Source organism: Solanum dulcamara, chromosome 9 (assembly GCF_947179165.1).
Source record: "Solanum dulcamara chromosome 9, daSolDulc1.2, whole genome shotgun sequence".
Taxonomy (NCBI): Eukaryota; Viridiplantae; Streptophyta; class Magnoliopsida; order Solanales; family Solanaceae; genus Solanum; species Solanum dulcamara.
In genome coordinates this window covers 66,475,749-66,547,837 of record NC_077245.1, presented here as the reverse complement: position 1 = coordinate 66,547,837, position 72,089 = coordinate 66,475,749, and the positions used below count along the sequence as shown (strand labels likewise).

Here is a 72,089-nt window from a genome sequence, read left to right as displayed (position 1 = left end):
TTATATCAACTCATACATAATTCATATAGATAATATCCTTTAAAAGTATGAATCAAAATACTCATAATTTACATCATGAACCCTAGAAATCAAAATAGGAGAATTCATGGAAAAACTCTTTAATTTAATTCAATAACCATCAATTTATATCAAAATAGACTCATAAACATATTTTAAATCAAAATTCATGCAATTGAGATGGAGATCACAAAACCCATAAAATACCATACTTTAATTTGATAGAAAACCTTGAGAAATTGATTGGGCTTCATGGATGAAAGAATCCATGAATCAATACTCACATACCTTGAGTGAGAACTCCAATTAATTTGGAAGAACTTGAGAATTTTGATGGTGAATTTGCTTGAAGTCTTCAATGGAAACCCTTGAGAGCCTTTTTGTAGAGAGAGAAATATTTGATTGATGAATTGTAGAAGAATGAATAGAATTAGAGGTTTAGGTTAATTTATAGAGTTGAATTAGGTCCTAAAAACGTCTAGGTTCATTAACTAATAATTTGAAAAAAGTCTAAAACGTCCTTAAAAAAACTAAATTCGGCCAGGAAATATTCCCAAGTCCGCGACGCGGTCCTACCGCGGACCACTCAGCCGAAAAACAATTCCCAGGTCCGCGACGCGGTCCTGTCGCGGACCATACTGTTTTGTGGATTTTTCAAAAATCTTTCTTCCGTTCTACGGATCCTAAAAATCCACCAAGACCATTTTCCCGCAAGTTTTAACCCCCTAATCGATATTCCGAACTCGAATTTTTCAAAAATATTAAGGATAATGTGTTACATGAGCGGCCTATTTTCAAGACATTCTTAAGGTATTTTGTGGTTTTTTTAGGGATGTTACACAAAGCTTAGCCCAAATCAATTTAAGATGTTTAGGAATACTTGTTTTGGTGTATACACCCATATGCACGAATGTCGTGTACAAGAACAAATGTTTAGGTGTTTTATGAATTGCGAGTTGGATGAGATTTCTTCAGCGTTGGACCTCTTAACCAAGAATTGAAATCGATTGTCAATTGCATACTTATCCATCACAGCCTTTAATATAGACTTGTACATGTATACCTGATGAACCATTACTTCTTTTAGATTACGGTTGGTAATGATCAAATTGTTACCCTCTATGAATACATCTTCTGGCTCTATGAATACATCTTCTGGCTCAACGACAATTGTATCCAACAAAGATACTGTGACACCCCGGAAATTTTTTCGCAAAGATTCGAACATTTCTTCACGTGTGGGTAGACTCGGACCGGAGGACTTGTAATTCTACGCATGATTTAGGATTAATTCCTAAGTATTTGAAGTGTGGTAGATGTGTTTAGGGGTCATAAGAGATCTCTAACACCAAGCCGAGTCCAAAGAACTCCAATCGATTAAGTTTCCAGACGAGTTAGTATAAGGGTCAACTTCAAATGACCATATCTCCTAGGATATAAAGAACTGGGTGGCTCACGACCTACCAAATTAAAGTTCTTTGAGTCTTCTTTCCAACTCCACTAAGATTGTAATTTTTGGAGTTCGGAGTCAAAAGTTATGGCTATTTTACTATAGACTAGTACTACAGGAATTTCAAACCTGGGCGAAATTTGGGCTTGGCGCTCCAGTGGCGCCCCACGCCACTATAGCGCCAGAAAACAGCCTCAGTAGTTTGAGGCTTGGCGCAACACGCCACTATTAGGTGTGCAGGGTTTTAAGCCTATTTTGTCTTGGCGCTGCAGTGGCGCGACGCGCCACTATAGCGCCAGCAAGACTTTTGCCCAAATTTCCAAATTTTTGGAAGAGGGGCAACTTGGACTTTTTCCAAATTATATATACCCTATGCTTGAACGTTTTGGGACCATTTTTCAGCCCCCACTCTCTCTCTAAAAGCCCTAGGAGCTTCTCTCTCTCTTTTCTTCTTCTTCTCCATTTCCAACAAGAAGGGTCCAAGAGCTTCAAGGTTTGGGTTCTCCATTGAAGACCCAACATCAAGGTTTTCTTCAAGTCTTGACTAAGGTATGTAAGGCTAACCTAAAATATGGATTTAGTTCTTCCATATGCCCATAGATGTGTTGGATAGGAGTTGTGAAAGAGTAGAACCTTTTAAGAAGGTTTTCTTGAAAGTTTTCCTAAACTATAGAATGTTTTTAAGTACTATTAGTTGATTGATGTTTTTAATGACTTGAGTTACTAAATAGTTATCTTTTATATTATTGATTTCAAATGTACCTTTGTATATATATTTATAGATGTTGACGATATTCTTGAGTTGAGTTTTGTTGAGAGTATGGATTAATGTTTCATTCACATGAACCCAAGATGAGATTTCTTTGGTCATAATTTGTCTTGAGTTGAGATGGATGGTTGTGTGTATATGTGTATTGATTGGAATGAAAAAAATGAATTGGATAGTTAAGAATGTCCTTTTGCTTCTATAAATTGAACATAGGACTAAAATAAGGATTTTGGAGTAGATGTTTGACGATTGATGTGATGATGATATTTGATAATGATGTGATGATGATGTTTGATGATGATGATAATGTGATGATGATGTTTGATGACGATGTGAATAATGGTATTTGACGATGTTGTGTGATGAAGTGGATTGGAGTCTAATGTGATTTTGTGATATGTGATGTGCATAATTTGAGTTGATTGGAGTCTTACGAATATTTTGAAAATAAATAATCTTTTGAGAAAGAGTTTTAAATAAATGTTTTGTGAACATTTTTGCATAAATTATTTACACACTATTTTGAGTTTTAAAGGATGATTATTTTCATCTACGATTTAAAAAGAGTTTAAGCATGATTTGAGTTTGAGAAGTCATTTTAAATATTTTTAAACATGAGTATTTGGAGTATAAATGAGTTGAGCATTATTTTACTTAAAAATATAAATTTTGAGATTTATATAGATTTTTAAAGAGAAGAGTTTGATGATTGGAGATGAGTCGGTTTGAAAGAGGGTCCAATGAGGCCAGATTTGATTGAGTTTTGAAGAGAGTTCAATGAGACTAAATGAGTTGATTTGAAAGAGTCCGATGAGGCTAAATGAGTATTTTAAATATTTTACTCACTTAATAGCTATGCGTGTATTGAGTCTTGAGAGGAGTATTGAGCACCGAATTGGGTAAGAGTATAGTCCATACTCGAATCCCATAAACTACGCCGCCAACGTAGGAAGGGATTGTATCGTGTCAGACATTTCCCTATTTTATTGTCCTGAAATGATAGGACTTGATTGATTGACGGATCCATGATTGGTTTGAACTGTTCATACCTTGGCAAGTATGAGCGTACGGAGCAACGGCGTGACTCGTTGTGCAGCACCTATATATAGGTGGTGGGATTGTTGTCGGTTAGAGAAACTGTAACACCCCTCAAAAATTTTCCCCTAAAATTCAAACCCTTCTTGTATACGGGTAGGGTCGAACTCGAGTATTGAGGAGTGTATGCATGAGTTGAGATGAGACTTTGAGAATTTGAGCAGTATTAGAGGTGAGGTGGGGTCATGAAGGACCCCTAGGATCAAATTAAATCCAAAAGATTCGTCGTGGCTAAGTTTAGGATGAGTTCGTATAAGGGTCGACTTGTAACGACCCTATCTTTTGAAGGACGTCAATATGGGTGGCCCACAACCTATCAAATTAAAGGTCGTCGAGTCTTCTTTCCAACGCCACCAAGAACGTAAATTTTGGAGTTCGGAGTCAAAAGATATAACGATCCTAAAATGAACTAGCACGGCAGGAATTTCATTCTTGGCCTGGGTTGCAACTGCTGGGGAAATGGCCTTGGCGCTGTAAGGGCGCGATGCGCCACTATCGCGCCAGAAACATGCCTCAGTAGTTTGGTCCTTGGCGCGACGCGCCACTAAAAGTTGTGCAGGGTTTTTCAGGCCAAATTTCCAGAACTCAGAAAATTTGGCCTTGGCGCTGTAAGGGCGCGACGCGCCACTATCGCGCCAGAAACATGCCTCAGTAGTTTGGTCTCTGACGCGGTGCGCCACTACGAGGCGTGCAGGTTTTAGGCGTATTCAGCCTAGCGCTGCAATGGCGTGATGCGCCACTAAAAGTTGTGCAGGGTTTTTCAGGCCAAATTTCCAGAACCCAGAAAATTTGGCCTTGGCGCTGTAAGGGCGCGACGCGCCACTATTGCGCCAGAAACATGCCTCAGTAGTTTGGTCTCTGGCGCAGCGCGCCACTACGAGGCGTGCAGGTTTTAGGCGTATTCAGCCTGGCGCTGCAATGGTGCGATGCGCCACTATCGCGCCAGGTGCGTTTTTAGCCTATTTTCAGAACTTTGAGGAGGGGTAATTTGGGAACTTACCCAAGTTATATATGTATTACCCTTGGTCATTTTGGGATCAAAAACTTTCAGCTCTCTCTCTCTCTAAAAGCCCTAGAAGTTCCTCTCTCTCTCTCTCTCTCTTCTTCATCTTCTTCTTCTTCTCCATTCTCAACAAAGATTTGTCCCAAGAGCTTCAAGATTTGAGTCCCCCATTGAAGACCCAACATCAAGGTTCTCTCCAAGTCTTCACTAAGGTATGTAAGGCTATCTAAAATATGGGTTTAGTCCACCCATGTGCCCTATTCTTGCTTTGAGGTTAGATGTTCATAGAAATGGAGTTTCTTGGTATGGTTTATGCTTGTATGAACTTTGTCCCCTATGTATTTGATTCTATATGTGTTGATGCTGTTGAGCCAAGAAGTTCCTAAATTGAGCCTTTATGTGAGTATGAGTCGATGAAGATGAGTTGTTAAATATGTTTTATTGATCTTCTTAATTATGTGGATTATGATGAAGGATGCTATTTTCTTTAAAATGTTGCTTATCTTAAATTGTTGACTCAAAGCCTTGGAGTTGTGATGAGTTTTAAAGATTGAGTAAATGGATAGAGGAAATGATTGGTTGTGCTTATATGTTGCTATAAATGTGCATTCAAATTTCTTTTGAAAGATATGACTGAGCTTGACCGGATAGTATGATTGGAAAAGATTTGATCATGATAGAGTTGATGAGTTGACAAGGTTGTAATGAGACTTGTCGATATGATTTGATTGAGTTGATTGGATGGAGTTTTATGAGCATTGAGTCTTGGGAGGAGTATCGAGCACCGAATTGGGCAAGAGTAAAGTCCATACTCGAACCCAATAACTACGTCACCAAACGTAGGGGGGAATTGAACCGTTAAAGTCGGATGCTTCCCCGAGATGTTTGTCCTGAAATTATAGGACTTGGTTGGATTGGATCCATGATTGGTTGATTCGTTCATACCCTGGCAAGGTATGAACGAACGCGGCAACAACGTCGGTTTGTTGTACTTTCACTGGCTCATAAGTTATGGTTGTCGGGTAAGAGAAACTCCCAAATAGGTCTTGATAGTACTCTGAGTCAGATTGAGTTGAATTGTATGTGATTGGTCCCGTCTAAATCATATTCTTGTTTAGACTTAGGACATTTGATTGAGTTATTATTCCTCTTGAGTTGAGCTTCCGAGTTGATTAATTCTTTCATGATGTTCGTTGTATTCGGCCATTTTACATACTCGTACATTCCATGTACTGATGTCATTTGGCCTGCATCGTTTCATGATGCAGAGACAGGTACTAGAGATCATCAACCGGCGCTCCGTTGAATATCTACCTACACCCTCAGCTAGTCGGTGAGTCCTCCTAGTTTCCGGAGGATGTTGAGCCTCCATGCACAGTTTTGTTGACATTTCCTTTACTTTGATTGTTGGTAGCCATGGACTTGTCATTGACACCTCTTAGACTTTGATAAAGGCTTCATAGACTGGAGATTGGGGAGGTCGAACTATTATTTTGAGGAGTCTTATTTTATTGCCTTGTTGGATTTGTAAATGTTTGGCCTTCGGCCCCCATATATAAATAGTATTTCTTTAATTAAGTTTTCGCTAGGAGAATGTGATTGAATGAATGTGTGACTGGACCAGGTGGTTCGCTCGGAGGTCAGAAATGGTCTTCGGGTACCGGTTACGTCTAGGGTACCCTTCCGGGGCGTGACAGAAACTCCCAAATTGAGTGGTTTGTGCATGATATGATTGGTTTGATTGAGATTGGTTGATGATTGAGTTGGATTGAAAAACATTGCATAATTTAATTTGCATATTTATTGAGTTGAGTCCTTTGAGTTGATTGTTGAGTTGATTGTTGAGTTGATTTTATATGATCGGATTAGGTGATGTGTGATGAATTGGATTATATGATATGTGATCTGATAGTGTACGATGGAAGGGTATATGATTGGATTGGATCGGATCGTATATGACCGGATTGAACCGATTGTATACGATTAGATTGAATCGGAGGATATACGATTTGATTGAACTATATTGTGTATGATTGGATTGGATGGTATGATGTGTGATTGGTCTTTGTCTACAAATATATTATTACTTTAGACTTATGACGCCTTATTTGAGTCTCTCTTATCTTTCGGATTTGAGATATTTGGACCTATGATACCCTTCCTTGAGGTATGTTTCATTCTGCCATATTACATACTCGTACATTCCATGTACTGACGTCCATTTGGACCTGCATCGTTTTATGATGCAGAGACAGGTTTAAGAAATCGTCAATAGGAGCATCATTGGGGATCTATTCGCACTCAACGTATTGGTGAGTCCTTCCCTACATTCGAAGGACACCGCTTATATCATTCTTGCATCGAGTTAGCCCTTTTCATTTTGGTTTGAGGTAGCCATGAACATGTCATTGGCACCAAATAGATAGTAGTGATAGAGGCTTCATAGACTACATAGTGATGGGTCGATTGAGTATTTCCTTTTCCTGAATTATTTTTGTCGAACTATTTTAATGACAAAGATCGGAGTTTGATTTGTTGGCTCATGGCCTTTCCTTCTTGAGTTAGATCGTTAATTTGGATTGCCCGCCAAATTATTTCTTTATTTTTAAATCTTCCGCTGAATGAATGAATGAACAGATGTGTGATCAGGATATGTGGTTCTCTTGGGAGCCTGAAATAGTTTCTGAGTGTCGGTTACGTCTAGGGTACCCTCCCGGGGCGTGACAGATACAATATTAGTTGGATCAAGTAATTCATGATTGTATTCTAGTTGCATAACATCTTCTTGAATAACAATGTCACCATTAACAGAGTAGCCTACATCCTTATCCACAATTGTTATACACAAGGTATATACTCCACATGCCACGTTCACCTTTTTTAACTGAACATACACCCTAACACCCATGTCATTGAATATTTTCATAGGCGTATTGCTGCCTTCTATATTGTATTTGATTTTTATACACTTTGTAATTAAATCAATAGTCAACTGATTCGAAATTAGTTCGACCAAATCCGCATATGAAGCATATTCCTTCAGTACAATTCCATCTAAACTGTACTCAATGTAGCACTTATCTTCGTTCCACTTCCCCGAATGTCTGGTTAAAATTATTATGTTTGCCATTACTTTTTCTATTTAATATTACAAATATAAATAATTATGATACTTAACTTTCAGTTCATCAATATAAGTAAAAAACAAAATCAAATAAAATCAATTTGAAAATACTTGTATAACTCACAAAGAAACAATGGTAAATTTTGGGAGAGATGCGAATACTAGCATCGTACTTGATGAATAACTAATTTTAGACGGTTGTTGATTAATAATAGGAAGTGTGGGAATTCAAAGGCCATGACTTCAGCACCTTCCGTTTTTAAAAGCTGATTCTCCCATTTTTTTTAGCCTTAATTATGGAACTATATACATGTATTAACAAAAGCTAAAATTTGAATATATAAAATACAGCGATTTTACCACAATTAATATAGCTATATAAAGTAATTATGATAATTATAGCTATAGAAATATGAATACCCTTAAACTATAGTTATTTATGTAAGTTTCTCTACTAACTATATAGAGTACTATCTAGAATATATGATCTTTTTTTCTCAAATAGGAAAGGAATAAAGAATACAACCCAAAACAGAGAATAATTGTCTAACACACCATTTTTTTAAAAAAAAACTTGAGAATTGTCTTTCTATTTCTCTCTTAATTTTTGTTGTCTCATTGTTCTTTAAAATTCATATAAGGTGACTGTTTACCTTTTTATCTCTAATTCAAAAGTCGATTTAATTCTTGAATTTTTAGATCATCACACTATTTATAAAAAAATAATTTTCTTTGAATATTTTTTTATTTTTGTTTATATAATATTTGAACTCAAAAGCATTTGTCCAGAAAATAATTGCTTCTTCATTATATTTATGTTAAATTAATTATGTACGGTACGCTGAATAAATAATTAATTTCAAATATTGATACTTAAATATTTATTAAAATTATTATATATGTGCAAGTTTTGTACACAATTTTGTTAAGCAACCTACAGTGCAAATAGTACAATATCTCATTATTGAAACTCTCTATTTTTAATTATGAGATACTAATTATAAATTTTATTCTATTAATTAGTTAGGAGTAAGATACATTTTTTGTATTGTTATGTGCATGATATGTGCAAGTATTCTACCCAATTTTACCAAGCAACTTACAATATAATAGTGCAATTAATGTCTCATTATTGAAATCATTCTCTATTTTGAATTATAAGATATCAATTATCTATTTTATTCTACTAAACTAATTAGGAATAAGATGTTTTTGTACTATTATGTGCATGATCAAATAAGTATTGTACATAATTTTGTCAAGGTAACCTACAATATAATAGTACAATGCCTTATTATAAAAATTATTTTCTATTTTGAATTATAAATTGTATTATTATGAGCAAGAAATGTGTAAGTATTGTACACAGTTTTATCAAGTAATCTACAATGTCTCCTTTTGGATATATATAATAATAAAAATAAGAATAAATCACGTAAGTTTTATATTTCTATTGTAAGAGACGAAAATTAATCTTGGTATAAATTCTACATTCACCAAAGACGTTTCTATGAACAATTACTTTATCATTTTTCAATATGGTATGTTCTAGTTATATTGGTATGATCATACTTATATAGAAGATAGCAAATTTGTATTGAAGCGAAAGATAGAGAAGTGTGAGTAAACAAGCAAGTTAATTAAAGCACATAAGGAATTCGAGAAAATGAGTGTATAGGGACTATTTTCTTCTACTTTGCATTGATTTGAAAGAAAGTCTTTCCTACTATCATTCACTCTCATTGTTCCCCGTAAAAAAACAAAATAAACATGTTTTGAATCAGATCTAAGTTGTTCAATGATAACTTGTACATATTAGAAGTGTTAGTATGTGTGATTGTTGTATCTACTCTAAAGATTTTTCCTTTTTCATTATTAATAAGAGGTTAGAAGCAGGTAGGTCTTCATTGATATGTCCATTTTTAATCGATGATATTTTTGAAAATTCAGTTTTAACATGCTTTTAAGGTATTGTACTTGATATCTTTATCACCTATACAACATATATAATTTGTTGAGGTTTGTTTTACTATTATACTATTAATAAGCGGTTAGAAGCAGACAATTAGTTACATCGACATCTCTACTTCTAGCCAAGGGTATTCAACTTTAATATGCTTTAAGAGTGTTGTACTTGATAGATTTATCACATAAAACGTATATAGTTTGTTGAAGTCTGGGGCACACTTCAGTTTTAATGTCACACGCTGATTAGAGTTTGTGCTTCAGTTTTCTTTATTTATCTAACACTCTTTTCGTTTCAATTTATTTATTTATTTTAATTTTTTATAATTAAAAATTACATAAAAGTACTATTAATCATAGTAATTAATAAATTATCAAATTCAAAAAATATATTTAAAAATTGGTTGATTGTTGAAATTTTGTCAGTGCCACATAAAGTAGAATAGATGTAGTAACCTATTTTGTTTAAAAAATGATAAAACTACCTTATTAGATATACATCTATACCATATATATTAATTCTACATATACTTTCAAATAATTATGTATCTTACCACTAATTAAGATTTTTCTACCATATATTGAGAAAGATACACATAAATATATGTATTTTTGCTATCAGATACAACTATATATAATAGAGAGAGAGGCGGGTGAGATGGGGAGGGAAATGAACGAGATAGTCATATATCCCAGATACATGTGAATCACTCTAAATACAAGTATATGTATATATTTGATGTGATTCGCATGTCTTTGGACTACCAGATATATAGGAGAGTGGAGAACGAGAAGGGAGGGAAGAGAGAGAGGGGAGCGAGATTTGTTATGTATCTCAGATACATGCAAATCCACTTGGATATAATGTATCTTGAACAAATTACACCTAATTTTGACTTCATGTATTACGAGATACATGTATATGGACGTATTTGGGCGCACCAAAATCTGGCAAGATTCGTAATATTGTAAATTAGAATATATCTAAGTAATTAACTACTAAACTAGTAGAATTTCTATAAGTTTTCCTAAAAAATTACATAAAAAGTATTATAACTAACAACTTATAATATTTAAAAATCATATTAAAAAATTAGGATTGCCTCTCCAAATGTTATGTGTCACATAAATTGAGATAGATGGAATAACATATATTATTGAAAAATGACGTAAAAGATATTATAAATCATAAAAACTAATAACTTAAAACAATAAAAATCTATATCAAAAATTTAGTTGACTTTTCAAATTTCATATATCTCACGTAAAGTGGGACAAAAGAAAATAACATAACTCCTATATCTAATTTCTATAATTTTTCTAATCTCTAGATATTACTAACTTGAAAAGACATATAAAAAATACTTTTTCTCTCTCCCATTTTTTTTCATGCAAATTCTACTAAAACCTAGGTCACAAAATATTATCATATTATAATGTGAATTAAAAAAAGAGTGCAATATTGACTTTTCAAGTATTAAATTTTGACTTGTTCGATTAACAAAGCTTGAAGGTTACATTCATCTCTTATCAAAGTCTGTGTTCTTTCTTAGGATCAAGGATGAAATACCATCAATTGAGAGGTTTAAAGTGGGAGCCCTAATTCAAAAAAATTCTACTAAAACCTAGGTCACAAAATATTATCATATTATAATGTGAATTAAAAAAAAAGAGTGCAATATTGTCTTTTCAAGTATTAAATTTTGACTTGTTCGATTAACAAAGCTTGAAGGTTACATTCATCTCTTATCAAAGTCTGTGTTCTTTCTTAGGATCAAGGATGAATACCATCAATTGAAAGGTTTAAAGTGGGAGCCCTAATTCAAAAAAAATTCTTTCCTTCTTTAACTCCAAAAAAAATTTCTCAAGAATACATGTTTTCTATGACTTTTGCAATAGAAAGTCAATACATATTAATATGACTACAAAAAATCGCACATATTCTAACTATGTCAAAATTAAAGTGAAGATTGATTTGCTAAAGAAATGTTCATAGAGAGTCAACATTGGCATCAAACAAACACTAACAATGAGGTAATAGAAAACTGAATTACTATACAAGTATAAATACATGCCTAAACATTGTACGAATAATCAACTATAGGGCCACATATAGAAAAAAAATGGTATGTGTTTAATTCAACCTTGAGTCCATTAAAGAAAGAGATAATCCACCAAAGGAGAAAGTTGTAGAATCACCTTTAAAAAAAATGAGACACAATCTCATCAAATTAAAAAATTGTAGAAGAATCTATCAGCTATGGCTTGGGTTGAACATTCATTTGAGAAGAAAATATGGGTTGCAACAGCAAAACAAAGTCATACAGAACTAAAAGAGAACACAACAAAAATAGCGATGGAGAAACATAACATTGGTGATTCTGTCTAGACTATGCAAAATGAAACATTAGTGATACCATTAGAAAAATAAATGTAAAATTTAGTATAGTCGAATAGATAATTATTTATTTGATCTCAGTTTTAAAAAAAATCAAAATTCACATTGTATGCTAAACGTTATAAGAACGAGATTCTTGTTGTTTCTCTTTATTTGAATGACCTTTTAATCAGAGAGAGCAGTGCAAGAATAATTGATGAGTTCAAGTAAAATATGATGCAATCTTTTAAAATGTATTATTTTCTTGAAATGAAGATTACACAAGAAAAAGATGAGTTTTTCATTTTCTAGAAAAAGTACGCAAAAGAAATTTTCAAAAAATGAAAAATGAAAAATTGCAAAGAGATGAATACTCTCATGAACCAAAAAGAAAAAATAAGCAAAGATAATTGAGCCAAAAATAGAGCAAATATACTTCAGAATTTTCATTGGGTATTTGATGTATCTTACAACAAGACCTGCAATATTTATGTTGTAACTATTATATGAAGGTACATGCATTTTCCCAATGAAGTACATTTGCAAGCAATCAAAAACAATTGTGTGATACATCAAAGGAATCATCACCTATGGAGTCAAGTTTTAAAAAAAAATCGATCTGAAAAGGTTTTTGGGTATTTTGACAGTGATTTTATGAATGATTCGAAGAGTACTTCAGGGTATCATTTTAGTCTTGGTTCAGAAATTTTCTTATGAAATTGCAAAAAAAAGGGATATTATGACTCAATCTACTATCAAAGTTAAGCTTGTGGCAGCTGCAATGATATCACTAGTGAAGTCTTACCTTCAGTTAAATATTATAAAACCCTTCACCCTATCTAGGATTCATTGAACTTTCACTCGAGCGCAGAGAAGGAATATAACTCAACGGTAGAGTGTCAACTTGATGTGGTGGAAGTTACCCTCCCCCTTACCCCTCTTTATTCCACCCTCTGACCTACTTTTGTTTGGTCCCCGCTAGAATGGGCTAGGTGGGATGGGGGAGCGGTCGAGCGTGCAACGACGCAACTTTTTGTCAACTAATTCCATTCAAGCAATAGAAAGAAAGGTTATCTCCTCTAATCTCTAACTATGCCGAGTTCAATCAAGCTTCCTTAACGGCACCTTGTTACGACTTCACCCCAATCAAAGACCCCACAGTGGTATGCGCCAGTAAGACCACCAAAGGCCGCTTAAGAGCTTTATCCATAAGTAATGAGAGGAGGACTTTTAGAAAACCCTCGTGCCTTCTCTGGAGACAAAGCTCTTCTATTACAGAGCCTTGTCTGTTCGATTGCTTTCCTAGTCTTCTTCCTGCTTCATTAGATAAAGCGTCTTTATTAATAGATAGAGATGGAAACAATTTCCATTAAGACCCCGTTTGGATGAGCTTTGAGTTGGTCAAAACCAACTTAAAGCCCCTTTTTAGTTTTTGGACGTGTTTTGCCTAATGCTAACTTTAAGCCATAAAGTTCTTAAAGTCAGTCAAAAATGAAAAGTTAGGATTCCTAACTTTTTTTTTTCTAAGTGCTTAAAGTCATTTTCTTTGACCATTGAAATTACTTTTATATCCCTTATATTTTAACTAAATTCCCAAACTACCCTTTTTATTCTTTTTATTCTAAAATTCACATCATTTTCCTCATTTAAGCACTTTTATCCAAACATTCAACTGCTTATTTATAAAAATAATTTTCAGTACTTCAAAGTTCTAAAAGCACTTCATACATAAAAGTTACTTTTTTTAAGCCCATCCAAACGGGCTCTAAATGAGAACAAAAGGATGTACTTGCCCCCTTCTCCGGCCGTTACCGCTCATCCACCGATTTTTGTGTTGAAATTCTGTCTTTCTCTTTTCAGACTGTTTTGTGCGTGCTATTCCTTACGTCCTGAGAAAGAACCTCAATGTACTCGGCAGATGCTAAAGCTGAAGCGTAATGGCAAGAATTGATCGAGCGAAGAATCACAATTCTCAGCTATCACATTCGTAAAGACTACTGGCCTAAAGCAAATCAAACATTGTGGCTGAATTTATTTTTTTGATTGATCTGCACATGAAATTGACAAGAATCATTGAAGTGTTTGTGGACAACCAATAACATTAACTATTTCTCGCAATCGAAATACACGAAAAAAATTAAGCATTCAAATATCAAATTTTTCTTCCTGAGAGAAGTGAAAAATGATGGAGATATTAACTTTTGTCTACTGCAAGATGAAAGAACGATTAACTAACATACTCACTAAGCCTTTATCAGTATGCAAATTCGAGCTTCTCAAAACAAAATTGAAGTTTACAGTTTTCAAAGCAAGGAGAAGTGCTGTAAATTTACTTTTGAACTGCAATAAAAAAAATACTCACTACTTTAATTTTGAATAAGACAGTCAACTAGTTGCTAGTCATTTTTCTATTATTTAGGAGTTAGTTCGTGATTTAGTGAATATGCTAAGATAGTATATTTTACTGTTTTTGTTTTATTTTATTTCAGGTCTTATAACTATAACTGCAGACACTAATCAAAGTGTTCTTCTATTGCTTACTTCCCTATTTTGTGATATATACTTTTATTTTTAAAATTACTGACAAAATTGTTCTCTTTCATGCTAAACCTATCATGAAAGTTTATCAAATAATTTTGAAGTGCAAAGTGACATTTAAGTTGTATCATAAGTTGTTGTCACAATATTATTTCAAGAACAGTCACCTACCATGCATTATTAAGATGGATGAATAAGAAAATAATTTCACGAATGCATGTTTTTTCATGTTTATGCCGATGGCTCAATTAGCCAAGTTAAGACAAATAGATTCATGCCAGTCATGAGTCATATTCACTATTGTTAGAGACAGTAGATCCCAGAACTTCTTTTATTTTTATAAAGGTGACATCTGAACCAACTTCAACACACCTCAATCACTGCACCGAGTAACGACTTGAGGCTAATAGGAAGAAATCACCTTAAGATTATTTTTTTTCCGTTCAAATTTGACCCTTGATCTCCCACAATTTTAACCCACCTCATTGGCCGTTGTGCCACACCCTTGAGTGCTAGCGTGTCCAGCAGATTTTGAGTTATTACACATTCAACAAGCCTGAGTAACGCCACCCCATAATTTTGCAGTGTCTTTTTATTGCATTTCATTGTTAAAAGGAGTGCTCATCTTAATTAACCTGCTCTCCCAAGACAAGAAAGGGAAAAGGTCAGCCAACCATGCAAAGCATATTATTCAGACAAAGGAGTGATGGCTTACTTTGTGGTGGCCTAAGCGAGATTCCAAGATCAGTTAAGCTAGCATGGGAGCATGCAGACAAAAGACCACACAATGTGACTTATCAGGAACCATATCTTTTCCTTCTGTGTCTCGAAAAAGTTCGACTATCTCCATGTTGCATCCATTAAAAGCATATCAAGCAGCAAAGAATTCGACATACAGTATCAGCATGAAGGACACCTTTTCTGAATCAAAGGCCCTTCCACATTTTGCGAACAATGTATTTCATATAAGTATTAGTTGCTACCTTCAAGGTCCAAGCATGAAAAGCATGTGAAAGGTCCAATTGAACTACAGCCAATCTCTTCCTTATATATCTGAAATATGATATATTCCAGGATTCCCAGCAGAAAGAAGCACAGTGGCAAGTTGGCTCAACCACCTTTATACAACAGCCAATCTCCTCCTGATGATATTGTACATTGTAATGCCCTCTTGAGGGACATCAAGTGTAAAGAAAATGACAAACATATTACAGCTTTTCATGTAAAAATTGGAATTATGACTTTGATAGCAAATGAGCCTTTAATATCCAAGGTTTCATTCAGCTCATTGCTGCAGCATTTGGTGAGGAAAATGATGTGACGTTCAGGCTCTTCACAGTTAGAAGCTATAAGACTTATGTAGCATGATAACAACCTTCCATTGGAAGGACTAGTGTGTGCATAAGATTTTAATCAACTCCATGAAACAGGGGACAGAAGATGGATGCACACAAACCAAGAAATATCCAGACTTCTCTCCAAATAATTCGAGCCTGGAATCACGTCTTCATAGTCAGAGGGCAAAGTTGACAGTGTTGTCCTTGCTTCATGTCTCCAGAGAGAGTTTGTGAGGGCACAGCAACAGAATCACATCTATTAGCAGAGACTGCTCATGCTTATAGCACACTACTTCAGCTATGATATCCATGTATCAAGAAAGAAAGGCTTCAGAAGCCAATTTGTTCCTAATATAGTATCTTCAATTGCTGGATGTCATCGCAAACAGTTCTGGATATCAGACCTCTTTGCACCACGTTACTCCAAAACATATATAAAAGGGCATTCTCATCAGAGTAAGAAGCATTAAAACTTTTGTACATTTTAAGGGTTATCATTAGCCTTCTTTTGTACATGTCCTCTAACAAATATGACGCAGTATCAACCTTCCCTGCCTTAAAGTAAGCATATGAAAGAGTAGCATATATTAGACTATCTCCAAGCATTCCCTTTGTTTGCATAATATGGAAAACTTTTTCAGCACCATCAATTTTACCTCTCTTGCACAACCTCCTTATGATTGCCCTATAAAAGGAAACATCAACAAGATAACCTCTTCTCGTAAACTCATCTGGCAATGATACAACTGCTACCTCATTATTCAGGTGGCAGTAAGCATCCACAAGCCACGAATATGAGCAGTAACTGGGAGAAAGTCCACTCCTAACCATGTCAAATAATACTTCTTTGGCCCCATCTGTATCCTTTACCTTACAAAATCCATGAATCATCGCATTGTAAGTGAAGCGGTCAGGTTTTAGTCCACCTTCCAACATCTTATTTTTCACCTTAAGAGCAGATTTCATATCCCCGATCTTGCAGTAACCATTAATCAAAGTGTTGCAAGTCACATTATCAGGCACGACTTTCTTCTCATTCATTTCATTTAATAGTATATTTGCATCCTTCGTCTGGCCTTGTTCACACAATTTCCGAAGAATTGAGTTGTAAGTAACAATCCCAGGATACAAACCCTTTGCCTCCATTGCGTCTCTCAATCTTAAAGCTTCAGTAACGTTGTTGGCTCTGCAATATCCATCTATCAATGTAGTGTAAGTAACCAGGTTAGTGGTAGCATCTTTAATTTCCTTGAAAAGCCTCATAGCCTCCCTCATCCTCCCTTCCCTGCAGTAACTGTAAATTAAAGAATTATAGGTTACAATATCAGGACATACTCGTGCTCTTTCCATCCTATCCTGCACGCACAAAGCTTCATAATGCATGCCTTTCTTGCAGTACAAAGATATCAATGTGTTATAAGTGTAAAGGTCAGGGAATGTAGCTTTAAACTCCATTTCTCTCAATAAATCTTCAGCCCGCTCTACATCACCAGACTTACAGCAGGCATGCATAACCACGTTATAGATATATATATTCGGAACCACCCCTATTTTTTGCATCTTTTTGTAAATTTTCCACAAAGTATCAGTCAACCCATCCTTGACCAATGAATTCAGAAGGGTAGTACAAGCATGCGTATGGGGCATCAGCTTAGAAACCCTCATATGCTCAAAAACTTGAATTGCATCATGGAGTAGTTTTGAATTAGCATAGAATATCACCAACCAACTTAAAAGATGTGAGTTCACATCATTATTCAGATTGGAACTCACAAGTGCATTTAGAACAGTCGGTGATGATAAAAAGTCTTTTACCGCCACCTTTTGAAGCATGTCTTGTGCAGTTTTGAAGTGTTTTTGTTTGGTGAGAATGTAAATCATAGTCCAAGAGGATTGCAACGAATGCTTGTAATTGGGAACTGATTCAGCCCACCGAAAGAATGACCATGAGAGGGAGAAATAATATTGCGATATATGAAGAAGAGCTTGACTAATAGTGGTGGAAGTCACAAATGAACCGATCTTAGGCTTCAAAAGATTGTCCCAGTGCCCCTTGAGGACAACTGCAGCAACAGCTTTGACCATTTCATTGTCCACATTTGCGCGAACCAGGTTGGCCATGGAAAAAGAAAGATAAGCAATCCACCCAAAGTTCAACACCACACTGGTTTCCAATATGTGATTCAAAGAAGTGGGAAAAAATTATTGAGAACCAGTTCTCGGCATTGGTGTATCTCATCAGTCATCAAACTCATCAATGCTGGCTGCAAAAGTAACATAAAGACCAAAGAGAGGATGATTTCAGAGTAAGAACTCAGATATAATAGAATAAAATTACTACTAACTACAAAAAAGAGAAAGAAAACGTAGTAATTATAATGAATTCAGTCCCTGCAGCTACAAGGACAAGGAGCTATGCAAACCTATTAAAAAAAGGACCTATGCTACAAGTATTGAGGTGATCAAGCTCCTAGTACCTATCTCTGTCTCTATAATGACTGGTAAGCTTCTGTGGCAACAGGCTATGGGAAGTTGATTGCAAGTTGATTTTCGCTCTCTTTTGCTAGAACCTATTGTGGTGTCCCCAAAGCAACTCCTGCATTGAGATATCCAGCCAGCATTTGGCTCACAAGCCAATTCTTCAGAAAAACAAACAAATGCCTTCCCTAATCCAATAACATGTGTGTATGTATCTTTTGTTTTTGTTTTTTTTGTTGATTTTATTATCAGAAAGTAAATGGCTGTAGATATCCTTCGACAATTAAAGGTAACCTTTATTGTAGTTCCTACACTACAATTTCTAACTATTAACTTGTACTAGTTCTATCATCTTAAGCCTTAATCATTTTTGCTTCTACCTGTTGAGGGACAAAAATTCTGCTAGCTATTCTGGACCAATGTCCACAGAGAAATTAGTAAGGTTGAGGGGGTGTGTAGATTTATCTCCGAACACTTGCAAAATATTAAAAACAAAGAAAAACAGAAGAATACCCAATTTTCTTCCCCCCCCCCCCCCCCCAGAGACATGAGCAAATTGTTTCACCTTTGCCACCTCCCATAAACCCTACCACCTTTGGTATGCCCTTTTCCTGCTTCAAGGCACCTCATGTACTTTCTCAACCCTAGCAACAACATCACAAGTATCACTTCCACCTAACGCCTGTTCTGCCTATTCGACCACCCAAACCATAGAAGCCCCAGTTACCCTCACAAGCCCACTGAAAACCTCGAATCGTACCCTAGCCCCCTCCCTATCATTATTTTGGATCTCCAATCATTCAAAGATACAATCAAGAATGAACAAGAGTAAAGGAAATCAATATGGGAAATAAATCAGACAGTTTTCCAAAAGTTTAGTTAAATCGTGCCTACACACAAAAGGTACAGCTTTTTGTTAAAGCTTAAATACACCCAAGGGTGACCCTCCTGTCAAACCTCCTCATACAAACACCCCTTAAACACGTCAGTTTATTCTTAATGAAACTGATAACAAAAAGAGAATCTTCTCAGTTGATTAAGCTACCTGAACTTTCACCTTGTTGGTGAGGACTCGATTCCCACTTTTTAATCCCGTCCCCAATTTCCCCTTCCTCTTCCCCTTTCCCTTCCCCTTCCCCCAATTTGAAAAAAAAATAAACTAATAACTTATATAAGGTGTCATTAGAAAAATAAAAGGAACAACTATTGATCAATCAAAAAAACAGGAACCATGACTTATCACCTACAAACCACTATAAAATTAAAAAAAAAATATAGAATCCAGGAATATATCTTCTATGGAGAGACTGCAGCATAGTTACAAGTTCAGTGATACTTTAATGTATAAAGCAATCTAATTTTTGAACCTTTTTTGAATGAACGTATCAAGAAATCTTCTATTTTCATTACTAAATACATTTGAATAATACAAAAATTGAAATTTGAGGTTATATGTATAAAATTGAAGAACTAAGGAGTACACATAAAAAGAACATTCTAAGGGATTCTACCATTAAAGTTAATTGCAGAAAGGAACAAAGGTTTTTCTCTTGACAGAGCTAGTAAAGAAGAAACTGTAGAGAGAGAAGAAAGAGTACTAACAGTTTGATTTCGCCGGAGGAATTTGCCGGAGGAGAGAAAGAGTACTGCTTGACCTTTGAGCTGTTTGGATTTGCTAATTTGAGGTGTATTAGTGGAAATAAATTTTACATTATAAAATGTGTGTTTAGTTTTTTTTTTTTTAAAAGAATCAATTAAATTAAAATATTATTACTATTTAAAAACCATACATCAATTACTTTTTACAATAGTAGGCATAACCCTATAATTATTTAATAATGCAAGTTGCGAAAATGAAAAATATTGAGATAGATGGGTGAGCACACTAGACGAGATAAGATTAGGAATGAAAATATCATGAGTAAGGTGGAAGTGACCTCCGTGGTGGACAACTGAGGAAAGCGAGGTTGAAATGATTTGGACATGTTAAAAGGTGACCGACAAATACATAGTGAGGAGGTGCGAAAGGTTGGATATCGTGGGTATGAGAAAAGGTAGAGGTAAGTCAAAAAAGAATTGTGGAGAATGATTAAATAGGACATGTAGCAACTTCATATTAGAGACTACATGACTTTAGATAGAAGGGTATGGAGGCCGTTGATTAAGGTAGAAGGTTAGTAAGTAATAGAGTAGTGTCTTGCTTTTTGACAGGTTTAGGTATTAATTGTATGCTTTTAGGTCTTACTTTTGATATCTATCATCATCTGTTGTTTATTATGGTTCAATTATCACCCTATTTTGTTGTTGCTAGTGTTTCTCTCTCGAAGGAGTTGCACTGCTTTCCTTATTAGTTGTGTTTTCTTCTTTCTTCTTCCTTCAACTTGAATTTATTGCACTTGAGTCAATGGTATTTTGAAAATAGTCTTTCTATTTAATTTTCATGATATAGAAATAAAATGCATGTGTTAGGGGTGTACATGAATCGGGTTGTTCAGATTTTTCAAATACTAAATCAAATCATATGTGCCGGGTTTTTAAATCTATAAATCAAACCAAATCAAATCAATAAAATTCTGATTTTTCAACCTCAGATTTGTTTTCATTGATACAAATATATATAATTAACTTGTGCTTCAAATATTTCTTTAGTCCTATCAAAATATAACTATCTAAGGTGTTTCTTAAGAAAATAACACAAAATATGATATGAGTGACGACACTAAAATATTCACAAAAAATAATAATGAAATCGCACAAAATAAATATTTCAAATCAATTAATCAAAATAAAATTGATCATAATTTAAAAAGTACTAAATCATATTTAAATAAGTGTAATAAGTATTAATTACAAACTAAACATTAAAGAAAAACTAAAATTAGGTTATGTATTTTATATGATTTTCTAAACCAATGTAAAACTAAAGAACAAATATTCAATATTATTTTCATTTTTAGTGTCGAATTGATTTTCTTTTTTGTTAGCATTAGTATTGATTTGATTTCGATTTGAGCTTTATTAAAGTTACTAATATCTATGGACTATAACATTTATTGGAGTCCTTCGAGATGGCTTAGTTGGTTTGGAGGGTGGTCATCCGTGGGATCGATCCCTCCTCAATGCCTTTTGAGTCGAACCTATCGCATAGGGTTTGCCTAGTGTGGTTTACATCTCCAATGTGGTTTACATCCCAATGTGTAGTTTGCAAGATATTACACTGTGGGGGGTTACCTAGTGGGCACAAAGTGCTCACCCGAAGGGTAGAGACTGTGGCAGAAGTTGTAGCAGCTACGAATTATCTTGGAGTTCCAAAAAAACATTTATTGGAATTAAAAATTTCAAGTCAAACTTGAAATAATATGTTAAAAGATTAAAAAAAAGACTATGAAAAAGTATAAGAAATATTTATAAATTATATCAAAGTAAATACTTTTATGTATAAAATAAGTTTAAAAAATTATATGTATAATGTCGGGTTGGTTTGGTCTCGGATTGACTTTGTATAGTTAACACCAAATCAACTCAAATATAGTTGGATTTTTTATTGTAACGACCTGTTCCAGTCGTTAGGAATAGGCCAATGGAGAAGGAATTTGGCCAGAAAATTTTGGGTAGTAACTTTGAAAAAATTTAGCCTGGGCTAGACTTGGATGTTCTGAGTCCGGTGAGGTCTAGGGTAACCCTCTGATAGGTGGAGAATCGAATCTGTAATATGAGTTAATTATCTAATATCCAAGACGATACGGAGCATTTACGACTTCGCAAAATCGCATTCGGGCAAGTAAAACTTCCGGAATTGGACTTGTCATGAAGGGTATAATTTAAGATGTCGTGGAGAGGGGGTGTTTTGTAAAATGGGAGTTTGGAGCTCAAGTTTCAAACTCTCTGTTTTCTTGCAACTCGCCAAAGCGGGACTGCTAGAGCGAGACGGTCCATCTAGAGCGGAGTAGTCACGACTTAAACATGGAAAAAAAACAGAACGGTTATTTTGACTCTCACTTCGTTCTTAAGAGTCCAGAAGCAACCTAGGGCAAATTCTTGCTGATTTTCACCATATTTTGTGTCTAAGGTAAGTAAATAACTCTCTTACTTGGTAATTTGATTCATAGAACCTAGAAACTATGTGGGTAATCATTCGGGGAGGGTTTTGGACTGAAACTAATGATGGAAAATAGCCCTAGGGTGGGGTTAGGATTATGCGTTTTGGTCTAGGAGGAGAATTATGTTATAATTCATTTGAATTGGGTCATTGTATTGATCATTTGTGTATATGTGACTCATTTTAGACCAAGAATAAGCAAAACAAACTCAGAAAGGGAAAACTCTTGTATCTTAGAGTGGTTGAAGCTCGAATTCGAGGTAGGTAATGATTTTTTTTCCTGTATGGGTTTCATGTACTTGCTAAATTACTTCATGGTATGCATATGTGTATATGAATAGGGAAGCATGCTAGAAATTATGTGAAATAATCACTTACTGGCCTGATTTCTAATGAACCTGTTATTAGTGGCATAATGTTGACTACTGAATGTAATTGTAGTTGCTTTGTATGTTTGGATTGGGTGTCACGTTTTGACATACAATTGGATCGGGTGTAACGTTCTGACACACAGTTGGATCGAGTGTCATATTTCAACATAAATATTGGATCGAGTGTCACGTTTTGACACAAATTAAGTGTATGCAGGTCCCATGAGAGGACCTTTATGTGAAGTATCATGATATTGAGGTTGTTGAACAGTGATCTTGCTGAGTATTATTTGAAATGAAAATTGTTAAGTTATTATGTATATATGTACTTATTATGTTGAGTTTACTTGTCCATGACTCACTTACTGGCTAACTATGTGATCCTACCAGTACACTGTTGATTTGTGTACTAATACTACACTTGTTTTATTTTTGTTGAGTACAGGGCATATTCAGCCGACTGCGGAGAAACCTAGCTTAGAAGAGTGCTAAGTTGTTCGAGTTCAAGGGTGAGCTAATTCATTCAGGATGTCGTGGACTCTTTACTATTTCTAGTCCTTCTTTCGAGATTTAGAGTTCAAGTATTGGTTAATTCCTTAATGACTTTCTTATGGGAATTGTACTCCTTTTCTAGACTTGCTAGTTCTTTAGAATTTTGGTACGAATGACTTTCAATTGCTAGGATATTTTCCACATGTTTAAGTTGTTGACTATACTTTCATGATTTTATGGGGACTCAAACTTATATCTTAATTAAGATTGCTTTCGCATACTTATCTTGTTTATTTACTGTGTTTGGTAATTATTGGGCTGCTGAAAATGATTTTCCTACTGGAGGGTTAGTATGGGTGCTAGTCATGGCGGGTCGGAGTCGTGATAAAGTTGATATCAGAGCTCTAGGTTCGTTGATCTCATCGTACCAAAATGAGTCTTTTAGAGTCTTACAAAACGGTACGGAGAGGTCTGTACTTTTCTTCGAGAGGCTATAGGATTTTAGGAAAAGTTTCTCTATCTTCTTTCTTTCGTGCTATAAATTGATTTCATTGGTATCTGGTGATCCAAATTGGTATTTAACTTCTTTCACTCTCTTGTCCGCAGATGGTTAATACTCGCTATAATGCTGTTAGGCCCATAGCTCTAGTTGAGCCAGATGAGGAGCCAGCCTTTCGAGGGCGGGGTAGAGGTAGAGGGAGAGCAGCACCCGCCAGGATGGAGGTTCCAGTTGAAGAGGTGCTAGTAGCTGAGGCCCCTCCTGCTTCCCAAAATGAGTTAGAGGAGAACCTAGAGGTTGGGGAAGAGGAAGGAGTTGTTGTAGAGGAGGAAGACACCAAGCTGGGGCTCCGATCTTTCCCCTCTAGACCCCATACTAGCGTAGCAGATCATGGGCCTTTTTGAGTGGGTTAGCTGGCACTGGAGCCATTCCCACCATGCATGCAGCACCAGCCCCAATTGCTCGTCTTTTTGCTGTTACGGCTTCGCTGGTAGATGAGGTGGCAGGCACTGATGCCTTCTTTACACCACTTATAGGTCCTGTTATGACTGGCACTAAGCACGACATGCTCACCCACATTTCTAGCTCAAGCCTCCAAGCTTCCATGGTATCGAGAATGAGGATGCTTATGAGTTCATTCTTGACTGCTACGAGAAGATGCATAAGTTGGGTATAGTACATCAGTAGGGGGTGAAGTTTGTGACTTTTCAGTTGCAGGGTAAGGCCAAGCAATGGTGGAGGGCGTATGTAGAGTGTCGCTCGCCAGTGTTACCCTCACTTACTTGGGTTCAGTTTCATGCTCTGTTCCTGAAAAACTATATTCCCTGTACCTTGAGGGACCGCAAGAAGGACGAGTTCATGGAACTGGAGCGGGGAGGTATGTGAGTGGCTGGTTATGAGGCGAAATTTCATGTGTTGTCCAAGTATGCTACCCAGCTGGTAACTACAGAAGAAGAGAGGATCCGGTTGTTTGTGAAGGGGTTGAAACCGGAATTGCAAGTGTTGTTAGTTCATATGACTTCGTCAGGTAGGAGTTCCAACGTAGTCACTGATTTGTAAAGAATGCAGAGGGTGTGAGGAGTGATGGGCAGGCCAAGTCATTGGCTAAGAAGCCCGAGAGCATAGGTAATTTCTAGGTATCCTATTCTAGAGGGTAAGGCAACCGGTAATTGCAGCCTGGCTAATTCAGTCAGCTCTGCCCACTTCTATTGGTAGTTTTTCAAGTACTCCCCAGTAGCATCCAACCCATGAGGGTTAAGGAGCATTATTCCCAGGTAGCAGGCTACCTTTTGATCATGGTTGTTTCAATTGTGGAAAACCAGGGCATATAAGGAGAGAATGTCCTCATTCCTGCGAAACAGTTTCAGCACCTCAGCAGTTCAAAACAGTAGTATCCACGGCCGAGGAGAGGCAATGATAGAGGACGTCCACAAGATGGGCATGGCGGAAACCAGAGAGACCATGAGGGATGAGGTAACGATGGTGCAGGTTGAGGAGAAGAACAACCAGGCAAGGAGATTGCCCGTCAGGATGACCGGGCTCAAATCTATGCATTTCCAGACAAGATTGAGGCAGAGACGTCTGACGCAGTGATCACAGGTACTATTCTTATTTGTGATCGGATGACAACTATTTTATTTGATTCAGGTTCTGTCATGACTCGACCTAAGGTCTAGTCGTAACACGGCGATCCAAACCCCGAAGGGCTCCAACCAAGCTTCTTGTACATATCATAAGCATACATAAGGTAAAAATATAAAAACAGAAACATCACAAGAGAGTCTAAACCATGAATAGAAATATGAAAATGTTTTATGACAACTTAGAATCAAACATATGTCCAACTAGATGCCTCTAAACATGAGTATGGGTGAGGGCTAAGACATCTTTCTATCTCACCCTCAAATTTACGACGTAAACAAAAGTCTTTTAAAAAATACAGTAATCAACTTGAAAATAGTCCCCGGTCAATGAGGACTCACCATAACACCTTGAGATAGGAACGCCTACTAGTTACGTGGACGATAAGGATCTTCAACCTCAACTCCTACATTATGAGATAATACATGAGAGAAACTACCCGACTAATGACTTTGAGTTGGCAGCGGTTGTGTTTGCACTAAAAATCTGAAGACATTATCTATATGGCATCAAGTATGAGGTGTTTACTGATCATTGCAACTTGCAGCATATGTTCACCCAAAAAGACTTGAATTTGAACAGCGAAAGTGGATGAAATTGCTCAAAGACTATGATGTCACTATCTAATATTGAGGCTAATGTGGTAACAGACGCGTTAAGTTGGAAACCGGTTAGCATGGGCAGTCTAGCCTATTTGGGAGCCTACAAACAGCCCCTGGCTAGAGAAATTCAAGCCTTAGAAGCCAGGTTCATAAGGCTAGGCATCTCAGAGAAGGGTGGGGTGATGGCCAATGTTGATTAAAGGAGCACTTTATAGAGGAGATTAAGACCAAGCAGTTTGAAGATGTAACTTTGAATGAAATTAGAGAAAAAGTGTTGATGGACAAGGTCCAAGATTCATCACTTGATGCAAGTGGAGTGCTCCAATTTAGGGGAAGGATTTGTTTTCCCCGGGTAGATGGCTTAATTGAGAAAATCCTATCTAAATCTCATGGTTCACGATACTCTATTCACCCTAGAGTAACTAAGTTGTATCAAAACTTGAAACGTCTATATTGGTGGTCGGGTATGAAGAAAGACATAGTTGAATATGTAGACAAATGCCAAAACTACCAACAGGTGAAATATGAGCACCAAAGACCTGCAGGTTTAGTTCAAAGAATGTCCATTCTAAAATGGAAGTGGGAGAGAATAGCCATGGACTTCGTGGTGGGACTTCCCAAGACTATGGGAAATATGACTCCATTTGGGTGATGGTTGACAGGTTGACAAAGTCAGCACACTTCATTCCGGTTAGAATGGACTATAATGCACAATAGTTGGCAAAGATTTATGTTAAGGAGATAGTAAGGCTGCATGGGGTGCCCCTTTCCATTATTTCAGACTGCGGTACGCAATTAACCTCTAAATTTTGGGGAAAGTTATATGAAGATTAGGGCACTCAACTCACTTTCAGCATGGCATTCCATGCACAGAAGGATGGATAGTCAGAGAGGACTATCCAAGTGCTGAAAGATATATTGAGGGCATGTATGATCAACTTTGGAGGACATTGGGACAAGTTCTTTCCCTTGTGAGAGTTTTCCTACAATAATAGTTACCACTCCAGCATTGAGATGGTATCATTCGAAGCTCTTTATGGGAGGGGATGCAGGTCTCCTATAGTGTGGTTTGAAGGTAAAGAAGTGGAGCCATTGGGGGTATACTTAGTGAGGGATGCTCAGGATAAGATAAGGAACATCCAAGCTAAGCTTCTAGCATCTCAAAGTTGTCAAAAAAGAGCATGCTGACCGTAAGGTGAGGGATATGACATTCGAGGCTAGTGAGAAAGTGCTTCTAAGAGTGTCACCCATTAAAGGGGTAATGAGGTTTGGTAAAAAGGGAAAACTCAGTCCTCGCTATATTGGCCTTTTTGAAATTTTTGACTGTGTAGGGCTAGTGGCGTACAGATTGGCCTTACCACCTAGCTTGTCTTGGATATACCCGGTGTTCCATATGTCAGTGCTGAAAAAGTACCATGGAGATAGGATTACATTATTAAATGGGACTCAGAATTTTTAAACATGGATCTTCATATGAGGAAGAGCCAGTTGAAATTCTTGATCGCGATGTCCAAAAGTTGAGGACTAAGGAGATAAACATGGTAAAGGTACAATGGAAGCATTGTTCGGTAGAGAAAGCTACTTGGGAGACCGAGAAAGACATATGGGACAAATATCCTCAGATGTTCATCGAAACAGTTACTACTCTATCGTTGTTCTAGACTTGTTTTGTCTAATTGGTTATTTGGAGACGAGTGATGGGTAAATTAGTATCTATTGTAATGGTCTGTTCCCGTCATTAGGAATAGGCCAATGGGGAAGGAATTTGGCAAGAAAATTTTGGGTAGTAACTTTGTAAAAATTTGGCCTAGGCCAAATTTGGATAAATTTTGAGTCAGGTGAGTTCTAGGATAACCCTGTGATAGGTGGGGGATCGAATCGGTAATCTGATTTAGTTAACTGATAGTCAAGATGTAACAACGTATTTATGATTTCGCAAAATCGCATTCGGGCAAGTAAAACTCCCTGAATCGGACTTGTCGTGAAAGGTATAATTCAAGATATCGTGAGGAGGGGTATGTTGTGAAATGGAAGTTTGGAGCTCAAGTTCCAAACTCTCTATTTATGTGTAACCTGCCAGAGCAGGATGGTCTTATCAAAGCAGGGCAGTCGCAACTTAAACACGTAAAAAAAAACAGAAAGGTTATTTTGACTCCCACTTCATTCTTAAGAGACCAGAAGTAACCTAGGGTGAATTCTTGCTAATTTCCACTTTATTTTGTGTATAAGGTAAGTAAATCACTCCCTTCATAATTTAATTCATAGAACCTAGAAACTACGATTGGTAATCATTGGGAGAGGGTTTTGGATTGAAATTAATGGTGGAAAATAGCCCTAAGGTGGGGTTAGAATCATGGGTTTTGGCCTATGAGGAAAATTATGTTATAATTCATATGAATTAGGCCATTGTATTGATTATTTGTGTATATGTGACTCATTTTAGATCAAGAACAAGCAGAACGAACCTGAAAAGGGAAAGCTCTTGCATCTTAGAGTGGTTGAAGCTCGAATTCTAGGTAGATAATAGTTTTGTTTCCTGTATGGGTTTCATGTACTTTCTAAATTACTTCATGGTATGCATATGTGTATATGAATAGGGAAGCATGCTAGAAATTATGTGAAATGATCACTAACTGGCCTGATTTATGATGAATCTGTTCTTGATGGCATAATGTTGACTATTGAATGTAATTATGGATGCTTTGTATGTTTGGATCGGGTGTCACGCTCCGAAACATAATTGGATTGGGTGTCATGTTTCGATACACATTTGGATCGGGTGTCACATTCTGACATAAATATTGGATCGAGTGTCACATTCCGACACAAATTAATTGTATGCAGGTCCCATGAGAGGACCTTTATATGAAGTTTCATGATATTGAGGTTGTTGAATAGTCATCTTGCTGAGTATTGTTTGAGATACAAATGGTTAAGTTATTCTGTATATATGTGCTTATTATGTTGGGTTTACTTGTCCATGACTCGCTTACTAGCTAATCGCGTGATTCTACCAGTACACTATCGATTTGTATACTGATACTATACTTGTTCTGTCTTTGTTGAGTACAGGGCATATTCAGACGGCTGTGGAGAGACATCGATTAGAAGAGTGAGAAGTTGTTCAATTTCAAGGGTGAGTTAATTCTTTTAGGTTGTCGTGGACTCTCTACTATTTCTAGTCCTTCTTCCGAGACTTAGATGTTCAGACATTGGTGAATTCCTTCATGACTTTCTTATGGGAATCTTACTCCCTTTCTAGACTTGTTAGTTCTTTAGAATTTTGGTACGAATGACTATCAGTTGCGAGGATATTTTTCGTATGTTTAAGTTGTTGACTATATTTTCCTGAGTTTATGGGGACTCAGGCTTATATCTTTAATTAAGATTGCTTTTGCATCCTTATCTCGTTTATATACTGCATTTGCTAATTGTTGGGCTGTTGAAAATAATTTTCTCATTGGAGGGTTACTGTGGGTGCCAGTCATGGCGGATCAGGGTCGTGACATTCTTTCCAATAACAAATCAAGTCAAACCAAATTGTTAGTGGAATTGTTTTCTTGATTTGCGATTTGGTGAGGTTTTCGATTTGATTTTGTCTATCCTAGTGTGTACGATCTACCTTTCATAAATTCCACTTGTGAGATTTTACTGTGTATGTTGTTGAATATCCAGTGATGGATAAAATTTAATAATATTTCTCATATAAACATACATTTGTCGAATCATTTTTTTAATTAACTTTTATTTTTAAATTTTAAAAAATCTAATGGTGTAATTACACTTGTGCAATCAACCAATATGTTTATAATTATGTTACGCCAATAAATATATCTTTATATTGTGTAATTACAAGACACTATCCTAATAATTACACCAAATCTAATGACGTAGTTTTCCAAATACACCCTAAAAATATTTTTAGTCTTAGGTGAAATATTATGAGGATGTTGTTAAAGGCTATTTGGACATACAAACATGAAAAAATTTAAAAATATTTTTCGCCCCTACCAAACACCCTTTAAATGCCACTTTTTTCAATACTTTCTCTCATTTAAAATAATTACTGTCTAATGAATTTGGATGATCTAGTTTACATAATAGTCAATATATATATATACTTACTTTTATGAATCTTTAGGGGAGGATCGATTCATAAGGCGATAGATAAGTTCAGCTCATGAAAGGGAGGTTAAAACCTTAGAGTTCAATGGAAGAGAAAACTCCAATCTCTTCAGCTCGTTAAAGGGATTCTGAAACCTTAGAGTTCAATGGAAGAGAGAACTATAATCTCTTGTTTTTTGTTGAAATATCACTTCCTAATTTATTCATCAAAAATTCCTTTAAATAGGAGTCTTATTACATCAATAAGAAGTCTAATTCTTATGGAAGAAAACTTAAATCCTATTCCAAACTGATAACTATAGCTTAACCTAATCCTTATGAAGCTACGAAACGTAAATCCTATTCTAGAATAATAAAGAAAACTATTAAAATATAATTAACTAGTTATCATTAAGTACTTAATTAATTTGACTTCCCCGTATCCACAACATTACTTCCCTCGTGTTGAGAGAGATTGTCCTCAAGCTCAAATTTCAGGGCAATCATCCAAAGAATCTGGAATAGTATCAACTTAATTATTCAATTTCATCCCTAGCCAATTTATCTTGAAGTTGACATTGATAAATTTGAACTCTATCAGTTTGCTGAAGCATGACTAATTCGCCCATTGGGCTGCTACTTTCATGAGGTCCAAATCGATGAAATTCTTCCCAACTCATTAACCCCTTTACTCGTTTAAGTTGATAATATCATAATGGTGCTTCTCCAAGCATGTGAAATCTAGCCACTCTAATCTTTTCCTCATCTGATGTATGTCGAGTTTTAAAAAATTGCTCACTTTGATGCGCCCAAATTAATGGGTTGTTGGTGTCATCATAAGTAGGAAAATTCAGTATTTCATACTTTGGTATTGTCGAATTGAAATTACCACTAGTTTGATGATTTTGATCAACTAGTTGAATAGGCAGTCTATTGCCTCTAGTAGTCGGATTTGTTGATCTACCTGTTGTTAGTGCACTACTATACTCTAACCTGTGGACTGTTGGTTTTGTAGAGCCAATTCCCAAGCTAGAATTTTTTTTTTGGATGACTTGGACAATTTTTTCGCTGAGGCATTGTTCCATTGCTGCAATTTTAGAGTCCATTAGGATTTATGTAATGGTATGTTTTTTTTATATCTGGAACTCATCTCATCGCCCATTGTGTTAGGCTCTGATACCAAATTTTTATGAATCTTTAGGGGAGGATCGATTCACATGGCGATAGATAAGTTCAGCTCATAAAAGGGAGACTGACACCTTAGAGTTCAATGAAAGAGAGAACTTTGATCTCTTCAGCTCATTAAAGGGAGACGGAAACCTTAGAGTTCAATGGAACAGAGAACTCTAATCTCTTGCTTTTTGTTGAAATATCACTTCCTGATTTATTCATCAAAAACTCCTTTAAATAGTAGTCTTATTACATCAATAGGAAGTCTAATTCTTATGAAAGTAGGAAACCTAAATCATATTCCAAACTAATAACTATAGCTTAACCTAATCCTTATGAAGCTATGAAACTAAACCTTATTCTAGCATAATAAAGAAAGCTATTAAAATATAATTAACTAATTATAATTAAGTACTTAATTAATTTGACTTCCCCGTATCCACAACATATATACATTGTATATTTAAGTAATATACATATAATGTACATAAAATATACATATCTATTAATATAATAATAACATACATAATCAGTTTTTAGATTTTACTATTATTTCAATCGTACTGATAAATAAGTTTAGTTAAACGGTACATATTGGTAACTGGTAAGTTTCCTTTTTATCTGATACACTAGCCGGAACGTGTTTTGTAAGACCTATTGGGTCATCATGGTATTTGTTTGAGATTTCTAACGCCTTTTGTAGTTTATGTCTTCTTCATTCATGAAAGAGAAATCTGTTCTCGTCTTCTTATTATTTCTTTTAAGTTATTAACTTCTGAAATGATATACTCTATTTGCTACGTGATTTTCGTTATTACTTGGTTATTTTGTACCTCTAGTTCTTTAGGCTTTTCCAAAATTGTCTTTACTAATCTTTCTATTTCTGTTTTAGTAGGTATTTTTTCAAGATTAAACTTAGTATTCAAGAAATGTATTTTCCTATCTACTTCTAGTTGTTGTGTTTTAAGAAAGTCGAAGTTTTGTTCTAACTTATTTAAAATCTTTGTTTGTTTATTTATGTTAGACTCTATGGTTTCTATGACGCGTATTACTACTTTGTCTTTTAACTGGGTATTATCACTAAGGTTTATAATTAGGTCGATTAAGGTATTGTGGTGTTTATCTTCTGAATGTAATATGTGTTCTCCTTGTGAGAAATTACACCTAATAGTGTTGGTTTTATGTATAACTATATATATATATATATATATAGTTATATATAGTTATATATATATATATATATACATTAAAAAAAAAAAAAGCAATAGACAGTTTGTTCCCGTAACTTCATCTATCTGTTCAATTAATTATAGTTCCTTTTTCACCTTTATTTTGTTTTTTCTTTGGATATTCCAAAATAAAAATAAAAATAAAAAAATCTACACATTCCTTCATTGATTTCTTTTATTTGATAAAATTTCAGACATTTTTCACACCTTTTGTTACAAAAGAGAGCTCAATCTTTGTACTTCAACAAATAAATATGTTCTTTTGTTCTTCCTTAGATGATGCAACTATGCCAAGGCAGATGAATACCATAGGTGTGGTTAAACCAAAATGCTTCTTATGATTTCTCTGTACTAATCTTGCATTAGAGATCTTGAAGGAAGGATTCCCTTAATGCACTTTGGCTTAATTGTAAGAGCGCAACACGAGATGTGTGTGGTAGACACACGTGATGAGTCAAATCCAACCACAAACAAGAGCCTAAACTTTAATTGGAGAAAGATAAAGGGGGCACAGCCATTGTTCACCGAGTTTCGATTTGTGCAGCAAAATTAGCAATGCAAATACTCTTATTACTACCAAAACTGTTTGCTCTACAAAAGGCTTGCACCAGTCAATACTAAGCAAGAAGCAGACAAATAACATGACAAAACTGCTAAGACAAAGAGACATTTGGCTTACTTAGCTTTAAGGGCTGTGCAAAGGGTAAACTGCTTTACTATTTTGCCTTACCAATAATGGTGATGAATTCCCAACATCTCTAAATGGTGGCCTTTTTAGTACTCCTGATTCTTTGCTGAAAGAATGTTCTTTTCTTCTCCCAACAGAAGAAACTTCTTGTTTACAACTCCTGTCATTGGCTCCGCGATTTTCCTTCAGACGATGCTTAAACATGCGCTTTTCCTTCTCTAGTTGTTTCCCTAATGAAACAGGTGGCAAATCTTTCATTGAAAACACTTCAACACCTCTTTGTTTTTGCAACTTCTGATTGACATTTTCTTCTTTCAACCGACAAACCAACACGCGTTTTTCCTTCTCAATTTGCTTGGCTAGTGACAACAAAGGTGAATTCGGAGTAGATGTTACCTCCCTCTGATCATATGCCATAGCTTTCTTTGTCCTTGATTTTTCTAGCTCGTCTTTCGCTGCAGTTAATTCACACTGCATATCCTTTGCCTTGGTTTCAAATGTTTGTGCTTTGTCTTTCCATTCTTCCACCTACAAAAGCCAAGTAAATGAGATACTTTTCAAGAAATAATATAGTGACCTGTTTCAAATCCAAACTTCTTTCTACAACATGTCATTGGAAACAAAGAACCAGATTCTTACTGAGGACTGTAAAGATTGGATTTCATGAGCAAAGTCTAGGGCTCGGTTTTCCCAGAAATCGCGAGAAGCCTGAAGTTCTTCCATCTCTCCTCTGACTTGCTGCAGCATTTCCTGCATTTGTGACCATTGCTCAGTTTCAGCTCTCACTTGTTCTACGATCCTTCGCACTATAGTCTTGCAACGCCCTGAGCATTTGTGCTCCTCAAGTGGTGTCATGTCCTGTTTATATGAACAAGGGTACAAAAACTGTTTCTTCAGTTCAAAACTAGCGATAAAACTCTAAAATATGATAAAGACAAGTACGCCATATCGCAAATGCATGATTCTTGAGATGTTATGCAAAATACTCTCTTTAGGATTGATTTCACAATGATCATCCAACTAAAGGTCTATTACAACAAAGCCATAAAACTAAGTTTAATAACTACGATAGAACACATCAACTATCAATATATTCAGCATAAAATGAAAATCACTAGAAATATTAACCCGACCCTGACATTACAAGCAAGTTTCCGCGTAAGATAAAATTGCCAAACAACTACAAGGTCCTATCCAGCATCTAAACAACTACAATTAGCAAAATAAAATTTTCAGGTAAATATAGGATTGATTTCTCAGTTAATCACTCAACGAATAGTTATCATCTAAGAAAAGTCCCCCCTCTTCTTGATTCCAATTTTCTTCAATAAAGAAAATGACTTTCTGAGATAATAATTATTTGCAGTTGAGTGATTACTAGTATTTTGATGATTTGTTTGTTTGGTAATTTTATCTTATGTTGATATAGCTACTTGTCCACCATTTACTTTAAACATATTTTAAAATAACTCTAGGGTCTTAGTAGTATCAAAATCTTACTACAAGACACCACAAGAAATACTCACTCGTTCTACTTTTCTTTTAGTTCATTTTAAAAAGAATATTTTTTTTCCTTTTTAGGTAACTCTTTCATTATAATTTTTCACATAACATCTTTAAGATCAAATGATTAAAAGACATTTTGATACATTTGACATATCTTTAATTTAAGAGTATAAGATTCAAAAGTATTTTTTACTTTTTTATAATCTGTATCAAGTTAATACACCACAAAGGAATTGAAACGGAAATAGTAATACAATAAGTTCACTATTGTAAGTGTTATACATCATGTTTAAATTAATATTGAGGTACAGACAGAGAAGTACAATTATTATATGCATAAAAACATTTTATCTGTTCTGACTGTACCTGAGATGGTTGTTGTCTTGTAGAGAAAGTTGATGTAGGGTCTGTAAAAGAGTCAATTCTCTTGGAAGTTGAAGCTGAACTGGCAACTGAACTGTTAGCTGTGCTTGAAAGTATTGCCCCATATTCTTCCTCCATTCTATCTAACATACCCTTTGACAGTCCTTCCATTTTTTCCCTCAACAACTCCACCTGCAAAACATTTTTTCAAAATATTTGAGGGAAACTTTCACGTAACTAGTAAAGTCATCGTTATGTGATCAAGAAGTCATGAATTTAAGCTGTAGAAACATGTTATTGAAGAAATGTAGGATAAAGTTACATACAATACAACCTTGTGGTCCGATACTTTTTTCAGACCTTATATATAGCAAAAGCTTAATTCACGGGACTGTTTGTTTTTTTTGTCATTTTTCCAAAATCAATAATGTACTAAAGTTGACTTATTTAAAAAATAAACACCACCACCCCTGTTGTTTTCTTTCAATTTTTTTATTACAATATCTTTTTTTAAATGGTCCACGTGGAGTTACCAGTTACCCTTATTCCAAGGTGAAATTTTCAAATGATAGCAGGTTCTCAAATAGTTCATTCTCAATCATAATTAACTAATGCACACAACATTTCAAAAGTAAAACCAATTATCTTGTTCTTTTCTCAACAAAAAGTCTATATATTAAATAATCCTATAATAATTACTTAGTTGATAAACATGCATAAATGGCTTTCTTTATAGCATCTATATATTAAGCTAAATACATAATCAAGATTACAACTTTTTCGAGTCGTGGAAGCAGTCACTAGTGCTTCTATTAAGATATATTATTTACATCACACCCTTATGCAGTCCTTCTTTGGATCTTGTTAACACAGGATGTTTTATGCATCAGGTTGCCATTTTTTTTCTTAGCAACTATATACAATAACATACCTAGTGAAATTACATAAGTGGAGTATGGGGAAGGTAGAGTGTACACAGCCTTTTTCTTATACCTTATCATACAGAAACTAGAGACTGTTTCCAATAAATCTTCAGCTCAAGTAAAGTATATCAAAACAATTAAGAAAAGAAAATACACAAAAAGAATACCAATAGCAACAACAATCAATATGAAAAATGAAAAAGGGAAAACTTACATCAGTAGAAGTATTCTTGCTTTCTTTGTCAATTTCATTGGTTGATTGAGACAATTGTTGTAATTCCTTGAGAGCTTTTTCATCTGTTAAACCTCCAAGCTTCTCTAGCCTTTTCTGTAAATGACATGCTTTTTTATCAAAATTACTACAATGTCTCACTTCAACATCTTTATGTTTACAACTTTTTTTTAACTCCTCAAGTTTCTCTGCCAAATCTTCAATCTCTTCTTCCAATACTGCATTCACATTCTTCCCTTCAAAAATCTTCTTTTTCCCCTGTAAATCAAGTAACAAAAATTTTAACTTTGCCTTTATCTAATAAAATAATATAAACAAAGTAAAAGAAAGTCAGGTTCTGAACTTAATTGACATTGAACTTCCTCAAAAGTAAGAAAAAATTACAAAAAAATCAAGAACTTCTAAATTTCACTTTTAATATTCTACTTTGTTCAATGAAATAGAACATTTCTGGAAACCATAACCCCATTACCATTTAATAATTCTACTATATTTCAAGTTAAAAAATAAAAGCAAAGAACATTAAGAAAATTATTTCAAATGTATAAAGAGAAAAATTGAACAGTGGAGCATTTGTTGGACAGTGGGCTTGCATGAAAAATCTGAAAACCTGTTTTTTTTTTCTTTCTACATTTGAACATGCATTTGACAATTAATAATTATACATAAATATACATAATAAGTGAGTTCAGTTTCCTAAAAAATATATTTGTATTATACTATTAGCATATATAAGGTAAATAGTTACTCTATTTGGTATTTTTAATAGCATGAATATAATCACACAAGAAACTACGGAAACACAGTGTTGATACTCACAGAAATGAGAGTGTGAACAGCTGATCTAAGAGTCTTCTCCATCTGAAGTCTATTCCTTTCCAATTTCTTCAAAGCAAATTGTCTTTCCATCCTTAAGAAATTACACTCCGCCCTTAACATCTCTGCCTGAAACCTCCACTTCTCCTCAACCCTGCCACCACAAAATATAAACAAAACAATATGTTTATATCAAGAATCAATTTTTCACATTTAGAATGTACTTTTCTTAATTAAAAAAACAAATTTGCATTAATTCAAGAAAGATTTCTCAGCCCCACTTTTTAGGAAACTGTAAAAATCTTAACTTTATGTGAAAAATCAATCTTGGTTCATAAAATTATATTTCCAGGAGGATAAAGGGTTTTCTTGAAAAACAAATTTAACATTAATTCAAGCAAAAAATTTCAGTCCCACTTTTTAGGAAACTGTAAAAATCGTATCTTTAATTTACAAATAGTCAAATAGTCAATCAACTCAGTTACTAAGATTCCTTGTAACTTTAAGCTACACTATCAAACTTAGTACATTTAAAAAAAATATTGATTTAACAAACCTCTCTCCGCCATTGGCAGCACCTTCTTGCTCTTGTTCTTCAACTCTTTCTCTCCTCTGAGCCGAAGAAGGAGACGAAGAAGCTGAAGAGTTGAGAAGAACAATGGGATTGACAGAGGAAGAACTTCCATGAAAGTGTCTTTCTTGATCAAATAGACTTTCTAGCTTCCCTTTGTAATAGTCGTATTTCTTTTCGTGCATCTCCAATGGATAAAGCTGCTTCTTTTTCGCATTTCTTGGATTTTTGCGGCGGTTTCTACGGTGGAAATGGAGGATTTTTGGGCTTGGTGGTGGTGGTGGTGTTGGGTGCCATTTGGGTACTCTTGTTGATGACATTTTCTTGTATTTGTGTCGCTGGTTTTCTCTATGTCTAGTCAATGTTGATCTCAGTGTTGTGTTTTGTCGTTTAAGCCTTTCTTTTTTGCAGTATTTGTTTGGTGCAACAAATTTGAATTTAACGGCTTGAGAGCCTAGAGTAAGTGAATATATTTAACCTTTTTATATTTATATAGAGAGAGTAAATGGTGCTGAGAAATGACACTATTGCCCTTATGTTTTAGGCCCTCATACTTGTCCATTTTGATCTTTGTTGACTTGACACTCTTCATGGTACTATGGGGTCGTTTGTAGAGTGTATTAGGTAAAATAGTTCATGTATTATATACTCTTTCAATTTCAGAATAATTAAATTATTAGGGTTGTTTCACATTCTTTGTGAATTCGCTTGTCCAACAGATTTCTTGACTGTCCGAGTTTAAGAAAAGAATATTAAGACTTTGGTTTCCATTTTTACTCTTATTAATTACTCCCTTCATTCAATTTTAGTTGTCAGGTATAATAAAAATAGTTATCCCAAATTAGTTGTCAATTTAAACAATCAAAAAATAATTAGTTACTTTTTTTCAACTCTACCCTTAATAAATTAAGTCATTTTGAAATATGAAAAAAGTTATTATTGCAACTCTACTCTATATTAATGCAATTTTCAAAAAGGTCATTTTAAAGTTATAAGATTACTTCTTGTTAAATTTTTGGTATTTGTTGTCTGTCATTCAATACAGAACACATCAATCTATGATATTAAATATATAAATTTAATAATTCACTAATAGAGACTAATTCTCCTAATGATTGAAAAATATTTATAATAGGGTTATATTAGTCAAATTGCAGCTCTTATTTATTTTTCTTAAGGATTGTGCAAGACCTTATCTTTACAACTAAAATGGGACAGAGGGAGTATTGTCAAATTACTCTTTAGAATGAATATACATTAATTAAAGTTTCTTGAACTCATCACATAGGAAATCCAAATGAAGGGTAAAAATGGAAGAATATTTCAAAATTATTTTTACAGATTGAACAATTAAGTTAATTTGAAATATAAAAAATGTCTCGACAATTCAATTATTTTGAAATGGAGGGAGTATGGTATTATTTTGTACTATGTTTGATAGAATTTTGGGGCTTATCTATAACTAATACATGTATTAGTTATATTATAGGGTGTATAACTAATACCTTCCATTTGATGGTATTAGTACTACATAGGATTTAATATCATGGGATTAATATATGTAAAGATCAAAATACCCCTCAAATCCTTTTAAACATTATGCTTATTTTCTTGGTTTATGTTTTATATTTCTACTAGTACATTTATTTAAATAAATTAGGTTACAAATTTTCTTATTTAGAGAGAGTTGTTTGTTGCTAAATAAATTAAACACAAATTAATACAATATTTGAAATATAAGTTGTTTAACATTTACTAATTGAAAAGGCAAATATATGATTACATGACGTTGGTGATCTCAATTGAATGAATTATTTTTTGATAGATGTTTTCTGATTATTTGTATTTTGAACATTTTATAAAATTGCACACATATTAAAACTACAATTTGCAATTTTTATGTGTAAATGTAGGTGGTTTTATTCGATTTTACTATTGTTTACCTTCTTTTCGATTTTAAAAATAGATGGTCTATCTTTTTAAAATTAAAAATTGACGTTTTGTGTGTGATCAATTTACTAATAATTATTTACCCTCAAATAAGTCAAGTGAGAAAATAGCAAATATGACAAAAAAATTGTTCTTCTCCTAGCTAGTTAGAAGGACATGAAAAAATAATATTGTCCCACAGTTATCTATCTTGACCAATTACATGAAAAACATTTTTATAAAAATTAAAGAGTATAGTGGGAAAGAAGTTTTTTATAGAGTTTTAAACCAAACACAAGATTAGGTAGGAAGCTGTCACGACCCGACCTAAGGCCTAGTCATAACATGACGATCGGGATGTGAGGGACCCCAACCATAAGTCATCTTAGCATACATCACATACATAAGGTAAAGAACAACATAAATATGAGCGAAAGTAATTATTAAGTGGGAAATAGGACTAAGGGAGATCAACTCTATAAACGTCCAGCCGGACTACACCATAATATCGTGTAAGCATGCATCTAGTCTAATCTTTGATGGGGGCTTAGGACAAGTTCCTAGCTCACCCTAAAAATAAAAGAAAGTGTAAACAATAGTAACATGAATAAAAGTCTTGTCCTCGGTAGAACGAGGACTCACCAACTTCTTTGAAATCTAAAGCAAATCTCTAGCCACGAGTGGGGTGATCATGAATGTCGTCTGTCCCCACATTATGACACAATGTAGGCAAAATATGTGTTAATACGTTTGAATGTACTCAGTATGTAAGGTGTGCATGAACAAGTAAAGAACGTAATCAATATGTCATAGGATGCATGACCAATCATAATGAACATGAGTATAGTTTAAAAGTATTTTAAATCATAAGAAACTCTTGGTCAATGCATATCATAAGAACTTCAACTTTTAACTCATAACTTGACATCTCATAGCTTTAGCTTGAACTTGTGTGTGATAGGACCTTTAACCGACAACTAAGACCATGCGAGCTATTACATGGAATTCGATGACTCCTGCATCGAAATAAGGGAAACTACCTTGCCAGGGCACACTCCAAAAGTAACTCAACTCAACTCAATTGTGCTATATGTGAATCCACTAGCTAGGCCATGAAGGCAATCTATGTGGGCAACGTAGTTTGGGAATTTAGGTTACTACTAGGATTCCCTTGGATAACTAACTGCGTTACCGGACCGAAGCCTACCTAGAAGTCCTCTTGGTGCTCAGTCAATATCCCAACAGAAACTCTTAAACATGATCATAACATAGTAGGGAAAAATAGTAACTGCCTATCAATCCATCTTTAAAACATATTAGGAATAACTCCTCTATTAATGATTTATAAGAATCCATAACTTCGATGAGAATTGTCCTTATCACCATCTTTAAACATCTTTTGATCTTAACTCTGATCATCATCATAACTTTAACTTAGAATCATAAATCTCAACTTTTACTCATATAAAGCTTTCATTGAAAATTATTTTAACTCATAATCAACTATAAACTCATTTTAAATTCATAATCATAGCTTGAAAATATAGCTTTATGCATGGGCATCTATAAATCAACTTGAAATCATGCAATTCATATGATAACATGCATATAAAGATCATTGATAACATTTAAAAACGAAATCAAATTAGCCCAATGTAATTCATCAAAACTAGGGTTCATAATCAATTGTAAGTTGAATGAAAACTTGAGAAATCTTTGGGACTTCATGGGTTAAAAGAACCTATGAATCAATCCCCGCATACCTTGAGTGAGAAGGAAAAAGAATTTGAGAGTTTTGATGGAGAGTTTCAGTGAATTTCTTGAAAACCTTCAATGGAGTCCTTGAGAGCTTCTTGTAGAGAGAGAAATATTTGAGTAGGTGAATTGTAGAAGAATGAATGAAATTGAAGGTTTATGGTAGTTTATAGAGTAGAATTAGGCCCTAAAAATGTCCAGGTTCGTTAACTAACAACTAGAAAAAAGTCTAAAGTGCCCTTACTTAAAAACTGAATTCGGACGAAAAACTTCTCCTAGGTCCACGACGCGGAGCTGTTCCCAGATAGGATATTTTTTGGCGAATGAGATTTTGGCTAGATTTTGACTCGAGGAAAAATTACACTGAACGGGATCAAGTGGGCGACGCGGAGCTGCCACGCACCTCACTGTTTTGTGTAATTTTTGATAAATTCACTTTCCGATACACGAGTTCTAAAAATCCATCGAGTCCATTTTTCCATAGATTTTGACCCCTGATCGACATTTCGAACTCAGATTTTCCAAAAAGAATAAGGATAATGCGTTACACGAGTGGTCTATTCCCAAGGCATTCTTAAGGCACTTATGAGCATTTTGAGAAATGTTACAGAAGTAATGAACCAAACACTTGATAAAAGATAATCCATTAGTTACTATTTCTTGCGTTATTAATATTTGTACCAAATGACCCCTAAGTAAATTATTATAAATTATGCTTTGAAAGTCTAAATTTGTCTATCTTTTATGCAGTTATTAATAATAGGAATAATATTGAAAGAAAATAATAAATTTCTCTTAATTTGTTAAAATAAATAAGTAAAAAAGAAAAAATTGTTAATATTAGTATTATAGACAAGTAAAAAGAAATAGATGTAGTAATTTATATTCATACTAGGATTAATAGATTGCTTTTATATTATCAGTGTAACCTTATTCGTTATTGTAGGTAGCCTAACTTATGTGCAATTTTTGTTGTTATCGTTTACTTTTTTTTATTCTATTTTATTTGAAAATGAACAAATTTTTGTTTAATTATAATTTTTAAAAATATTATTTAAATATTTTAAATTATTAATTATGTTGCCTTGTAGTATTTTTGTATACTATTTAAATATGTAATTTTTAATTTAAATTTGAGAAAGAATCTATATCTGAATTTATAGTTAAAATTAAGTGTTTTGATTTTTATACTTCAATTTTTTTCACATAAATTGGGATAGAATGGGTAGATGATATGGAAGTACAGAAGTAGTTGTCATTAACAATGTATAAATATGATGAATACTTTTAAGTTACTAATTTTATTTATTATGAAGGATTTATATGTAATTTTATTTTAGTTGATATAACTACATACAATCATTTTACATAGTGATTTTGAAAGAATTTAACACATTTCTATTTTTTACCTTCAAATTTATCAAAGGTGTGCAACCTCGAGAAGGTGAGAAAAAAGAAATATAAGAAGAAGTATTTTCTGAAATGGAAGTGAAGATTTGTTTAAATTCCAATTGGTACCTACGTGTCTTTTGGGAAAATCAAGAATCTTGAAATTTAGTGAGTTAATGTACTTTTACTTTTAGTTACCCTCCACAGACTGTTCTTTTGTTATATGATCAAACCTGGCATGCCACTGAACTTGTGTCTCCATTGGTCCCCTCAACCAACCTATGAGGTTATGAATCACTTATAATGAACAATTTGGATTAATGTTAACTTAAATCTAATGATTAATAATAAAGGACAAACAAATGTGAAGTTGCCAACATACCATATATACTCCACCTCTTCCAATTTAGGCATAATACATAAACATGCATTTTAATTTGATTTTAACTGATATTTATTTTCTGTAATTTTAGGTGTACATAACTATGCACTTAAATTTGTATAAAATTGAGCAAATAGACATATTTATTTTATGTGGCATCAAACACGAAAATTTTGTGTCTTAGGTGGCACCCTATATGTATTATGTCATGTAGGACACGTGAGTCTATTTATTCAATTTTATACAAGTTTAAGTGTCTACTTGTACACACTCAAAATTGGAGGGCATAAATATCAGTTGAAGCCAAGTTAAAGAGCATATATATGTATTATGCCTCGTATTTACTCTCCTCTTTCATTGACTTGACACATTTCGTAAGATAATTTTAATTAGTGACATATTTTATTAAACTAATTTTATTAGTCATACTTTAAATTTAAATTTGACTATTAGTATTTTATGGAGTTATCAAATACTATGAGTAGTATATATGAGGAAAAAAAGTAACAAGAATCTTTTGATTTGTTAAAATGGAAACGTAAAATAAAACATTTATTTTTGATATAGGGGTCAAGTAAAATAAAACGGAGGGAGTATGTATCTTGTATTATTTTAAGTTTATTTTAAAAGATATGTCTTTTTTTACATTTAGTAAAAACAAATTCAACAATAAATGTAGTGGAATGAATAAAATTATTTCACCAAAGTCTCGATTTCAAATTTTGAGAATGAAAAAAAAATTGGTAGGGAGAACTTCCTTTTTTGCGACGTGAATTTAAATCAGTGATGCTCCAAAAGCAGATATATATAACAATTACTAAGTGGAAAATATTCCTTAGTTCCAACTGTCACGACCCAACTCCTAGACTGTGCGGAAAACTACTCTAACACCTAAGTAGGAGAACCCGCAATACCCTAAACAGAAATATCATGCGAAAGTTTAACAAAATACAATTAATAGGCCAAAAGAGTTATGGGGTCGTTATATATTAAATTAAAACTCTAAGATTAATTATAAGAAACACTCTAACACCCCCCCCCCCCCAAAGATATTAGTCTAAACAGGTACAAGAGCTTCAAAAGATACAATGTATAAATAAAGTAATGATACAACTCCCACCAATAAAAAGAAAAAGTAGAAGTTGTTGGAGAATTATCTTCGTCTTCACCTATAGAAGATTACTGACCATGCAACCAGACTATGCCAAGTGGCATAAAAAGAGTAGTATAAGCACAAACAACATGTACTGGTAGGCATCACCAGTCAACCCGATCCATCGCATAATATAAAGAAATCAACTAGAAGAAAACATGCACCTAAGGAATACACCCGCCAAACTTTTATGCACAAACTCTCACCATTCTCATTAACCTCTCATTGTTCATCAGGCCTAACACTTATCCCTTTTAGTTGGTCCGTTGCCAACTCTAATACAGATCAAGGCCTAGTCATTATATTACATAGAGGAGTTTTTGAAATACGGCCATCATTAACTCTGTCTAACCAGGCTACTGCCTTTACTCAAGCTTTTACATCGGCACCACGCCTTAGAATATTTGACATCTCACTTGCAAGAGGGCAACATTTAGGTGGTCTAAGGCTCCTCTCTATCCTATCCGCACTGTCCCGCCATGGCGGGATCTAACTCGCTACGGCGGCCTCACCATAGCAGGACTCCTCCCGCTAGGACAGCCTGCTCGGAGATAGAATCTCCTAATCCTTTACACATCCCCCATTATCACATGCACCAATAAGACACCATCAATATTAGGATACACAATCACATTACTTTATAGCATCACTCGAACTTTCAGCCCTTAACTTGAATCAGTTTACATAACAGGCATGATTAATTACAGTTATAATAATCAATTGGTTCTCTCAAGGAACAATAACACACACTTGTCCTTCTAGAGATTATCTAGGCTATGAACAGAAATACATTTGCTTTGTGGAAATTTACAGCAATCGATAACACATATCGTAATTATTGCAGATTCGCTTCTATTAAAGAGAAACTCATAAGTTTCCTTAATATTTATTATTAAAGATTACATAAATAATTTAGTCAAATACAAGTAGATTTTAGAAATTTAATCAAAGATGCCTAATAATTTAAATGATCGTCTGGTTTAAAAACATGAGACCCATACCCAAATTGTTAGTGTGTCAGCGTGACACCCCATCCAATAGTTAGTATGTGTCATCATGACATTCGATCCAATACTCACTGGCATGGTACCCGATCCAATATGTGTCGGCGTGACACCCGATCTAATATATATCAGCTTGGTGTACGATTCAATATATGTCGGTGTAACACCCAATCTAATATGTACCGCCATTGTATCCAATCCAATAATCACAATGACAATCACAATCAATAATGAATAGTTCACACACCTACACAATCTAGTAATTAGTTCATTGCATGCAGTTGCTCACAATAGTTATTTCATTAGTTCCATTCCATCTTTTCCTTTATTAACAATATTTCATCAAGTCTTCTTTATTCAAGGCATCACTTTTGGTATAGCAATTTCAAGTTTAGGGATTTTACGGTATTGAGATTGTCGACCAATCACAACAAAATATCAATCACCCAAACCACCACAATTAAATGCATAAAAAACTTCACAACATTACTCAATGACTATCAATTACTATTAAGAGTTTCACTATGTTATAGAATAAACCATAACCTACAGCCTTAGATAATCAAATAGGTTCATGACATAAGATTTATCAATAGTAAGTCATTCACATTCGCCCTTTATTTTATTATACGCATTACCCAAGTATTCACAAAAAATAGACAACATGAACACAAATAATTATTTGCATAAACCTATCCCTCTATGTACACCACTAGTCATAACCCAAAAATCTCATAATCTCATTATGATCCAGCCATTTTTCTATCATAAATCTCACAAGAGTCAACATGCCTTTCAACATGAATTATCAAGATTAACTTTCAAGACTGGACCACTACCACTAGTTACAGAAACCATGACCCACATCATACCTTCCTGCCCTAAACAACAATAATAATTATTTAGCCATCCAAACTTTGTGCTCGAATGCCTAAGAATGGAATCTCCCATCGATCTACTATACAGTATGCTTGAGAACAAATTTATAAATACTCAATTGAGAGAAAACTTAGCCTACCTGGGTGCTAAGCAATTACAAAAGGATTATTGCATGATTTTTAACTTCAGGAAAGAGAAACGATGGAGACCGATCTAAAATTTGTGGTTTATAGCCTCTCTTGCGCTAAAATTCTCTTACTCCCTTCTTCCCAAGCCAAGAAAAACTTTTTGAGGGTTTATAGAGTGACTCTCACCTATTTTGACATTAAAGGGAAGAAGGAGGAAATAAGAATTTGTGTCTTTTTAATTACGTCTTGTCGATCCCACTATGGCAGGTCCCATCCCGCCATCATAGAGCCGCTATGGTGGAGTTATTTCCACTATAGCAGGATGGTACAGGCCAAGTCAACTTAGTTCTCAATTTTTTTTCCTTTCTAGATAACGACGATTCCGATCGTTACAATAGATATCAATTTATCCATCTTTTATCCCTAAATGAAAATGAAGTAGTAGGCACGAATTGATTGGAGTTCCTTAAAATTAGAAAAACCACACATCATCGACTTATAAAAGATCTCGTACCCCAATGCTTAAGCACGTAAATACCTTGCGAATGGACTAAGATAAGAAGAGGAAATGAGGCCACAAAATTTTTATACTTCACCTCATGACTGACCCCACTAGGGCGGTATAAATGAGGCAGTAACCTCAGTATTTCCAATTATGGCTAAATATACAATACAAAATTCAGATTTAGACATTCTAGACTAACCCTTTTACATCAAATGCTATATCCAGATTTCTACTAACTTGAATTCCATTTCAAAAGCTTCTATTGGATATTATGTCCCTCACATAACATGATACCATCTTATATTTTCCAAACGCTACACCTTGAGACACCTAAAATCTCTAAACTACATAATACATAAATTTCATTGGAATTTATCCTAGCTTGAATGCTGATCAACTCTCATACTATGGAGGACTTTACTCGACACTTACACCCTAACCAATGCTATAATGACCATATCAACTCCTGCTCAAAGAGCACTAACCACAAAGTATTATCATGACCCTATAAAAGGAATATGACTAATCAAGGAATCATTTACTAATCCCATTTCCTTAGCCGACCCTACTACTAAGGATCATCAATCATAAAATAATTCAACTTAGTTCAAAATTCTCATCATTCCGCCTTACCCTTTTTTCAAGAGCTACCATCAACTAATGATCATTGTTCAATAAAATAAGCCTATGGGCAATGTCCAACATTACTCAGTCAATTATGTGTTATTTTGTCAAATATTATGCGAGTGACTATTCTCATTAATCGACAATCATAATTTTGTCAATATCCGAAGACTTGGTCACAACACCATCTCAGGTTTCTCATTAACAACACACTATCACTACAACGTAAGTTCTTACTCAATCAAGGATAAAATCACCGAATCGAATAAGGTCTGATGTTCGAATATACATAAAGTTTACATCAATCAGGCAATATTACCTATATCAAATCAATACCATATATGCCCATTATCAAATAAGTTTTAAAAATATTAGACAAACAGGATCAGTTACAACACTTAACCACACACCAGACCCTGGTCATCTGTCTAACTTAACAATTACCATTTCTCTATTACTGTGCACTGATTTAAAAGCGAGAATTAACCATTATGCATTTTGGAGTCGAATGGTTGAACACGAAAAAAATAGGGGAGGCAGGGCTGAGATTCTGTCTCACTCTATTCCTCCATGGCGGCAGAATTCCTGTTACGGCGATCCCGCCCTAGCGGAATCAACCAGTTATGGCAGCTCCGACGAGATCAACTTCTAGAAAAAAAATTCTGAAGGTTTTTCTTCTCGGCTCTTTGAGATCACTTATTGACTCCTTGGGTTAAAATTAATCCATAGATTAATTCTCTTAATTAGACTCGATGGAGTTCACCCCAAGATCGAACTCAGCAGTATACACATAAGAATTTCTCTTCACTATCTTAGCATAGACAAACATGCACACAACAAGAATTTTTTCATCACACACAAAATCAATAACATCATGATAAATAAAAACATGATTTAAAAATAACTAAAGCATTGAGTCCCCATAAATTCAATCCAATAGTTAAAATAATTATAATCACAAGTACAACATAGTCCGGACTCCCACTCTCAAGTCTTGACTTAATAAACATATGAAATCGCATTAAGGCTTTTAACATAATTCCAAGATCAACCAAGCAATGCATAGATAAAAATTCAACATCACATTATTTAAAATCAGTTATGAAACATGTTAAGGAAATCTTTCATAACAACAATTTCGTTATTATGTAACAATAACGCTTTTCTCACATGGTTTCCAACTAATTTTCGATCGAACCGAAATCAGAGTTTCTCTACAGTCCCAAATCATTCATTTCTCTTACCATTTTTACAATCGGTAAGTTCATACACAATTAAGAGTTGTATTTTCTCACACAAGTATGTCATATAACACGTCAGAGATTCGTTCATTATTTACGTTGTAGTTTATCACTGGATCATTGTACATAATCAAGTTATGACCCTTTTTCTAATAATAAGTTCACAGAAACCTAAGCAATCATATCTCACATAATTTCAAACATTCAGACAAGTACACTTCACACACTGGCAGGTATTTCAGGCAACACTATGCACATAATCACATCATATCATTTAGGCAAGTACACTTCACACATTAACAGTTATTTAGACAACACTCTGCACATAATCACAATTCAAGGCTACCTCACACAAACAAGTCAAAATTATTAACTTAATTCGCTTCATGGATGATCATTAGTTGATCATCCATGCATTTACTCAGCCTCTAAGGCCAGATACCAATTGGAACTTTTTTTGTTCCAATTTCTCTTGCTTGTGTCCCTTCAACCGCAACAACGACATCCAGTTTATTTCGTTGAGATACCAATTGAAATCCAGATCTATCAATTAGACTCAACCCAACCCACAAGCAATTCCTAGAATGTTTCATAGCTTCCCGAATATTAGATGTGGACGTCAACACACCAATCCACAAGAGTCTATTTCACATTTGCTCTTGTACGGAGAGATCGGTAATCTGGACTCTGATATCAACTTGTTACGACCCAACCCCCGGGAGGTGCAGACACCTACTTTAACACCTAATAGGAGAACTCTCAATCCTCTAAATAGAAATATCATGCGGAAGTTTAACAAAATACAAATAATAGGCTAAAAGAGATATGGAGTCGCTATATATTAAATTAAAACTCCAAGATTAATTACAAGAGACACTTTAACACCCACAAGGATACTAGTCTAAACAAATACAAAAGCTTCTAAAGATACAATGTATAAATAAAGTAATGACACGACTCCTACCAATATGAAAGAAAAATAGAAGCGTTGGAGAATCATCTTCTTCTTCACCGATAGAACATCACTGACCCTGTGTTGAAAAATATTCTTTAATTCCAACATCACTCAATATGATAACTCGTATACTTTGATGGAAAAAAACAAATATTCCAATAACATTATACACATCTTTAATTTAAAATAACAAAATTTAAAAATCTTCTTTAATTTCTAAAATTTTAAATCTAATCAAATTAAAATACATAAAATGATAAAATATACTTAGTTCACTGGATATTGTCTAGCACACACTGATAATGAAAATTGTTGATGTATTTGAAATGGCAATATATTTAGTGTTATTAACTATCGAAGGTTCTTTTTTGTGAAAAAACAAAGCGAAGTTGCAATTGGCAGATCTTCACCGCAGTTGATATATCAAAAGAGAGTTTCCTTTTCAATAAAAATTTGTAATAATATATAAATAAATAAATACAAGTAGTTAATTAATTAAATAAAAAGACATTGATGCATCACGAAGGAAATTAAATACAAGTAGTTAATTAATTAATTTCCTTTTAAAAAAAGGAGCCAAAGTCCAAGAAAAAGCAGAACAAAATCACACGTTTCAAGATGTTGTGTCCCTCAAGTCTCTTTCTCACCTTCTCAGCGTGACTTAATTTTTTATTACTCTATACTTTCATTTTTCTTTGTTTTTTATTTTTTGTTTTTTGAACGATGTCTGATACATGTATTGAGGCTCGATTGCATTTGAATTTATGAATTATTGAATTTATTTCTAGGAGCACTTTCAACATACTCTCTGTCCAACAATAATTATCCAGTATTAATTTGACACATGAATTAAAAAGCCGTAAATGATTAGACTAATTTTACCAAATCACCCTTATTAAATACTAGTCATCTAAACATTGAAAAATCAGTGCTTCCTCAGCCCCTTTTTAGTTGTCATGATGAGATTTTGCACAATCTTTAAAAAAATATTAATTAGAAGTGTTATTTGACTAATATACCCCTTATTAATTCTTTAATATTTATCTATTTACGTGTCTCTTAATTCTAGAATAATTAATGCTAAGGGCAAAGTTAGAAAAAATAATTAATTCTCTCTTGATGTTTAAATTGACAACTATTTTGGAACAAATATTTTTAGTATACATGACAACGAATATGGGACGGAGGGAGTAGTATTTAACAATAAGGATAAAATGACACATCATGATAAATTATTTATTGATTTTATAAATTTGATAAGTATTGTTAGGCATTCCAAAATATTATAATGAACAAATAAAAATAAATGGAGCATGCAATATTTTTCATTCTTAAAAATTCAAACCTAAAATATTTGATTAAGGGGGAGGGAATCGATCATCCCACGATAATCTATGTTGATATTTCATTTTGCTTTATATTATAATACAATATATGAGATGACTACACTATTTTAGAAATTTTAAAATAAATAAATTAGTTTGGTCCGTGCCGTTTAAGTTGTGTATATATGTTATGGAAGTCAATGGGTTAAATTAAATGCGTTAGATTATTGTGTCTCCGTTTTTTCCCTCTCAAACCTTTATAATGTCCGCACAATTCATAATTATTAGAATAATGTATAAATATGACCACATAATATTTTTAATTATCAAAAAATAAATAAAAAGTTGTGCACTAGCATTCCAATATAACATGTTATAGATAGTTACTTCGTTTTTATTTTTCATGTTTTTAGTTCTACTTCTTATTATATAAATTACTTACAATTATACAATCTGTGAACCATTAGTGTTAGAATTTGTGTCAAATACAAGTAGTTCGTTTACTGTTTAAATTACTCATATGTCCATAATAATATAAATTTTTGAACTATTACACCTATAAAATAAAATTCCCATAAAAAATTATATGCGTTAACTGATATTAAGAATTAAAATTTCTTAATCAAAATATTAGGTTTAGTTGTTTGACATAAAAAGAGATTGAACAAAATATAAATACTCCCTCCGTCACTTTTATTTGTCATTTATTCCTAAACTAAATTTTTATTTTTATTTATCACTTTTAACATATGAAGAAAAGATAAAAAAAATTCATATTTTATCCTTAACATTGAATATTACTTCCTCTGTTCAACATACTTGTTCACTATTGACTTTGTACAATTCTTAAGAAACTATAAATAGAAGGGTAATTTTATCATATCATCATTTGAATATAATAAATACAATGTCTTAAAAAATGTAATAGAAAAATAACTACTAATTAATTATAAGGATAAATTAGGAACTAAATTAAAATTATCTCTTGATTTCATAAATTGAACAAACATTATTGGACATTTCAAAATAGTATAATAGATACGTAAAAATAAACGGAGAAAGTATTCTTCAAATTATTTTTCAAAATCTAATACTAAATATTTATTAATATGAATAGTGTAATAAAGTATCTACATCAATAATTATTTTCTTAATACAAGTAAAAAAAATGAAGAGAAGGAGTACTATTTATTTTTGTCACTTTGTCATTTATTGGGTATTAGTTAAGAAATGCAAGTACATGAAAACAGCACAAAAAAAGGCTCATTCCTTGTCAATCTTGCCTCAACCATTTAATTCTTTATTGCTTTCCCCTTTGCATGCATGCCTTCATATGTGCTTTCATTCTCTTGTTTTTCACATCTATTTTAGTAACACAACATTTTCTAGAAAATGAAATAACATACTCCTTTTATTTCAAAATAAATAAGTTTTTTATTTTGAATAATATATAAATATATTTTTTAGCTTAATCTCAGTTAATATATGTGTTTTTTAATTTTGAGTGTACACAACTAAACACTTAAATATATATAAAGTTAAATAAATACACATGTCCTACGTAACATAATACACATAAAATAACGCATATGAAGCCAATCGTCACGTAGCACATCGACTACTACGCATGTGCCCCCCCCCCTCCTCGAATTGGAGAGTGTGTAATTACTTCCTCTCAGTTACAGCTAATTTGCTTCTAACCAAGTAATTACTTGGTCAAACTGTATAATTATGCTCAATTATTATGGTTCCAAATAAATCCTAATAAATATTTTTAAAAGCATGTAGATCTTTAGTAATCTTGGTTATGTATAATCTCTTTATTTAAATAAGGGTAAAATTGAAAGGACGTCATTAATATTTTTTGATTATGTGAAATATCTCTTATTTTGAAACAAAATAAAAAGATAAAAACACTATTAATATTTTGAATAGAGAGAGCTTTATATATATATATATATATATATATATATATATATTGTCACTACGGATTTAATATCTATTTTGTCGATGAAGACATGACTAGTATAGATAGGAGAACAGATATGAAAGTCAAAGAATAAGAATAAACGGTTAATGAGTGGGTACGTAATAGTTTTACCCTTTAACTAGATAAATGTCAAAAACATATTTAAACTATCACTTATTTGTTTTTTAATATTCTCAATAGTTTAGTACGAAACTCAAAAAAGGAGGATAATTTAGTTGTGTTTTTGATACTTATTTCTTAATTATAACTATTGTTATTTCATACTATTTGTTTTGCTTTGATTATTTTTACTATTTTATTGTCAAAATTTGTTTTTTAATATTTTCATCGTAACTTTTTACTTGTGTATTTCTTTCAAATTTGTTCTTTAAAACGATTTTCTTAAATCGAGTATCTGTCGAAAATTACTTTTTTATTCCACAAAAGTAGAAATAAAATTTGCATATATTTTATCCTTTTCAGACTCCACATATATAGCTATGCAGATATATTGTTATTGTTGTTGTAATTCTTACTTATATTGCTCCTGCTTTAATTTTTATTTTAAGAATGAATTAAATTGAGCTTCTTTCTTTTTTCCTTTTAGGTAAATAAATATAATAATCATAGTAATAAGCAACTCGTAAATCTTGATATGCAGAATTGAAAATTTGGTTCCTTTAAAACATCGTCACCATCTATTAATTTTTTTTATATAGAAAAATAATTCGAGGCATAGTCACGTGTTAGTAGAGTTCAAAGAGGGGATCTATTTCATCTTTCAAATTTGAAATTTCGTTTTCTTAATGTACAACATGACAGTATATAGTTTTTATGCTGTATGTTTTGACAAATACAAATAGAAAAGATTGAGTGTAATCTATTATTGGAATCTTACGTACAAGTGGAGTAATTTACATAAATTATTAGCACATTAAAAATGTACGTTACAATGTGAAATTAAACTAGTACGTAGTTCTACTTATTATAAACCACTGTATTCGAGAATTTGAACTGAAATACTGTTAATTAATCCAAGTTAACTTGTAATACGATGATTAATTTAACTTATTATAAATTTTACCGTTGTGATGGATTTTTAGTTTTTTACTTCCTCCTATTTTTACATGTCCATGTTTGACTTCACAAATATTTTAAAATATAATAAATTGACAATTTTACTATATCACCCTTAGTTATAATAAGTCATCTCACTTATTGAGAAACTAATAGTTCTTAACAATAAGGATAAAATAGGTATAAAATGATAAATTATCTCTTGACTTTTTAACTTGACAAGTAAACGTGAGCATTCATTTTTAGTATAGTACACAAGTAAAATTGGACGCATGTAGTACAATAATCATACTTTCTCCGTCTACTTTTATTTATCCACTATACTAAAAATAAATATTCACTTTTATTTGTCCAATTTAAAAAGTCAAGAGATAATTTATTACTTAGTTCTTAATTTATTCTTATTATTAACTATAATTATTTCTCAATTCATTTCCTAAAATATTTAATTCATTACTTACATTTAGGATTTAGTAAAATTAATATTTTATTTATTGTTTCTTAAGAGGTGCATCAAGTCAATATTAAATAGGTAAAAATAGACGGGAAGAGTAACCATTAAAAACTACCTTTGATTTAGTGAAGAGCCACAAGTTCCAATAATTACGTAATCTAAACAATCTTTTAATTAATTTAATTACTCCCAAATTGACCGTTTGAAGTACTTAATTAATTTTCTTATCCTCCGAAATTTAAAACTTTAAAACTTTATTAGTTCAATATTCATAAACAAACTCTTAAAGTCAATGTTGATGTTAAAAGAAAATACAAATGATTAGCTAAAAGTAAAGGACTTGTTTTGTCCTATGTACTGGACATTATAATTTGTTTGTGTTTTGAAATTCTAAAAATAATTCTCAAAAGTTCAAAATCTTCACCTAATACTGGAAGTTTTCTATTTAAACTCTAGTACACATTTTAATATGCTACTTTTCACATTACAGAATTTTATAAATGACCAAAGTCAGCTTTAATTAAAGAGTACTTTTTTTGTTTATTATAAATTTGAAAATAATCCTGGTTTGAAGTGAATTTGTTCGACATTTTAGTTATTTGTGAACAGGTTGTGCGACGCCTTGATTCCACCGTACCATCTTATTATTGCATTGATATCTATGAAACTTGACCTATCTTATTAACTATGATATTGAATAGTACTTATGTGTTTACTTTTATCGTCCCATTCTATATAAATTAGCAGCAGCTTAGCCAGAGTGAAACTTTTCTGTGTGCAGGTGGAAGCGTTCCTTAGTTTATTTCATAGATTTGATTAATTTCTTATCCTCAGTCTGTTAAACCTACTGAGTACATGTGGATTGTACTCACCCCTATTTCTGTGTCCCTTTTGATGCAAATTCTAGCCAGGGTATCCAGCGCGATAGTTGATTCTAGCGGATATACTATCATCTAATTAGTAGTAAGATCTTGGGATCCGGATCGGCGCTAGTTCCATCTTATATTTTCAGTCTTTAATTTTGTTCGTAGACTTATGTTGTATATCCAGACTCAAACTTATACAAGATGCTCTTACACTTAGACATCGAGTTTTGGGATAATTCCTTTGTTGCCCTTTTTATTTTATTTATTTGTGGCCTGACTTCACTTGGGAGTCTCATATGGTTTTATCTTTTTGGCTTACACATCAAGATGGAGTTCGAAATATGTGTCATCATGACCTCAATTTTTGGTTTATGAAAATTGGTATAAGAGTGCTAGGCTCACTGGTCTCATAAGTTAAAGAGCAGAGTGTCGCAGATCGGTATGTAGACATCCGTACATATCTTCGAGAGGTTATAAGATATTTGTTAGGATAAATTTCTTCTTTAGATTCCTTTCATGCGAGTTATTCATATCAGGTGGTCAGGACTAGAGCCAAAGTTACCGAAGGTGAGGCTGCACCTGTTGCCCGAGTCCCAATTTGCGGGTGAGGAAAAGACACGATGGACTCAGAGGACGAGGTCTAGCAAGGGAAGCAACACCTACTCATGGTTGAGCTAGAGAGACATCACCTGAGCCTGTGTATGAGCACTAGGATGTTTACGAGCAGCAGACTGAAGAGCAGAGGCCAGCCCAGCCTCCTTTGGTCCTTGATAATGCTCCGATGCTTCAAGAGTTACTGGTGAGACTATTGCCTAGGTTGGATGGTGCTCTGACCCCTGGTGTACTTTCAGGTACTACAAACTCTCCTATCGTAGTTGGTGCTACACCACCAGTTCAGAGGTCTAGTTTTGGATTCCAGACTCCGAGTTCTTCTTCAGTGCTTTTCATCGTATCTTCGAGATTTGTAGCTCCACCAGTTTTTGCTAGTGCTACCATGTCAGTAGCTAAGCAGAAGAGCTTTGAGAGGTTTTTTTGATTGGCACCTCCCAGATTTAATAGTACAGTCGGAGAGAATGTCTATGACTTTTTGACTGAGTGTCAGGATAGGTTGTTCAACCTGGGTATTCTAGAGGCACATTGAGTAACGTATACTTCATATCAGTTTACAGGGTTGGCCAAGGAGTGGTGGTAATTGGTTATTGCTCGTCGTCTTGCTGGTTCCCCTATGATGAGTTGGGAGTAGTTTTCAGAGGTGTTTCTTGAGAGGTTTGTGTCGTATAGCCTCCGTGATCAGCGTAGAGATGAGTTTGGCAGAATGGAGTAGGGCTCTCTATCTGTATCTGAGTACAAGTCTCGCTTCCATGAGCTGTCTCATTATGCTATGTCGAGTATTCCCACCGAGTTTGAGCGGATTCTCAAGCTGGTGAAGGGATTTACATGTTATCTTCAGGAGGCTACAACCATTCTTGTGCTATCTGGTGGTACCTTTTAGAGTATTATTAACCACGCCAGAATGATAGAGAGTATCAGACATGCTAGATAGGGCAGGGCCAAGAGGTTCCATTGGAAGGGTCAATTTGGTGTTCATCTAGGGGCAGAGAGTATTTGGGCTCAGGAACCCACGGTTATCAGGGCATACTAGTCTAGGCAGCTATTCAGGGATCAGATGGTACATGTGGATCTAGATCAGGTCAAAATGGTTATAGTGGTTCTTCGGGATCCAAAGGACGTATTGACACTTTTTGTTATCCTCCACGGGGTTCAGGTCCTCGAGGTTATTTTGTGTGTGATAAGTTTGGGCATAAGACCTAAGATTACCCTAGACGTTCTCCTTTTACTAGACAAATCGGGACACCGGTTGTTCGTTCTACTCCCGCTTTAACCGTTCGAGGTACTTCACAAGCCACTATAGATGGCGCCAAGGGTGCCAAGGGTGGATCTAGAGGTGACACTCGCGGTGGTTCGCACACTAGAGGTGATCGTCAGCTATGCTATGTTATACTAGGTAGATATGAGTTCGAGGCCTCTAATGCAGTTATTACGGGTATTGTTCCGGTTTGCCAGCATCCTGCTTTAGTACTATTTGATCTAGGGTCTGCATATTCTTATGTCTCGACCTATTTTCATGTTGGTAGTGATTATGTGCATGAGTCTCTTACTTTGCTTATTACTATTTCTACCCCGGTAGGTGAGTCCTTAGTAGTAGATCAGGTATATTGGGGGTGTTTGGTGATATTTTTGGGTAGAGAGACCCGTGAAGACTTAATTTTATTAGATATGCTTGATTTTGATGTGATATTGGGTATGGACTGGTTATTTCCTTATCACGTTATATTAGATTGTTATGCAAAGACCGTGACCTTAGCTTATCCCAGTTTGCCTAGCTTGGTGTGGAAGGGTAATCCGAATTTATATCCTAAGGGGGTGATATCTTATATTCGCTCTCTTCGTTTGATGGATAAGGGTTGTTTGTCTTATTTGGCTCATGTGCGTGATCTCACGAAGGTGTCATCTCCTTTATAGCTACGGGGGTGGCGAGAGAGTTTATGGATGTATTTCCTACAGACTTGCCAGGTGTTCCTCCTGACAGTGATATCGATTTTGTGATTGATTTGGAGCTGAAAATCAAGCCCATCTCTCTTTCTCCTTATCGGATGGCTCCGACAGAATTGAAGAAGTTGAAGGAATAATTAGAAGATTTGTTGAAAAAGGGGTTTATTCGACCTAGTGTATCACTATAGGGTGCACCAGTCTTATTTATGAAGAAGAAGGATGGTACTATGAGGATGTGTATTGACTATCATAGTTGAACAAAGTCACCATCGAGATGAGGGACCACTTCACTTTGACTGTATTAAATTAAAGAAAAGAACCAAGCGGGAAAAAGCCTTTCAACGAAGTTGTTTTCACCTGATCGATCGTATATCTTAGCCAAAAACCAAGAACAAGTATCCTCTTCCTCACATTGATGATTTATTTGACCAACTTCAGGGTACATCAGTATTCTCTAAAATTGATTTGAGATTGGGTTACCATCAGTTATGAGTTCGAGAATCTGATATACTGAAGACTGCATTCAGGACTCTTTATGGACATTATGAGTTTGTGGTTATGTCCTTCGGGTTGGCTAATGCCCAGGGTGCTTTTATGAAGTTGATAAATTGGGTATTCCGGCCTTATTTAGACTCATTTGTGATTGTGTTTAATGATAACTTGGTTTATTCCAAGAATGAGGTAGACTATGTTAGGCATTTTAGGACCACCCTTTAGAGATTGAGGGAGAAGAAGTTGTATGCAAAATTCTCCAAATATGAGTTTTAACTCGAGTCCGTGGCATTCTTGGGTCATATGGTGACCAAAGATGGTCTTATTATCGATCCATCCAAGGTTGTAGTGGTTAGTGATTGGGTTAGGCCTACTTTCGTTACCGAGATTCAGAGCTTTATTGAGTTGACAGGCTATTATCATCTGTTTGTTTAGGGGTTCTCTTCTATTGCATCCCCATTGACTAGGCTAACTCAAAATACCATAGCATTTTAGTGGACTAATGAGCGTGAGGTGAGATTTCAAAAGCTCAAGGAGTTATTGACTTCAATACCTATTATAGCCTTGCCCGAGGAGGGTGTGGCCTTTATTGTATTTTGTGTTGCTTCAGGAGTCGGCTTGGGTGGTGTATTAATGTAAAAAGGTAGAGTTATAGCTTATGCTTCTTGACAGTTAAAGGTATATAAGAAGAACTATCCTACCCACGACTTGGAGTTGGCGGTGGTGGTGTTTGTTCTGAAGTTGTGCAGGCACTATCTCTATGTTGTGTATTATGAGGTCTTTACTGACCACTGTAGCCTTAAGTATATCTTTTCTCAGCCGAATATGAACATGAGGCAATGTAGGTAGTTAGAGCTATTGAAAGGTTATGACATCACTATTCTTTACCATTCGGGCAAAGCTAATGTGATAGCGGATGCCCTGAGTCGCAAATCATCTAGTATGGGTAGTTTGGCATTCCTTAAGGTGTATGAGAGGACTTTGGCTTTGGAGGTTCGGTCTTGGCTAGGCAGTTGGTCTGACTTGATATTTCCATATATCATAACATTTTGGCCTTTGTAGAGGCTAGGTCTACTTTGATGGACTAGATTTGTACACACTAGTTTAAGTATGACAAGTTAAGGGTCATTCGAGACAAAATGTTGAGAGGTGAAGCTAAATCAATCTCTCTTGATCCAGAGGGAGTCTTGAGGATTAATGATCACATTTGTGTGCCCAAAATTGGTGATTGGGTACGTATGATTTGGATGAGGCTTATTGTTCCAAGTATTATATTCACTCGAGAGCAGAAAATATGTTTCATGACTTGAAACAACACTATTGGTGGTGTGGCATGAAGAGAGATATTGTTGATTTTGTGGCTAAGTGTCTAAATTGCCAACATGTGAAGTATGAGCATTAGAAACCAGGTGGTCCTATGCAAATGATGCCCATTAATGGGTGGAAGTGGGAGCGTATCACCATGAATTTTTTGTCTGGATTACCCATGGCATTGGGTAAGTATGATTCGGTTTGGGTGATTGTGGACCGATTGACCAAATCAGCCTATTTTTTTCTAGTATAGACTAGCTGTATTGCGGAGTAGTTAGTTAGGTTCTACCTTCATGAGATTGTTAGGATGCAAGATATGCCTATCTCTATTGTGTCAGATTGGGTTCAATGTTCACCTTTCATTTTGGGGAGGAATTACAGCGTGGCTTGGGTACACGATTAGATATGAGTTCATTATTTTATCCCCAAACAGATGATCAGTCCAAGAGGACTATTCAGGTGTTGGAGAATATGCTTAGGGCTTGTGTGATTGATTTTAGTGCCCGATGGGACCAATACTTGCCCTTGGCGGAGTTTGCCTATAATAACAGTTATCACTCTAGCATTCAGATGGCATCATTTGAGGCATCGTATGGTCGTAGGTGCTGATCACCTATTGGGTGATTTGACTCAGTTGCTGTGGATGCATTGGATATCAATTAATTCAGGGTTTCTATTGAGCGAGTATACTTGATTCAGAGCTGATTATTGACAGCCCAGAGTCATTAGAAGAGCTATATGGATAGGAGGGTTCATCTCTTAAAGTTTATGATGGATTTCAACGCGCCACTATCGCGCCAGGAACAAGCCTTAGTAGTTTGGCCCCTGGCGCGGGGCGCCACTATGAGGTGTGCAGGGTTTTTCAAGCCAAATTCCAGAACCCAGAAAACATGGCCTTGGCGCTGTAAGGGCGCGACGCGCCACTATTGCGCCAAGAATGTGCCTCAGTAGTTTGGTCGTGGGCGCAGCGCGCCACTACGAGATGTACAGGTTTTAGGCGTAATCGGCCTGGCACTACAATGGCGCGATGCGCCACTATCGCGCCAGGAGCATTTTTGCCTATTTTTCAGAACTTTTGAGAAGGGGCAATTTGGGAATTGTCCCAAATTATATATATATCCTCCTTGAGCAATTGGGGATATATTTTTCAGCCCCCACTCTCTCTCTAGAAAAGTCCTAGAAAACTCTCTCTCTTCTTCATCTTCTTCTTCTTCTCCAAGTTCCCCCTTTAGCAAAGAATTGTTCCAAGAGCTTCAAGATTCGAGTTCTCCATTGAAGACCCAACCACAAGGTTTTCTTCAAAGTCTTCACTAAGGTATGTAAGACTATCTAAAACATGGGTTGAGTCCACCCATGTGCCCTATACCTTCTTTGAGGATAAATGCCCATAGAAATGGAGTTTCTTGCTAGGGTTGTGTTCAAATGAGTTTTGTTGTCTATTAGAGTAATTCTTGCTATGTTGATGAGGTTTAGTCAAGAACTTCCAAAAAGAGTCTTTGTGTGAGTATGAGTTGATGAAGATGAGTTGTTAAATATGTTTTATTGATTTTCTTAGCTATGTAGATTATGATAGAGGATGCTATTTTCTTTAAAATGATGCTTATCTTGAATTGTGGATTTAAAGTCTTGGAGTTGTGATGAGATTCAAAGATTGATTAAATGGATAGAGGAAATGATTGGTTATGTTTACATGTTGCTATAAATGTGCCTTTAAATTTCTCTTGAAAGATGTGATTTAGAGATGATTGATTGAGCTAGAGTGGATGAGTTGACAAGGTTTAAATGAGACTTGTCGATATGATTTGATTGAGTCGATTGGATGGAGTTTTATGAGCATTGAGTCTTGGGAGGAGTATCGAGCACCGAATTGGGTAAGAGTAAAGTCCATACTCGAACCCAATAACTACGTTGCCAAACGTAGGAGGGGATTGAACCGTTAAAGTCGGATGTTTCCCCAAAATGTTTGTCTTGACATTATAAGACTTGGTTGGATTGGATCCATGATTGGTTGACTCGTTCATGCTCTGGAAAAGCATGAACGGACGCGGCAACAACATCGGCTTGTTGTACTGTCACTAGCTCATAAGTGATGGTTGTCGGATAAGAGAAACTCCCACATAAGTCTTGATAGTACTCTGAGTCGGATTGAGTTGAATGGTATGTGATTGGTCCCGTCTAAACCGTATTCTTGTTTAGATCTAGGACACTTGATTGAGTTGTTATTTCTCTTGAGTTGAGTTCTGATAGAATTGATGTTTCCTTTATGTCCTTCCATTTGGCCATTTTACATACCAGTACATTCCACGTACTGACGCCATTTGGCCTGCATCATTTTATGATGCAGAGACAGGTACCAGAGATCATCAACTGGCGCTCTGTTGAAGATCCCCACCCCCTCCCAACTAGCGGTGAGTCCTCCTAGTTCCGAAGGATATTGAGCTCTTCTTGTATAGTTTTGATGTCACTTGCTTTATTTTGATTGTTGGTAGCCATGGGCTTGTCATGGGCACTTTCTAAATTGTAGATAGAGGCTTCATAGACCGGAGTATGGAAATGTTGAATTGTTTTTTTAAGTAGATTTTTTAAAAAAAATTTCTTGTCGAGGTAATGATTGTTTGACCTTTGGCCCTAATTTATGAACAGTATATCCTTAATTGAGTTTTCTGCTAAGAGAATGTGATTGAATGAACGTGTGACTGGACCAGGTGGTTCGCTCAGGGGTCAAAATGGCCTTCGAGTGCCGGCCACACCTAGGGTACCCTCCCGGGGTATGACAAAAATCTCAGAATATATCATTAGCCCATAATACTCCGCCAGTGTACACTTATGCTACTGCTCCACCTGTAACTCAAACCCAAGGATTATGTCGCTTAGATGTTGGTCACTATGTTGAAAATGAAAATGATACAAGAACGGTTAATGATGAAATGGTGAATAGGAAACATAAAAGTTTGGAAGATGCTATGAGAAGTCTTCAAGGTCTCAGTCATAACCAAAGTGTGAGGTATGAAGATTTGTGCGCATTTTCTGGTGTGGAATTTCCACCAGGTTACAAGATTCCAAAGTTTGAAAATTTTGATGGGTTAGAAAATCCTTTCTTCCATTTGAAAGTCTATTTGATAAAATTGATTTTGTGGATAAGAATGAAGGGATACGAATCAGGTTTTTCAATCAAAGTCTGAGCGGAAGAGCTTTAGAGTGGTACTCTAAACAAGATGTAACCAAATGGTGCACTTGGGATGATTTGGCGAATTCTTTCGTGGATCATTATAAGTTTCATGTTGAGATTTCACGTGACAGAATCTCGATTACAAAGCTGAAATCAAATTCAACTGAATACTTCCAAGAATAAGCCATACGATGAAGGGAAGAAGCATCCAGAGTGCACCCCCTATGGAGGAGGCAGAAAATGATCACCTACTTCATTCAAGCTCAAAACTCGGCATATTATGAGCGAATGGTGACAATGGGTGGAAAGACCTTTGCTGAAGCTATCAAAGCAAGAGAAATGATTGAAGATGGTCTTAAGACCGGGATAATAACAAGTTTAACATCATCCCAGTTCACTAATAGAACCTTCCAAACAGGTTCTCTTGGAAGTGGAAGGAAAAAGGAGAAAGAAGTTATGGCATTAATGATGCAAGGAACTACCTCATATAATCGCCAATCACCTCTAGGATATCCTGCTTCATCATACTCGGTCTACAATGCACATGCAATTTATTGTTCTCCACGACCATCACAAAATTTTCAAAATAATGCACCTCGTCCCAATTTTGAAAGAAAACCACCTAGAGTTTTCACTCCATGTCGGAATCGTTGTCTCAGGTTTTTCAAAGGTTGAAAAAAGTAGGGATACTCCATCCAGTAGAAGCCAAGTTGTTAGAATGTATGCTTCCATCAAAACAGTCAGGACTGGGTTCCTTATCAGAAATCAGTATAAAAACTTAAAGAATAGAAAGATAAAATCATATCCAAGATTTTATGTGGAAACTCCTTATTCAAGGAAGAAAAACCACGACCTGTCTCATAAGATTTCAGCTCAGAACTTCACTACGATAACTGAGCCAAAGATTCAAATTTCAAGCTTTTGCAATCTAGGAATTGCACTCTAAATCACTCTTCTCTCCTTGTAAACACTCTATTACAAATGGAAGCAATAACTCTGTTGCTTCCTAAATCACTAGACTCCTAGTAAATTTAGACTTCAGGTGGTCTTCATAACTAGCTCTAGTTATTTCGATAAGATGAACAATGAAAAAAAATAATGAACTGGTGTAGCTTGCTTTATAGATTAGGAATAGACTTTACAAGATTAAAACCAAAAAATTACAACTCTAAAACAAGAACAAAACGATTGATAACTCTATCAGGTCCTTGGTCTTCTTCAAGATCAAATTTTTAGATTCTTGAGTGCATGAGCTTCAATGGATTTTTCCTTTTTACTCATTCCAAAAAGCCAAGTGAGAATAGTTGTAAAGAATGTACATATCAGTGATATACATTAGTTGGCTGGTTTATATTGGTTAGACAACTGACCTTTTGCGCATGGACTCGATCGCGTACACACAAACCTGCAGACTTGGCAAGATCTATTTTGTACTATTTTTTATTATCATTATCAGCAAAATGTCCTCAAAGAAACCAAGTCCTCTACCTATTCCCTAAGTATATTAAATTATCAAAACCAACTAACACTGAGCATTATCAATTTTCCCCTTTTTGATGATGGCAAACTTCTTTACAATAATCTCCCTGTACCAACTGAGAACAGAATCATAAGCAAATCTCCCTAGCTAAAAAATTAATATTCCCCCTTTCACTAATATTCAGGTAACAGAAACAAGAAATAAATGGCTGATTCGTTTCCCCTTTCACCAAACTCTCCTTCTCCTATCATCAGCTTACAATATTCCCCCTTTTGACATCATTACAAAGGACAACAGTAAACTAAAATCCAAGTCAGATTCACTAAGGGTAACACAAGTACGAGCCAATAGGCAATGAATCAGGAGATTATCTGGGGGAAAAGAAATATTCATTCATCACAAATAAAGGATAATATTTAAAATATTTCAAACTAACTGAAAATTAAACCATTGTGATCAGTTAAAGAAAGGGAAATGGTAACTGAGGATGATACTAGGTGGATGGGAGTTTTTGGGTGATGGATTTGAGAAGAAGAGACACCTGATCAACATGAATTTCATGATGTAGAAGCAGTTTGTCTTTGAGACTGACGACTTGTGCTACAAGGCTAGCATTTTATTCTTTGAGTGCTTGCAATTCAGAAAAACCTGGTCCCTCTGATTTTGCTGTAACTAGCTGTGCCTTAAACTTTGAAATCTTAGTATCTTTTGCACTTAAGAATGTTGTCATATCTTCCACCTCATGCTTCAATTGTCCCTACTTGAACAAAAATTCATATATCCTGCTTACTTGCCCAGTTTTTTCCTCAACACATTCGTACTCAACCAAAGTATTCATAGAGAATGATTTCTTAACAATTACCTTTTGGAAGAGGTATTTAAGAGTATGATCAATGTGTGGATAGACAAAACAAAATTGAAAGAAAGAAAAATTGCTTTGAATCTGTGAGTCGGGTACATTTGATAGGAGCACAATAGTTGAGTTTGGATAGATTAGATAAGGGATCAAAGACAGATGGCTGGCATATAGCAATCACAATGGTTCACACAAGCAGTTAATAGAGAAATGTAAAGAGTACTAACGTTGAGATGGGACCAGGTCCCTCTCTATAGTTTTAAAGATGAATTGTCTATCCTTCCTGGTCTTTTTTTATTCAAGTGTAATTCTTGTGAGTGTATACCTGTACAGGTACAAGATTGACTCTTCATAAATAAAGTGGTGATGATTAAAGATATCTGCATCCTAATTATATTCAATGACAGTTGCAATATTCAAATAATGCACAGATTAGTTCAGTTTTACCAATCCTAACTTCAGTATGTTCTTCTCAAATTGATCTCTGTTCAGAGCCTATGTGAAGATGTCAGTAATTTGATCCTGGATTTTACAAAATTGCATAGAAATATGTCCCTTTTCAACATTATCTCATAGAAAGAGTTGCCTAACATCTGTGTATTTTGTTCTCTTGTGCTGCATTGTATTTTTTACCATATTTAGACACTAGTATTGTCACACAAAAGAGGAATTATACGTGTGATAATCCCAAAGTCTTCCAGTTGTTTCTTGATCCATAACAATTATGCACAACATGATGCAACTGCTACATATTCAGCTTCAGCTGTTGAGAGAGCAACAAAATTTTACTTCTTAGTTCCCCAAGAGAGATAAGACAGAAGCCCAAGAAGTGAGCTATTCCTGATGTGCTCTTTCTGTCAACCTGATACCATGCATAATCTACATATCCCACCAAATCAAAAGAAACTCCTGATGGATAAAATAAGACCATGTCCACAGTCTTCTTCAAGTTTTTTTCAAATATCTTAGAATTCTCTTGGCAGCCTTTAGATGTGATTCCTTTGGACAAGTATGGAACCTCACACATATTCAAATACTGAACATAATAGCAGGCCTGATAGCAGTTAGATAGAGTAGGTATCTAATTATCCCTCTAAACATAGTCCCATTGACTGTAAGATCAGTTTCAGCAGCATCCAACTTTAGATTGGTTCCTATGGGAGTATCAATAGGCTTTGTATCCATCATGTGGAACCTTTTTCGTAGTTCCTTGATGTACTTTTCTTGAGAAATAAAGGTTCCAGTTGGTGTCTACTTGCTTTGCGGTCCCAAAAAGAAACTCAACTCTTGTTTGCAAAAATAATTTCATCAAGATTTATTTGAACAATAAGTGGTTCCTTGCCTCTAGACTTCTAGAATAAGGTGTTATCAGTTTTTCCTCTTTTGAAGCCATTTCCAAGAAGAAACATTGATAGTCTCTCATACCAAGCTCTAAGAGCCTGCTTCAGTCCATATAAAGCCTTGTCCAATTTGAGAACATGATTTGGATGATCAACATTCTCAAATACAAGAGGTTGTTTCACTTAAACTTCCTCCATTAGAAATCCATTTAAGAAGGCATTTTTTACATCCATTTGAAACAGTTTAAACTCCATAAAAGTTACAAAGGCAATAAAAATTCTAATGGCTTCCATCCTTGCTACAGGTGCAAATGTCTCATCATAATCTATTCCTTCTTCTTGATTATATCCTTACGCAACCAATCTTGACTTATTTCTTGTAATGACTCCATTTTTATCTAATTTGTTCCTGAACACCCACCTTGTCCCAATTATGGTTCTATCAGAAGGTCTAGGAACTAGATGTAATACCTTACTTCTTTAGAACTGATGCAATTCTTCTTGTATAGAGTTCACCCAATAAGCATCCCTCAAAGCTTCCTTAATGTTTTTTGGTTCAATATTTGAAATAACTACTAAGAAGGCCATTAGATTTCTTGTCTTGGATCTAGTTTGTATTCTAGAATCTAAAAGAGAAATCAGATTATCAAGAGGATGAGACTTCTTTTGTTTTCACCCTATTCTGGATGTTGAGGGTTGAGTAGATTGCTCAACTTCCTCATTTTCATTTTCCAGTTTCTCATTTCCAGTTTGAAAAATATCATTGACTGGAGAATTATCAAGGAGACCAGGTCCCTCTTCAGGTTCAATATCCTCATTTGTTCCTTCATCTTGTTCAGGTTTAGCCACATCAGTAGCAGGATACACATCACTTGTGGTGACTTCATTAAAGGTATCTCTCTAAATTTGTAGCAGCTCTTCCAATTCATCATCATCTCTGTTTTTCAGATCTTTGATTTCACCATTTTCATCAAAAAATCACATAACACTCTCTTCAATGCATAGAATTCTCTTGTTATAAACTTTGTAAGCCTTGCTTGAGGAGGAATATCCTTGAAAAATTCCTTCATCACTTCTGGAATCAAACTTTCCAAGATCATTTTTACCATTGTTCAATACAAAACATTATTTGGGATTCTTATTATTGAGAAACTCATAGGGAGTTTTGTTCAGAGTTGACCTTATCAAGCATCTATTTGTCACATAACAGGCTGTGTTAACAGCTTCTGCCCAGAAGTTTTAACAAAGATTTGAGTCAATGAGCATAGTCCTGGCAATGTCAACCAGAGTTTTGTTCCTTCTTTCAACTACGCCATTTTCCTGTGAAGTTCTTGGAGATGAGAAATTATGATGTATCCCATTTTCAGCACATAAATTATCAACTCTTACATTTTCAAATTCGATGCCATGATCAGACCTGATTTCAATAATTTTATAGTTTTACTTTGTCTGAATCATCTTTGCAAATATCACCAATACATCATATGTCTCGTCCTTAGACCTAAAAAACATCATCCAGGTGTATCGAGAGTAGTCATCCACTATCACCAGAATATATTTCTTTCCTCCTCTACTTTGAATTTTCATTGGAACACACAAGTCCATATGAATTAACTCTCAAGGTCTTATGGTACTTACTTGTTTCTTAGGCTTGAAGAAAGATTTAATTTGTTTTCTTTTGACACATGCATCATACACTTTGTTGTCTTAAAACTTTACTCTAGGCAACCCATTGGCCAGGTCCTTGGATACAAGTTTATTCAGTATTGACAAGCTTACATGCCCCAATCTTCTGTTCCACAAATTAGCACTCTCACTTTGAGCACTTAAGCACGTGAGATTATTTTCTTGAGCAGTATCCAAATCCGCAACAGATATGATTTTGCATCTATGAGTAGTTAGAATCACTTCTCCTGATGTTAGATTTGTAACAATACACATTTTTGAATGAAACCTAACTCTATTTCCCTTGTAACATATTTGAGAGATACTTAAAAGAATATATTTTAAACCGTTCACGTAGTATACATTCTCAATAGAGTATTTGAGAGATTTACCAATTCTTTCCACTGCTATAATGTATCCTTTCTTACCATTACCAAATGAGACACCTCCATCTTAAAGTGCCTTAGGTGAGAGAAAGTTTTCGATCTTGCCAGTCATGTGCTTTGAGCAACCACTATCCATAAACCAACACTGTTTGTTACTTTCCCCACTTTCCTACAACATATATCATTTGTTAGATTTCGGAACCCATTTCAACCTGAGTCCCCAATAATCAGACAAAGGAGTAACAAGAGATGTTTTTGTACAATGACATAAGGTATCTTTTCTCATCTTATGATTTAGCTCAGAGTTAGGACCAGGTTCCTTTCTCTTCATCACTTTCTGTTCATCATAGTATGAGATCTTTTATAGAGACCTTTTCAAGGCTAGACAATCCTTCTTCAAATGACCATCATGACCACAATAAAGACGCAACCAATTTCGGATTCTGAATCATGCTTGCCACTAGAATTGCAAGAGGGGTTGATTTTAAGATTTTATAGACTCCTTCTACCGTTGTTATTCTGATCAATAGCATTTTCAAGAATCTTTGGAGAAATAATCCATTTTAATGATTTAAATAATTATTCTTTTGCCAAAGCTAGATCATTTTCAAGCTGTACATTTCTATCAATAATCATAGCCAACTTTACTTCAGCATCACTAAGCTTTTCTTCTAACTCAAGTTTTACACTACTGATTATTCCTTTGCCATTTACACAGTTTTGGTTCAACTTCTTAAGATCAAGATTAAGATTTGTATTTTCAACCACCAAAACCATTATCGATTCTTCTAGATATGATATTTGTAAAACTAGAGACAGATTCTATCAATAGAGTAGCAAGACTTCTTAATTTTTGTTTAGAAAAAGTATACAGATTCTGTTTAAGATCAAGAAGTGTTACCTCTTCTTCTGCTTCTTCCTCAACTTCTGATTGAGCTATGAAAGCAACCATCGAACCAGAGTCAGTTTTGTCACCTTCCACTTCATATGTTTCTATAAGTACATCCCAGATTTGCTTTGCAGTGGTACAGTTGAATCCTTGAGCATCCTCATCTGGTCTAAGACCACAGATGAGTACAAATTTAGTTTCTGCATTCTTTTCCAATAATCTAAAATCATCCACTTCATATTCACTTTTTTCCCTTTTCACATCATTGCCTTCACTATCTCTCTTTATTAGATATTCAGGACCGTTAGTGATTATAGTCTAGAGTTTACAGTCTTTAGCCTGTATGAAAGCTTCCATTCTTGCTTTCCAAAGTAAAAAGAATTATCCTTTGAAAACTAGAAGTTTTTTGATGTTTTGTCCTTCGGAGTATCAAAACAAAGCATTTATCTTTACAGGACCTTCTCTTGGTATTAACTAGATAGAGAAAACCCACTCTGATACCAATTGTTAGAATGTATGCTTCTATTAGAACAGTTAGGACCAGGTCCCTTATCAGAAATCAGTACAAAAGCTTAAAGAACAGAAAGATAAAATCAGACTCAAGATTTTACGTGGAAACTCCTTACTCAAGGGAGAAAAACCATGACCTGTCTCACAGGATTTCAGCTCAAAACTTCACTAAGACAACTAAGCCAAAGATTTAGATCACAATATCTTGCAATCTAGGAATTGCACTCACAATCCCTCTTCTCTCCTTGTAACAACTCTATCACAAATCTAAAGCAATAAATCTACTGCTTCCAAAATCACTAGACTCCTAGCAGATTTAGACTTCAGGTGATCTCCATAACTATCTCTAGTTATTTCAACGAGATGAACAATGATAATAAAAATAATAAACTGCTCTAGCTTTCTTTATAGATTAGGAATAGACCTTACAAGATTAAAAACAAGAAATTACAACTCTAAAACAAGAACAAAATGACTGATAACTCTATCAGGTCCTTGGTCTTCTTCAAGAGCAAATTTCAGATTCTTGAGAGCATGAGTTTCAATGGATTTTTCCTTTTTAGTGATTCCAAAAGGCCAAGTGAGAATAGTTATAAAAAATATATATATTAGTGATATACATTGCGTTGAACGATTTATATTGGTTAGACAACTGACCTTTTGTGCAGAAACTCAGCCCGTACACACAGATCTGTAGACTTGGTAGGATTTACTTTGTATTATTTGTTTGTTGTTGTTATCAGTAAAGTGTCCTCAAAGGGACCAAGTCCTTTACCTGTTCCCTGAATTTGTTAAATCATCAAAACCAACTAACAATGAGCATTATCAATTTTCCTATTTTTGATGATGACAAATTCCTTTACAACATTCTCCCTGGACCAACTGAGAATAGAATAAGAAGCAAATATCCCTAGCCAAAAATTTAATATTTCCCCTTTCACCAATATCTAGGTAACAGAATTAAGAACTAAACAACTGATTCGATTCCCCCTTTCACCAAACTCTCCTTCTCATATCATCAACTTACACAAGTTTGTGTATACTTCGACAAATTAGTATGATCCAGATAAGCGGTGTGCCTATCACTCAAGAGTTGTTGGGCATGATATTGGAAAGTGTATCACCCTCAAACATAAAGTTCAAGAATTGAATGACAACAAGGTGATAAAGCTTGCAAAAGCTCCACCAAATGTGAACATCAACCTGCTACCTAATCACAAGAAGTAATCGTTGATGTGATCAATTGCAAAGGAGAATAAAATATTTGGAAGTTGTAATGTTGCATCCCTCGACTTTGTATTTGATGTTATTGTTTTCTTTCTTTGTGATTGCGCTTTATCATTTTCTTTCCTTGTAATTTCACGTTATTGTTATTACTTTGTAATTGCACTTTATGTGAACTACGTTCGACCTAATTTCCCTAGTAGAATATGTAGGCGGCCTTCATCGACTTCGGTTACGTTTTCAAAAATATCTCAATTTTTCTTGGTAATTGAAACTATGTTTGACCTAATTCTTGCGGGCTACGTAGACACCATACCGGCTCAGTCATATTCCCATAAGATTTTCATTTCCCTGTATAATGAAAATTGGGGTAGAATTTTATGTGGATCTCAAAATTCAATCAAAAACTACGAGAAAGTTTGAAAGTTCTCATATATCTAAACTGGAGCAGAATTTTTGAGGAGGGTCCTCAAAAATTCTAACAAGCCTATATTTCAAGGACAGACAAACTTGCAACACGGACTCCAGAGGAGCATCAGGATGGCAAGGCAAAGCCAACATGAATTAGTCTCTCTAAAAATTAAGAATATTTCTTTGGATGCAAGAACTATAAAGTCACAAGGCATTGTTAGAACCTCAGTGGCCTCATCATAATTAAGATAATTTCTACTTGTAAAATAGTCCAGTACAATAGCTAAAATATCGAGATGTTATTCAGACCATTAAAGGTGTTGTTGCTAAAATTGGAGACAAAATTCCAAAAAGTCTTCCTCAAGTTTTGAAGAAGCAAGTCAGACGTTCACTAGAAAAAAGGGCATAAGCCAATCTTTTAAAGACGTTATTATATATGCTAAGTAGTACGGGCTCCAAGGATTCAAGACGATAAAGTTTTTAATGACAACCATAGATGTTACAGGTTTTTCAAACTATAAGAAGAAATATTATATTCAAATTGTCTGCCATTCAAAGAGACATATTAAAACGCCACCTCGGTATGTTATATTTTTATTGGAGCATCACTTTCTTCAATGTGACGTGTTAAATTATTTGGATCATCATTTCCTTCAATGTGATACATTATATTATTAGAGCGTCACTTCCTTCAACGTGACATGTTAT

At 34.6% G+C, this 72,089-nt stretch overlaps 2 protein-coding genes across 6 annotated transcripts; both read right to left on the bottom strand.

The window, feature by feature from the left end:
• Positions 1-13,468: 13,468 nt before the first annotated feature.
• Positions 13,469-19,840, bottom strand: LOC129904282 (pentatricopeptide repeat-containing protein At5g38730). 4 transcript variants are annotated; one of them, XM_055979825.1, is made up of 4 exons: positions 18,154-18,259; positions 15,055-17,940; positions 14,761-14,974; positions 13,469-13,849 (listed from the first exon to the last, which is right to left on the bottom strand). In XM_055979825.1, the coding sequence occupies exon 2, from the start codon at positions 17,795-17,797 to the stop codon at positions 16,025-16,027; it is 1,773 nt and encodes a 590-aa protein (XP_055835800.1). In that variant the 5' UTR covers positions 17,798-17,940; positions 18,154-18,259; the 3' UTR covers positions 13,469-13,849; positions 14,761-14,974; positions 15,055-16,024. The 4 variants fall into 4 exon arrangements, with proteins under 4 accessions (XP_055835800.1, XP_055835799.1, XP_055835798.1 ...); XM_055979824.1 differs by having other exon boundaries at positions 14,821-14,974; XM_055979823.1 differs by lacking the exons at positions 13,469-13,849; positions 18,154-18,259 and adding an exon at positions 19,757-19,840 and having other exon boundaries at positions 14,532-14,974.
• A 5,775-nt stretch (positions 19,841-25,615) lies between these two features.
• Positions 25,616-37,926, bottom strand: LOC129903141 (uncharacterized). Of its 2 annotated transcripts, XM_055978645.1 has the most exons (7): positions 37,446-37,926; positions 36,893-37,043; positions 36,056-36,331; positions 34,922-35,110; positions 33,689-33,907; positions 33,041-33,577; positions 25,616-25,662 (listed from the first exon to the last, which is right to left on the bottom strand). In XM_055978645.1, exons 1-6 carry the CDS (start codon positions 37,778-37,780, stop codon positions 33,047-33,049), a joined length of 1,701 nt encoding a protein of 566 aa, XP_055834620.1. In that variant the 5' UTR covers positions 37,781-37,926; the 3' UTR covers positions 25,616-25,662; positions 33,041-33,046. The 2 variants fall into 2 exon arrangements, with proteins under 2 accessions (XP_055834620.1, XP_055834618.1); XM_055978643.1 differs by lacking the exon at positions 25,616-25,662 and having other exon boundaries at positions 32,870-33,577.
• Positions 37,927-72,089: the final 34,163 nt, after the last annotated feature.

Coding starts and splice junctions, on each gene's coding strand:
- LOC129904282 (XM_055979823.1), bottom strand. CDS start 17,797: ATGGCCAACCTGGTTCGCGCAAATGTGGACAATGAAATGGTCAAAGCT.
- LOC129903141 (XM_055978645.1), bottom strand. CDS start 37,780: ATGTCATCAACAAGAGTACCCAAATGGCACCCAACACCACCACCACCA. Junction 33,908..34,921: donor CAAGACAACAACCATCTCAG/GTACAGTCAGAA, acceptor TCATATAAACAG/GACATGACACCACTTGAGGA. Junction 33,578..33,688: donor TCCAATCTTTACAGTCCTCA/GTAAGAATCTGG, acceptor TGGCTTTTGTAG/GTGGAAGAATGGAAAGACAA.